Here is a 67,273-nt window from a genome sequence, read left to right as displayed (position 1 = left end):
ATGAATCGGCTCAAGAAATTCTATAAAACGCAGTAAGAATTTAAACTCGCAAGGATTCTTAAAAAGACGACACAAACCCCTAGTGAAATTGTACCATAGAGCTTCTACACTTGATTTGAACACAATTGAGTGGTAAAAAATAAAGGCTTATTGAAATAAGATTAATGCAACTTTTTGGGCTAAAAAGAGCAATGCTATTGAAACAAACAAAATTAATGACATTGCTGACACATTCTAGATCTAATGCAAGTAGGTCTAGAATGTGATGATATATATATACATCGAAATCTAAAGTTAAGGAAAAATATTATACCAAAAGGCGCCAGAAGTGGACGTCAGCACCTATTGTATAAGCCTCTCTCTCTCCCTCTCTCTCTCTTAACTCTTGTGTCTGAAACAAGTGAAGGGAAGAGTGAAAGGTTACTGATGAGGATGAGTTTATCTATGCCCTTAGTAGATTTGTTCTTCCCGGCCGTCACCCTCGGCCCTTCGCAATCCAAAGTGAGACTAAAATCTAGAACCCTTTCTTTTGATGTTTTCTACCCAATTTAAAACCCTAATCTGTCTATCTTTATCTAGCCCCACCAATCCTCCATTAAGTTAATCCCTCTAGTTAACACAGAAACATCGGACATAGACAAAGGATCAGCACATACAGATCATCGGAATTAGATACGATGACATATAAATATAAGTTGAAATATACAAAAAAAATAAAATAAAAAACTAGAGTTAAGGAAAGATGCTATACCAAATGGCGCCAGAGGTCCGCTATTGTATAACTTGTTTCTCTCTCTCTCTCTCTCTCTCTCTCTCTCCCTCTCTCTCTCTCTCTCTCTCTCTCTCTCTCTCTCTCGTATGTCTGAACAAGTGAAGGGAAGAGGGGTTTTTATACACAGAGTGAAAGCTCGCAGATGAGGATGATTTGAAACTTTTAAGGGAATTTGGACACATTTGGTAAATAGCAAAGTGCATGCACGGTGGTTTCTGACCAGACGAGACACGACCAGTTGGAAATCTTTGGTTGTACGGTTACAGCCAGAATTAGAGCCTCACTCTGAGACACACTGTCACGCTATGCGCCTCTCAGTGACTACTACCTTTTGTAACCCTAATTTTTATTACCATTTCGTGATAAAAAGAAAGGGGTATGTTATCCACACATCTCATTTTACTTCTTACACAACCTTTGTTAATTTTTATCCGTTAATTTTTTTCAATTCATATAATCCAGCGGCCGAAAATTAAAAGGATGTGTGAAAAGTAAAAATGATTGTGTGAATCGTAAAAATGATTGTGTGAATCTCACACCCCTAAAAGCCGGATAGTATTCCACTTTAATTCTGTGGCTTACTAGAGTGCACATGGAACAATAAGGGTCGCGTCCATTGACCTAGCTAGGTCATTTTCATGAAATCTTCAAGACCTAACCACTATGATGTTCAAAAAAAAAATATTCACGAAGTAAACAAGAGGAACTTCCTCATTAGATTATGCATGAGTATAGTCGGATCGAATTAAGTATTTTTTTTTTCTTAATTAATTGAATGTATTGGTCTAACTAGAGATGAATTACTTCGTTAATCAAGAATAATTGTTAGTTCATTATTTTAGTTGATTGTTATTAGTTATTCCGCTATTTTAGTTGATCGTTATTAGTTATTTCGTTATTTTAGTTGATCGTTATTAGTTATTTCGTTATTTTAGTTGATCGTTATTAGTTATTTCGTTATTTTAGTTGATCGTTATTAGTATCCAACAAAAAATGTCAAGAGAAAAAGTTGTTTGTTATTTCAGTTAATTGACCATTCGATAGTATTTTCGCAATAAATTGTATAATCTTTCTTGGGCGTTAGTGAAAACTTTAACTTGATATAAAGTCATTTATTTGAATTTCTCGTTACTCGGTTATTTTAGTTGATCGTTATAACTCAGTTGAGATAATTCTAAATCATTATCCCCATATATAAATTTATTTTATCTCTTTGTTATCACCTTCTAATTCACTATCACCTTCTGATACACACTTTTTTTTTTCTGTATTCAGTAACAAACTAATGATTAGGCAAGAGAGATAAATGGGATTTCTTTCATTTTTATTTATTTAGAAAAAATAGCTATGGCAAAATAATTTCTATAAAAATTGTGTTTGAATATTAATGTACCATATGCAACGTACCTAGACATGTAAATAAATCCGTTTGTCCTTATGGAAAATGTAAAAGCACAAAGGATTTTAAATTTTGATTAGGAAAAATGGAAAATATACCTAGCCGGGCCAACTTGGGTACATGAATTTGTGGAGTAGATACAACTTATACACTTTTACATACAAGGAAAAATGATTGGTAGAAGATGACTATTTGGTAAAGAATAAAATGATTGGTAAAAGATGACCAATTGGTAAAGAATTGTCTAGAATTTTCATATTAATGTTCATTCCTAAACAGAGTTTTACTAAATAAAGATTTTACAAAGATGACCATTTTGTAGGTATCCCTTAGTATTACAATTGAAGTTTGAAAAAAAAATTCATGACACTATATTTGGATGAGGAATTTCTTTTAAGGTAATAAGTATTTCATTAATTAAACAAAACGAAGAACATTATACATGAACACAATTCTATGATTATAAACGTAACAAAAAGACAATACAAAATCTATCCCACATACATCTCACTAGATAGAAAGATAACGCTCATGAGGACAATACCTTTCATCACTTTCTGATGAATTTGCACAAGACGATACTTCTTCGACAAAGAAACCCCTACTATGAGACATCATGAACATGTCCTCGTAGTTCTTTGTGAGGCGAATTAACAAAACCATACCAGCAAAAAGGAAAGAAAAAAAAAACCAATACAAAACAAGACAAACTCTTCAGACAGTCACACCAATGGAAGGTTCCCCTTATCAAGTCTTTATTTACGGATGTCGAGTCCCAAGCTATCATCTCTATGCCCTAAAGTTTGAAATGCCTCGACGATAAGCTTATCTGGCATTACGATAAGGGGGGACGTTTCACCGTTAAAAGTGTATCACGTTGCTTGCGGCGTTCTGATGGGTAATTCGAGTCAGGCATGTTTCTCCGCGGGGCTCACCGCTTATGGTGGGCCTTGGAAAAAGATTTGGTCTGCTCGGGTTCCCCCAAAGGTAAAAGTTGGGGTCTGGAGGATTTGCAGTTATATCATCCCCACCCGTGGAACTTTTGCGTCGAGATATGTTGGCAATGACCTGCAGTTTGTGTTGTGTAACGGCAATGATGAGTCCACATTGCATTTGGTGATGGATTGTTGCTTTTCTTCATGTGCTTGGTTGCCTACGATTATTAGGAAACCTCTAACTGACCCTAACCGAAATTCTATGCATGATTGGGCTCTATTTTTAGTTTACCATCTTAACCACACCCAATTTCATCTGTGACTCATGGTCTGGTGGGCTATTTGGAAGACTCGCAATGAGAATTTTAGAATGGAAAATAAAAAAACACCGGATATGATCGTTGCCCGCATCATTAGCTGGTGGCAAAGTTTACAGTCGGCTTGCACCGTGGCCCCTCGTGCCCATCAAAGCCTGGCAGCTCTCAAGTGGTCCGAACCGCCGCCTGGTACGTTGATGGTGCATGTAGAGAGTCACAAAAACTTGGGGATGTTGGAGTTGTTATCTAGAACAAAGAGGTAGGGCCGGTCCTGAGAATTTGGGGACCCTAGGCGACTCTTCTAATTGGAGCCCTAGAGTTCTCTAATATCCGACTCTTTGTACATTGATATGTACAACAATAACAAAAAAAAATCTTTCGCTAAATACATGGAAATCTATATTTCTACATCAAATATTATTAAAAATTAATATGAAAAGAAGAAATATATACAAACATTATATGTGTCGCGTTGTTACACACAAATGTACTAATTAAGTTTACATAACCTAATTTTTCAACCAATTTTTTTTCAATTAGAAAAATAGCTAATCCATCCAATTTTTCTTGTGACATAGTTGATCGAAGATAAGATTTGATCTTTAATTTTGAAACACTTTGTTGATGCACAAAATCAGCGAGGACTTTGGTACAACAGAAAGTGTCAGGTTTGTGACCTTCGCTTGGTTGCTTCGATCACTAGTGAAGATAAGTACGTAAATGAATAGGGACAGGGAAGCAAACACAAGATGTACGTGGTTCACCCAGATCGGCTACGTCCACGGAGTAGAGGAGTTCTCATTAATTGTGAAGGGTTTACACAAATACATAGGTTCAAGCTCTCATTTTGTGAGTTCTAGTGAATAGTTTAGTACAAAATGACATTAGAGATTATTGTGGGAGAATGATCCCTATTTATAGAAGAGAGTTTATAGTTTTGTTCTAACATTGACACGTGTCGTGTTGTGATTGGCTTCTGATGTTGACACGTGTCGAGCTGTGATTGGCTTCTGATGTCGACACGTGTCGCATTGTGATTGGCCTCCTGGTTGAAGGGAAGCTCTTCTGGGTCCTTGACAGTATAACGTTGACCGGTGCTCAGTAGTTTCGGGATTGGTCAAGTATGGTATAAACAGTGCTCCCCTAAGTTCCCGAGTGAGGGAAGCTCCTCGGTTGGGGACTTGCAAGATCCAAGCCATTGAGTAATCACAAAACTTCTAAGTACTGAAGTGTGGTATCATTTTCACGTGCCTTATCTGTCTCATATGTAGATGTGGCATCTTCTCTGGAAGTACTTTTCCTCCATCCATGGGTGATATCTTTAACCGATGAAGATGCACAAAGTAATGTATCAATTTCACTTGAAGCTTACTTGTAGTTTCGGGCTTGGTCAAGTGCGATACAAACCCTATAGTAGGAGTCCCCCAAGTCGCCGAGCTAGGAGATCTGCCGAAAGAGGTGACAGACAAGGTAAGCAGTCAAACTTCCAAGCAAGCAACCCAGGATCGGAGGTTCGACTTTGGCTTCCGGTTGATTGTTCTCCTTCTCCTTGTCTCTCATTCAGCTGCCAAGATAAGGAGAAGCAAATGGAGAAGAGATGATATGAGATACTTTTGCTTTTGAAGAAGTAACTTTCCACAGGCTTATTCTTGAACTGTGCTGGAGGGTTTTCTGGTTCCCTTCAAAGTATAAGGCCGACTCAAGAATTTGAGGGTCAAAACAAGTCCATCAAATCTAGAGTACGTTCGACCTTGATGATATGGGATACTTTTGCCGTTGACGGAATAATGAATGTGGTATGGAAAGGTGTCGTGCTGTAGTGATCTGTTTCAGCTCACCGTTGAAATTTCTGCTTCAATCTTTTGCATGGCAGAAGTGGTATGCAACCTTTGCATTTAAATGGTCCTTCAGAACATTCCTTCATAGTGACTCATCCACGCTTGGCAGCTTCAGTGTAAAGAGCCAATATCTGATCAACTGTCATGAGGTATGTGCCGGTGGAATTCATGACCTTGACAGCAGTTGAGGATGAGTTCTCGATAGCAATGCTAAGTAAGCAACCAGGCAAAGGTCTCAGGCAGTCAATTCCAGATTGGAGGTTTGATTTCAGGTTCCGACTGACTGCTCTCTTTCTCTTTGTCCTGGAGGTGTGGACAAGGACGAAGACAAGGACAGGGAGAAAGCATGATATGGGATACTCTTGCTTTCGACCCTGATGATATGAGATACTCTTGTTCTTGGTGTGGCTTATTTGCTGAGGTATTATCGGGGGGAAATAAAGCTGAGTATTTCGAGAGGTTATGTTGAGGGTGCATTCTCGAATGCGAGAAAGGGTTGAGCATTTTTGCAGGTTTTCCTGTCCGTTGAGGAGGGAGGTCGATGTATATAGGGATTTCCCAATAACAAGTAGTAATGCTATTCCTTTACCCTTCTTGGTCACAGCAATGTAATGGGAGCTGTCAGCTTCACGTGTTTTAACTTTGTCAGAGCACTTTGAAAAAGTGGTATGTGGTATCTGGAAAGCTAATGTTGCGTGTGAAGATTACAGACAAGCTTTATCTAAGGAAATCTGGCTCTCGAAGTTCTGAGAGATGTGCCTCTACGGTTTTCGAACAAGCAATCCCGTCGGGGATCTGGCTCTCGAGATTCGGAAAGCGGTGCCGCTTCGGTTTTTGAGAAAGTAATTATGTTGGGAGTCTTTTCTCGAATGTGAGTAAAGGTTGGACGTTCTTGCCAGCCTGTCTTGCCACAGAACACGGAAGTCGACACACATAGGGACTTTCCAATTGTCAAGCAGTGGTGATGTTCCTTTACCCTTGTGGGTAATAGTAGGGTAGCTAGAACTTCGAAATTCTCGCGCCTAAACTTTGTCAGAGATCTTTTGCAAAGTTATATGTGGTACCCGAGGAGTTGATGGTGCGTGTGGAGAGTGGTGATTGAACAGCAAGATTCGCGTGCTTTCTACTTCACCAGAAATCTTCGACAGATTGCCCGTAATTTCCGCAAAGCTGAGTGTGCATGTGACAGGTGCTGACGAGGCTGAAAAAGCAGGTGCTTCTTCGATTTCTGAGATCGGCCCTCGTGGTCTTTGAGTAGCCCAGCTTTTGAGAAAGGAAACGCCTCTTTGATTTTTGAGATCGGCCCTCGTGGTCTCTGAGCAGCCCAGCTTTTGAGAAAGCAAACGCCTCTTCGATTTCTGAAGCTCCGTCGAGTGCAGATTTTTATAGAGGCTGGCATTAAGTTCCACATCACACTTGAATCTCCACCAGTAGAAGCTTCCTTCTTGCACTTCTAAGATCTTGATTTGTCTGACCTCTTCCCTCTTCAACACCTTTGAAAATGTCTGGCCCATCCGACTGTCGTTTTAACTTGAACCTTTGAGAAGAGACAGCCACGCCTTCTCCAGACAACATATGGCGGCCATCCTTCATATCCCCTACTGGTCCTCTTACCGTTGGGGATTCTGTGATGAAGAATGATATGACCGCTGCGGTGGTGGCCAGGAACCTTCTCACTCCCAAAGATAACAGACTACTTTCCAAACGGTCTGATGAGTTGGCTGTTAAGGATTCTCTGGCTCTTAGTGTTCAGTGTGCAGCTTCGGTGTCTAATATGGCCCAACGCCTATTTGCTAGAACCCGCCAAGTTGAATCATTGGCTGCTGAAGTGATGAGTCTCAAACAGGAGATTAGAGGGCTCAAGCATGAGAATAAACAGTTGCACCGGCTCGCACATGACTATGCTACAAACATGAAGAGAAAACTTGACCAGATGAAGGAATCTGATGGTCAGGTTTTACTTGATCATCAGCGGTTTGTGGGTTTGTTCCAAAGGCATTTATTGCCGTCGTCTTCTAGGGCTGTACCGCGTAATGAAGCTCCAAATGATCAACCTCCGATGCCTCCTCCTTCTGGGGTTCTGTCCAGTACTGAGGCTCCGGATAACCACCCTCCGGTGCTTTCTCTTTCTGAGGCTCTACCGACTGCTGAGACTTCCCCTGAGCAACCTTTGTGAAGGCTCCCTCTTGTTTGTTTATTTTGATTCATGTATATGTACATATTTGTAACTTATCGGAAATATCAATAAACAAGATTTGCTTCATTTTAACGTATTGTGTTAAATACACCAAGGCCTTCTTCACTAAGTTCTTTGAATTTTTCCTTTTGTTGAAGCTTGTATGTTGAAACTTTGTGAGTGACGCATGTAGGTTGAGGTAGTGCTCCCTTCATTTCCCGAGTGAGGAAAACTTCTCGTTCGGAGACTTGAAAAATCCAAGTCACTAAGTGGTCGTGAGACTTCCGAGTATCAAGGTACAGTAGCATATGGTAGGAGTCCCCCAAGTCTCTGGTCGAGGGAGTTGACGAATGAGGCATTTCCTTTCTAAGTGGTAGCCCAAAACTCCTTCTTCATATATATTTGTTATGAAAGTTGTTAGGCCTAAAGAAGATGAGGCCTAGGCAATTTTTTTTTTTTTTTTTTTTTTGGATTTTTTTTTTTTTTTGAATTTTTTTTTTTTTTTTTATTTTTTGAATTTTCAAATTTCAGGATTTTTGAATTTTCGAATTTTCGAAAAAATAAAAAATAAAAATAATATATATATATATTTAAAAGCTTTGGTGTTGAAGCTTTGTAGGTGAAGCTTTGAGGTTGAAGCTTTGTTGGGCATCATGAATTGATTTTGCTTCACACTATCTTGATGAAGAGTGTGTGAAGTTTTTATATGTTTTGGTGTTGAAATTTTGTATTGTAGGTGAAGCTTTGGGGTTGAAGCTTGATAGGTGAAGCTTTATAGGTGAAGCTTTGGTGTTGAAGCTTTATAGGTGAAGCTTTAGTGTTGAAGGGTTGAAGCTTTATAGGTGAAGCTTTGGGGTTGAAGCTTTATAGGTGAAGCTTTTGTTGGCACCATAAATTAATTTTGCTTCACACTATCTTGATGAAGATAGTGCAAAGCTTTTGAGATTGATATTTGTCCTCCATTGATGAAGCTTTTGTTGGCACCATAAATTGATTTTGCTTCACACTATCTTGATGAAGATAGTGCAAAGCTTTTGAGGATTGTAGTTGTGTTCCATTGATGAAGCTTTGTTGAATTTCCCAATTTCCAATTTCCTCTTTTTTTTCTTTTTTTTTTTTTTTTTTTTTTTTTTGTTTTGTTTGTTTGTTTTTTTTTTGTTTTTTTTTTGTTTTTTTTTTTTTTGGGAAAACTAGAAATTTGAAAATGTGGGAGAGACAACGTATACAAATTTTGCTTCCATACTGTTAAGCGAGAGATTGTGGTGCAAGCCACATCTTGTAGTAGTAGAAGGTTTGGATGAACCATATAAATTGAATTTGCTTCGAACAGTCTTGATCAAGAGCGTTTGAAGCTTTCTATGAGTTGTAGTGTTTGCATTATTACAGAGGAGAAATGTCTGAAGCAGATGCAAGAGGGCTGAAGAGCTTGATCTTCGTATACCATGCATTGAAGCCATTGTTGGCTTACAATAAGACTTTGTTGGTGACTATAGCTCTTGTTAGGCATAAGTGCTCCCCTAGTTGAGTTGTAAAGCTTGATGGTTTTTGATTATTTGTGAATGCTAGGAGTTCACATGTACAAGTTGTACCACTCGTCTTCTGGTTAATGGAATGAATGGTAGGTTGCTTTCATCACTTGGTTGGTGGTACGAATGTGAATTCCTTAATCACCTTTCATCACATTTCATCACCTGGTTGGTGACATGAAGGAGAGTACGCGTTGTACATTTCATCACCTGGTTGGTGGCATGAAGGAAAGTACGCGTTGTACATTTCATCACCTGGTTGGTGGCATGAAGATGAGTTCCTTCTTCACCTGATTGGTGATAAAGGTGGCAAGTTTCCAAATAATATTAGAGTACGGGTTGTACATTTCATCACCTAGTTGGTGGTACGAATGTGAGTTCCTTCATCACCTAGTTGGTGAGAATAAGAGCAAGGTGTCGAGGCACATTGTGGCAAATGTCAAATGACACAAAGTGTGTTGAACCCTTTCGAAGCACAGTTGGCTTATGTATGGATGTGTTGGAATGTATGATGTTTATGTATGAATGTATTGGAATGTATGAATGTGTTGGAATGTATGATGTTTATGTATGAATGTGTTGGAATGTATGATGTAGATCCTTTGTATAGTCTTGTTGACACATACTTAGATTTTGTTTTGTATTGGAAACATTTGCGTTGAAGCTTCAACACTTGAGTGTTTCATTGCTCAGAATGGAAAAGAGTTTATGGCCGAGTTGGCTAAATCACCTCTTTATTGAATTCATACCAAATGGTCTTTGTTACATAGGATGCCGAACGGCTGTAGCTTAACACTTGTACAATGTGAGTCTATTTGTAATAGTACTTCAAGTGGTCAGCATTCCATGGATGGCAAAGGGTCTTGCCGTCGGAGTTTCTGAGCTTGTAGGAGCCAGGGCGGCTGATGCCGACGACCTCGAACGGTCCGTCCCAGTTAGGACTGAGTGTTCCTTCACTCGGGACCCTATCACAGAGTAATCTTTTCTTCAGTACCCAGTCTCCCACTTTGAAAGAGCGAGGTTTGACCCTTGAGTCGTAATAGTTGGAAATGCGCTGCTTGTAGGTGACATTCCTCAGGTGAGCCTGATTTCTGTGTTCCTCGACTAGATCCAGGTTAAGGGTGAGTTGTTTGTCGTTCTCACTCTGCATGTAATTCTGGATTCGGTATGTTGCTTGCTCAAGCTCAACCGGGACAACTGCTTTTGTACCAAAAGCAAGTGAGAATGGAGTTTCTCCTGTGGAAGTCCGATATGAAGTGCGGTATGACCAAAGAACTTGGGGTACGAATTCTGGCCAACAACCTTTAGCTTTGTCCAAGCTAGTTTTCAGAGTGCGCTTGATTATTTTGTTAAAGGCATCGACTTGTCCATTAGACTGGGGATGGGCTGGAGAGGCAAAACATAAGTTGATGTTGAACTTAAAGCAGAACATCTTGAACTTCTTGTTGTCGAACTGCCGCCCATTATCCGTGACTATCGCATTGGGAATGCCGAATCTACAGAGGATGTTCTTCCATACGAAGTCTTCTATTTTTCCCTCAGTAATGGTTGCCAAGGGTTCTACCTCAGCCCACTTTGTGAAGTAGTCAACTGCAACGATTGCATAGCGGATCTTGCCCTTCCCTGCAAGCATTGGGCCGATCAAATCAAGTCCCCATTGGGCGAAGGGCCAAGGGCTGATCATAGAAGTGAGCGGCTCGAGAGGGGAGTGAGGGATAGTTGCGTAGCGTTGACACTTATCACATGAGCGAGATATTCTGATGGCATCTTGGTGGAGTGTTGGCCAATAGTATCCTTGGCGAAAAGTCTTGTGTGCTAGGGATCGAGACCCAACATGATCTCCGCAGACTCCTTCATGTATTTCCCGAAGGACAATTTTCGCCTCCGCAGGTGTAAGGCATCTTAGGTAGGGCAGGGTAAAACCGCGCTTGTAGAGTTGGTCATTAATGATCAGGTAGCGAGCAGACTTGTATCGAATCTGCTTAGCTTGGACTTTGTCATTTGGGAGGGTGCCATGGGCAAGGAATTTATAAATTGGGGTGATCCAACTATCTCCTTGTTGTAAATTGCACACTTCCGCGACCATGGTGCTTAGTGCTGCCAACAATTCGACATGAATTTTTCTCCCAATCTTGTCTTCCACTGCCGAGGCGAGGCGGGCCAAAGCGTCTGCATGACTGTTTGCCGCTCGAGGAACTTGGGTGATCTGGTAGTGGAAGTGCTTGAGCAAAAGTCGTGTTTGCGCAAGATATGCTGCCATAGAGCTATCCTTAGCATCAAAGTTGTTCGTGACTTGGTTGACCACTAATTGGGAGTCACTGAAGATATCAATTCGTTTAACTCCAAGATGCTTGGCCGAACGTAAGCCTGCTAGAAGGGCTTCGTATTCGGCCTCGTTGTTCGATGCCTTGAATTTGAAACGAATAGCGTATTCTATTGCCACTTTGTCAGGGCTAGTGATGACTAATCCTGCTCTGCAGCCCTATTGGTTGGATGAGCCATCAACATACAGACTCCATGCTAGGGTTATTGATTCTATCTTCTGAGCTTCCGATGGTAATGAAGCTATTGCTTTAGGTGTAGAAGCAATGTCAACAAGATATGTGAAGTCGGCGATGAAATCTGCTACTGCTTGACCCTTTTTTGCTGGTTTTGGTTGGTAGGAGATGTCAAACTCACCCAATGCTATCGCCCATTTGATCATTCGCCCAGATGTGTCAGGACTCTGGAGTATATAAGAGGGTGATTGGTAAGCACAATGATGGCATGTGCTTGGAAATAAGGGCGAAGTTTTCGAGCAGACATGACCAATGCTAGAGCTAATTTCTCAATGTTGGAGTATCGTGTCTCCGCATCTTGTAGGGCCTTGCTAGCGTAGTAGACGGGTCGTTCGACACCACTGTCCTTTCGGATAAGAACAGAACTGACTGCTGAAGCCGAGACCGATAGATAGATAATGAGAGTGTCACCAACTTCTGGTTTGGAGAGCAGAGGGGCTTTACTCATGTACTCTTTGAGGTTCCTGAATGCCTTGGCACACTCCTCCGTCCATGTAATGTACTTCTTATTTCCCTTGAGTGCTTTGAAGAAAGGAGCACATCTGTCTGTGGCCTTAGAAATGAATTTGGTTAAGGCTGTCACCTTGCCAGTAAGGCTTTGGATGTCTTTTGAAGTTACTGGCTCTTTCATGTCGAGGATTGCTTTGATCTTTTTGGGGTTAGCTTCAATGCCTCGTTGGCTAATCATGAAGCCTAAGAATTTTCCAGAGCCCACGCCGAAGGCACATTTGTTGGGGTTCAACCTCATTCGATACCTCTTTAGAATGGTGAAAGTTTCAGATAGGTTGGTGATGTGTTGGTCAGCATGTTTGCTCTTGACTAACATATCATCAACGTAAACTTCCATGTTCTTCCCAATCTGTTCGGCGAACATTGAATTGACTAGTCTCTGATAAGTTGCTCCTGCATTCTTTACACCGAAGGGCATGACTTTGTAGCAATATAGTCCCCTGTCAGTAGTGAAGGCTGTGTGTTCTTGGTCTGAGGGGTTCATGAGGATTTGGTTGTATCCTGAATAAGCGTCCATGAAGCTCAAGAGCTCACACCCTGCCGTAGAGTCTATAAGTCTATCAATGAGAGGAAGAGGGAAACTATCCTTTTAGCATCCTTTGTTTAGGTCGGTGTAGTCGACACATATTCTCCACAAGACCTTTTGAAGCAGGAGACTTTCCTTGGTCGGATTTTTCTTAACAGGGACAACATTTGCTACCCATGTTGGGTAATTGACTTCACGGACGAAGCCTATGTCCTTGAGTTTTTCAACTTCTGCTTTCATCGCCTCGTATCGTTCAACATCATAAGATCTTCGCTTCTGTTTTACTGGTTTAGTCTTGGGATCAATACTCAAGTGGTGACAGATGATATCGGGAGAGATGCCCGGCATATCTTTATATGACCAAGCGAAGACCTCGGCGTTCTCTTGCAAAAATGAGATCAGCGACAACCGAATGGGTGGTGACAAAGTGGTGCCAATCTTCACCATGCGATCTGGATGGTCCTTGGAGATAGAGACATTCTCTAACTCTTCAGCGGGTTGTGCTTGCTGGGTGAAGGAGTTATCTCGAGGGTCATCGGGTTGACTGTTGCCATTATGAAGATCCGAGTTGGCTTCATCTGGACTGGTCTTTACTACTTGGTTATGTATAGAGAGGGTCTCCTTGGGGACAGGCAGGTGTTGTTGCTTAACTGAAGTGTTGTAACATGATCGAGCACTAAGTTGATCTCCCCTGATGTATCCATTGCCGAAAGGGGTTGGAAACTTCATCAACAACATATGTGTGGATACCATAGCCTTGAGATCATTGATGCATGTGCGCCCAAAGATGACATTGTATGCCGTCGGGCAATTGACCACTAGGAAGTTAGTGGTAATAGTAGCTGTGTAGGGGCATGTACCAATGGTGAGGGGTAAGTGTATACTCCCTAAAGGTTGCACGATATTGCCAGAGAAGCTTATCAGAGGAGAAATCAAGCGATCGAGCAAGTGTTCAGCTACATTAAGTGCCTTGAAAGCTTCAGCAAACATGATATTGACTGAAGCACCTGTGTCTATCAGGATTCGTTTCACATCAAAATTTGCTATGTGAGCCTCCACGATCAGCGGGTCGTTGTGAGGGTAGATGATACCTCTTTCTTCCTCAGGGTAGAAACATATTGGATCCCAGTTAGGCTTTTGATACTTGCCTCCCCTGATGTCTTCCACGTGAAACACTTGATGGCCAGGTCTCAAAGTTCGTTCACTATTTTTCATGGCCCTATTGGAAGATTCAGACATAGGTGTGCCGCCGTTTATAGAATATATCACATTCACCTGGCGTTGGTTACGGTTATCCCTTGGAGGGTGAAGGAGGAACTGATCAATTTTTCCTTCACGTGCCAAAGCTTCAATATGATCACGGAGGATGACGCACTTCTCGCCATCATGGCCATTATACTCGTGATAGCAGCAAAACATGCCCGTGTTTTTCGTGGACTTGTAATCTGGCTGTCTTGGCTTTGGCTTTGGTATCAGATGAGCTATACTGGGGTAGATGGCCGCGCATGTAGCGTTCAAAGGTGTGTATGTCTCATACCTCGGGGTAGGGCCTGTCTTGACATGTGATTGGCCCACTGCATTGACTGCCTGGGGACGGGCGTTATTGTGACGATATCCTGAGTTATCCCGATAGTGCCCCTTATTCTTTTTATTAAAATGAGATTGGTGAGGATGGAAATTTTTCCTTTTGCCCTGGGATTGATATGTCTGCTGACTTGGCGAAGCATTAAATGAGGCCGGAGGGTGTGCTGCTACCGTTTGGAAGGTTGAGGTCTTTTCATTCGGTTGGATCTGGCCTCCACTCCCTACTTGCTGATAAGGGGTGACTGTAGGGGGTTTCCCTTGATATGTCCTTGCCTCTTCGCCTTTGAAATTCATATGACTTCGCGCTTCCACCTCTCTCTCTCCTCTTTTTAGAGCACTTCCAGTGTAGTAAGACTTTCTTAGGGAATAGACAACTCAATCCCTTTAAGAGCAACTCCACCGTTGCTAATTGCCTTGGGGATAGGCAACCCAATCCCCTCCTCCCATCCCAAAAACACTTCAGTCCACTCGGGCAATTAGGCTCAAGGCAAGCCCGATGGAAAAGTAAGGCAATAATTGTCTGGCTCAGCGCCTGGCCTATGTGACGCAAGGGTGACGTCACCATGACGTTAGCCATAATTTAAATTATTAAAAATATAAAAAATTATAATTTTTTCTACAAACACATAACCATGTTCTTGCACTTTACACTACATTTCAATATTTTCAAATACTTTCAACCAATCTTTTATTATTATCCGAAATTAAAAATAAAGTTATCTTTTATTATTTTATTAAAATAAAAAATATTTGTTGTAATTCTAGTCACTCAATGTGGATGCCCACTCATCCCACTAAGCTTTGTCTATCACTAGCTTTACCTATTAAACAAAGAAACAAATGAAGAAAGAAAGAGATATAGACATATGGAGGAAAGGAACTAAGGAAGAAAGAGAGAAAGAAAAGAAGAGAGAGGAGAGGAAGAAGAGAAAGAAGAGAGATACAGAAGAAAATACCAGTGAACTGGGCTAGAGAGAAGAGAGAAAACAGTGACAGTTATCTTTGTATTCCTATTATTTCACATAATGAGAGAAAAAACTGTTGATGCCTCAAGGATGTAGGCACGCTTGCCGAACCTCGTAAATATTGTGTCTCATTTACTTTATATTCCACAACGCACATACCACAGATTTTACAACACATTGTTAGCATAAAAAGCTCTTGTGTCAGTGGAAAGCACAATGTCATAAATCCGGTGAAGCACTACATACCTCTCACCTCTATTGGTTGAAACTTCACATATAAGAAAATTCTTATATTTTATTCTCATATCTTTATACTACGAATTTCTTAAATCAAGTATATATCTTGTTTCATGACTGTATATCATTATTTGCAGAAGCAAAAAGGGTACATGCTTCAAATTCACAGAAAATCCGACAGTCATATTACGAACTCTAAAACTCTAATTTCCTGTGCTAAAAAATAAACACTTCCTTCATGAAAGTTATTCCTTATCAACTCTCCTATAACATATCAAAATTCCAGAAAGATCCAATGGTGAAATCATTCCAAATCTTTGAAATACTACCACAAACTTAAATCCCGCAGAAAACTGGACAGCTATCTTATAAGTGCCAAAACTCCATTTTTAGTATCTTAGATCGAAATTGTTTCTTCACGAAAGTTGTTTGGTATACTCTTATCCATATCATACTAAAACTTGAGTTAGATTTAACAGTTTGATCTTCTCATAAGTTGCAGATATTGCATTTGACTCCAAAACTTACGGGAACCATTTCGACTCTTTCAAAATTTATTGGAGGAAGACTTATTGTTACTATTACCTCCTGAGAAACTAATAGGACTTGGAGATGTAAAATGAAAATAAAATAAAAAGGATGAAACAAAAGAAAGTGGCAGACAAAGAAAAGGAAAAAAAACAAAAGATTGAGACTTAATCATTGCCTTTTCTGATTTGGCATATTTATGTGAATGGTGCTAGTTTAAAGTCATATCACAAGTTCTATTTATTTAAAGCTTGTGACAAGGGTCTTGATTCAGCATCATTCACATAAATGTCAAAGCTTAAAGCAAAGGGTAATAATTCCACCCAATATAAATGAATTGCTTTAAATAAATAAAACTTATGATAGGACTTTAAACCAGCACTATTCACATAAATATACCAAAATATAAAAAGCAATGATTAAAAATCTTCATCTTTTGTTTTTTCATTTTCTTTGTCTACCACTTTCTTTTGTTTCATCCTTTTTTATTTTATTTTCATTTCACATCTCCAAGTCCTATTAGTTACTCATGAGGTAATAGTAACAATAAGTCCAGTTGATGTCCTTCCTCCAATAAGTTTTGAAAGAGCCGAAATGGTTCCCGTAAGTTTTAGAGTCAAATGTAATGCCTGCAACTTATGAGAAGGTCAAACCGTTAAATCTAACTTAAATTTTAGTATGATATGGATAAGAGTATAGCGAACAACTTTCGTGAAGAAATAATTTCGATCTGAGCTACTAAAAATGGAGTTTTGGCACTCATAAGATGGCTTTCCAGTTTTGTTTTAGCACAGAAAGTTGGAGTTTTAGAGTTCGTAACATGACTGTTAGATTTTCTGCGAATTTGAAGTTTGTACCCTTTTTACTTTTGCAAATAATAATATGCAATCATGAAACAAGATATATACTTGATTCAAGAAAATTAGCACTACAGAGATATGAGAATAAAATATATGGATTTTCTTATCTATGAAATTCCAGCCGACAGAGGTGAGAGGTAGGTAGTGCTTCACCGGATTTATGGCGTTGTGCTTTCCACTAACACAAGAGCTTCTCGGGCTGATAACGTGTTGTAAAATCGGTGGTATGTGTGTTGTGAAATATAAAGTAAATGAGACATAATATTTATGAGGTTCGGCAAGTGTGCCTACGTCCTCGAGGTAGCAGCAATATTTTCTCTCATTATGTGAAATAATAGGAGTACAAAAATAACTTTCACTATTTTCTCTCTTCTCTCTAGCCCAGCTCACTGGTATTTTCTTCTGTATCTCTCTTCTTTCTCTTCTTCCTCTCCTCTCTTTTCTTTTCTTTCTCTCTTTCTTCCTTACTTCATTTCCTCCGTATGTCTATATCTCTTTCTTTCTTCATTTGCTTCTTTGTTTTATAGGTAAACTAGTGATAGACAAAGCTTAGTGGGTTGAGTAGCTAGGAACCTTCTCACTCCCTGAGATGAAAGAATACTTTCAAAAGTGTTTGATGAGTTGGTTATTCAAGACTCTTTGGCTATCAATGTTTAATGTGCAGGTTCTGTATCCAACATGGACCAACGTCTACTTGCTTGAACTCGCCAAGTCGAATCATTAATGACTGAGGTGGCAAGTCTTAGAAAGAAGCAAATGAAGAAAAAAGAGATAGACATAAGAAGGAAAGGAAGTAAGAAAGAAAAGAAGAGAGATGAGAGGAAGAAGAGAAAGAAAAGAGATACATAAGAAAATACTAGTCAGCTGAGCTAGAGAGAAAAAAGAAAATAGTAAATTATCTTTATACTTCTATTATTTCATATAATAAGATAAAGTACTATTGCTGCCCCTAAGATGTAGGCACACTTGCCGAACCTCTTAAATATTATCTCATTTACTTTATATTCCACAACACATATACCACCGATTTTACAACAATATTAATATTTTAATAGAATTGCCTAAGTTGTTCAATTTAGGAGTGCAAATGCACTTGGGTAGTTACTGTTCACTGCAAGTTGTTACTGTTCATGATACGTAGATAACTTTCTTAATTTCTAACTTGCTACTAAAAGAGAAAGGGTGCAGGATTACATGACCAGAGTTTATATTTATTTTTGAGCTTTTGCTTGAATGGACATGAAATATATATTGTTTTTCCTTGCAGGCATGGAGCAATTGCAGAGTGCCGTCTTGATTTCACCAAGTGAGCATGAAACAGAACAAAACCAGATTACCCATGGGACTCTTCTCATTCCTTAATGGAACTGTCAAGTACCCGAAGAGCTAGTCGACGACAAACACCCCTTCATTTTGTTAAAACACCAGAGGCAATGCAATCCGAGTGTGCTCGTGTTCTCAAATTAGTCCTCCATAGAAACCTTCCCAGTTTCATACATATGATACATCCAAATTGGTTCAAGCAATTCCTTTGCATTTCGCAGATTTTCCCTTCTGTCTTCTTCAATGTCTTCTTCTATTTCTCTCTCAATCTGAGGGTAAAGCTCTTGAAGAGAAGCCAACATCATATTGCCCCACTCTCTCTCGTCTTCCCTGAATACCTTCCGGCATGCAAAGCGTACGAGTCCCAAAACCAATCCGAAATTCTTCTTTTGCATCCCAACAATCGCGCTAATCAAGAAAATCACCCCAAACACATTCCTTATGCTGATATTTCCTTTCAACAATGTAACAATCATGTTAAGAAGTTTCTTAAAAGAAGGAAACTCATCTGGTTCGGAATCTCCATCTTCTGGCCTAGCTTCACTTATTTCAGAGAGCTCAGTTTTAGCTAAAATCAGAAGCCATGATGGAAAGTGGAGTCTGATGCGGTCAGCTGTAGTTATTTCCATCACTTCTCCCTTAATCTGTTCTACAATGTGCCCAGATCCTAAAGCTAGAATCAAGTCAGGAAGCCAAGACTTTACTCCAGTCACCAAATGAGCAACATAGTTAGAACCCAAGTACAACTCAATCGAGATGATTAAATCAAGCAGATCGTTGGCAAGATCAGACGCTTCAGTGAGTGCTGGTGAAGCTTCAGTAACATCTTTAAGAGCTAGATTCAGTAACTTGGCTGCATATGTGAAGGAGCTCTTCAAACAGAGAACCATATCCTTCAAATCCTCCTCCTCAAATTGAAAAGGCTCACGAGATTGTTGCTCCAACTTAGATACGACATATCTTATGTAACCTGATGTGAACTTTAAGCACCTTTCCTGAATTTGATGAACAGAACCTATTGTAGCGGCATCAACCACGAACCTTAAGACTGCAGTTAGCATCTTCACCTTGTTTGATAACTTCTTTGGTTCTGTATAGTCGCATCCTGCATGCATATATCATAAATGTTAATATTCTGTCATAATGTAGGCCCTGTTACCCGGTTTGACCCCGATGAAAGGGGCAGAAGTACATCCAATTAACAGTACATATGTGATGCAGTGAATTATAGTTATAATGGGTACGGCTGAAGATTATAATTTACATCTTTTTCATCCCCATTATTATTGTTTTCATATTGTCACTGCAATCCCAAAGGGTAAAAGGAAACAAAATCTTTTTTAATGAACTAGTTATGTTTCCTACTCAATCTTTACTGTTAGTTATCTCTTCAATTTATGTGATATGTGCCTTTGTGTGCGGTCCATAAACCATAAGTACTTACCACTATCACTTGGACTTGAGGCATCAGTATGCGATTCTCTCTGTCTTTTCTCACGACGGTTGGAAGACTTCTTGCTAGAATGCTTAGGTTGTGGAGAAATTTTTCCGGACCCTCCAGCATCATCTGCCCGAAATAGCTTCTCTGCACAGTTAACTAGGTGATCCAATGCATGTTCCAACTTAGTCTGCTGAAAAAGAAAAGAAAAGCAAGACTTTAAACAGTGATATTGTGGCAGATGAATTACATCAGCATCAAGTCCTTGCAAAGTTTAACAATTTTGAGGACACATGTTGTGTGAAGAGTACAGTACAGAAGAATCTGTCCAAATCAAAACAAGGCATCTGATTAACAATGAACATATTATATCACAGAGTTGGTTAACGGTCAATGAAAACACAAATAATTACTGATTAATAAATGAACTCTTTTCATGAAACATAACTAAAAGGAAAGGAATATCAGAATTCCATGCGTCAAATAGTATCTTGCATGCAATGTAACTGGTACAGAACCAATGTGAACTCCACGTAATTTCCTGAATGTTGAACCAGATTTTACGAGTCATGTCAACATGTGCATTCTGCCAATTTCTTTTTGTTCCAAAGCTTACCATGTTTTGAGAGTTTTTGAAGGTGAAAACAACTTGAATTACACAGAAAACAAAGGGACATAAAAATAATTATTTTCCATTACTTAATTTCATTTCGTGATTTAGAAATTGATCTACTAAAAAGTTAAATCATGGTTATGGAGCTAAACAATATCTACTAAAAAAGTTAAAGCGTGGTTATGGAGCTAAAGAATATGTAAGATAAAAACCTATTAAGACAATAAAGCAGCTTAAAAACTTCAAATAAGAATGAATGCGAAAAATAGTAATATGACTTGCCTCAGAACTAGATCTTGTGGAATCAGTCCTATCTTTACTTTTTGTACCGCAATCTGTTGTAGTCGAACTGGCATTTTGAAGAGACATATGCAGAGCAAGAGCTGTATATGCCAAGACAGGAGATGTGTCCATATATTCACAATGCATGCACTGCACAATGCTGACCTCCGAAATGACATTTAAGGATTGAAATAACGACTCTAGAACTTGAGACCCCAATATAGAATTCCGAGTGTTGTCAGATGCAAGTAAATCTCTAATTTGCCAGGCCATTCCTACTGCCACTGAATAATCGTTCTCAAAATTGGTTGGTTTTTTCCCGCCAACATTTCTCCATCGAGCTGAAATTTTGCTAGAGGACTTTGATTTCTTTCTTTTTGCAGAGAAAACACTCAGATTTGGTATTTCATTGCCAAATTTGACATGGCAACGATAGGCAGCTTTCTGCAGGAATGCTGTTAGAGCTTCAAGCATACCATCAACCCCATCACATGACAGCAACAATTTGTGAGCAGACCTCACTTCAGCTTGCCTCTTGGCATCTTTGGATAAACCACTACAATTAGTGACCAGGTTCATGCATTCGTCAAGAAGTCCAGCTAGATCATCTGGAGAGACAGTTGAGACAATGTTGAATACAGAAGACTGAGCAGACCGAGTAGATGCAGCAGCAAACAAGCACTTCAACTTTTCACCATCGAAGAACTCCTTAAGAGCATTCTTGAAAACTGACTCGCTTGCTAGGGTATTGCAAAGGTTGGCAGCAGCAAGAAGTAAACCTTCAATTTGATCTTCATCTAGATTACTAGGCAGCAAGACCAAAGTAATCAATACTCGAACAAGTTCCATCAGAGACTTGAGAGATGACCCTTGGGACACAGCAAATTCACAAAACCTGGCTCCAGCCATTGGAGACCTTTTAACGAGCGTAGCACAACGATTACATGCTGCTTCAACGGACACTTTTGAAGGAAAGTATGATGGCATAAGCAGTTGTGTAATTTTCTGAGCAACTTGAGGTTGATCATTTGCAAGGTCCGACAATAATACATCTAATTTCACCACCTAGTGAAAGATGAAATGAAGCATACAAACCAACTAACATCAAAAAAGGCATCAGAAATAACAAGAGCTTATCATAATTATAAAAGCAATCTTTACCTTATGGAACTGGAAATTTGGAATATCCCTTATAACAAGGAGGAGATCTGCCATTGCAGCTCTTACTGATAGGACATTGTCCAGCATCAAATGACCCAGTCTGGGCAGAAGAACGTTGAGAATTTGATGGCATTGTGGATTTCCAAACAAGTAGATAATTCCATTCAGTGTGGAAAGTCTAACCTCATGACATACATCGTGCGACATATCATCAACAATTTTGGTAATTAGCTTTGTGATTGTACTCAAAGGGATGATTTCCCAAAATAGATGAAGCACTCGACAAGACCCTTCCACCGCAACCACTCTCACGTCTGGACAATCATCGGTGAGTAATCTCTCCAATAAAAAGAACTGCTTATCAAGCAAGGAATCTTTCACTTCTTTTGTGGAATCGGGATCTTCAAGAGGAAACAAGTCCAGCAGCAAATGCAGCGCATTTTGACGAACATTAGAATTCGCAACCTGTGATCACATACCAGTCATTCAGATACAACATAAACACAGCATTTGACAACTGTATTCACAAACTTATTAACAAAAATTTACCTGCAGCGAGCGAAATATCACAGGTTCAGACAGCTGGAAAAGAAGCTTCTCAACACCAGCAGTGGTCCTCTGGTTTATAAACCCTCCCAAAACCCTTCTAATCGAAGCAGCAAAAGCTCCAGAACTGGCATGTATTGCACCCTCAATCAAACCCTGCAAAAACCCATTCTCGATCTCACTTCTCGATTCGCCATCCGCCACTTTCCAAGCCCGAAACAGGACGTCCCCGTAGGCCTCCAGCATTGACTTTCGACCAAACGGAACCTGAGATCGAATCATTGCCAAAACTTCCTTCAACAGCTGCAAACTCAACCCGAACATAAATGCAAGGAACTTCTTCCCCTCCTCTGCTTTCAGATACAGCGGCGAAATCACACACCGAATTAACAAGAGCTTCAAGTCCTCAATGCTCTCGTCTTCGAAATCAAAGCAAGTAAAGGCCTCCCGGAGCGCATAGACTCTGTGAACATCTGCCTTCTTTTGCAGAGTCAAAGATCTCGAGAGCAAGAAAGGGAGCGACTGAGAAATCAGTGATTCTCGACTCGGCAACTCCTCCTTCCACCATTGCTCGCACAAACCCGCGATCTCCGAAACCAGCACCGAGTCCGACTCCAAAATAATCAGATTGTCGTGCAGCGCCTGAACTCCGGTCAACAAATCCAACGGCGAGAATGCGTTCTGGGGATGCGAAATGCACAATTGCGCGATAAATGCTAAAACTTGAAGTTCCGAAAGAAGGCATTTCCTCTCTCGCTCCGGGTTAGGGTCTGGGTCGTCTGAATCAGGTTCTGGTCGGGTCTTGGACCGCCTAGAAGACCTCCGGGGCCGTTTGGTGGGAGGAGAGCGCGGGGAGTTAGGTTTAGGTTTAGGGTTTTGGTTGGGCTCCAGAAGGTTCTTGAAGGATTGTATAGCTTGGGAAATGGAGTGGGACAGAGAGAGAGGGAGAGAGGAGGAGAGGTCGGAGGAAGGCTTGACGCCGTGGATTAGGGTTTTGAGAGAGGGCTTTGAGGATTTTAGGGTTTGCTTTGCGGCGGAGCTCAGGAATTCGTCGGCGGAGGTCTGAAGGGATGAGCGGAGCCGCTTATCCATGGCGATTAGTTTTCCGGGTGATGAACTTCGAAGTGGATTCTTGTTGTTGCAGAAGTTATAATTGCCTATGCGTTTCGATTTCTGGAGGAACTGAGGGAGAGCGGTTGCCGTCTGTGATAGTAAACAATTTGACGGACAAATAAGACAGAATGTATAGTATGATCAAAAAGCAATGATTAGTCTGTTATTTTATGCGAAGCAACGGTGTGTGCCACTTTAAATGTTTTCAATTTTCAAATAAGTTTTTGGCGCTGATTGGGAAGAAGACGAACCGGGCTCAACACTTTCGAATGCAAATAGCCGGGTTCACCATTTAAAGAAAATGTCTTTGTTTGATCGGAAATTCTTTCCCACACATTTGTTTTCCTAACTATTGAGATTTATTTTCTAAGTGAATGGTTGAGATTTAATTAAATGAGAACTATTTAAATATCAACCGTTACTTTTGTTCCTTGATGTGCAGGAGCAAGCTCCTTGTTTGATATAGATCTTATTTAGAGTATCTTTAGTGAAGTCCCTCAATAGGGACAATCATTGTATAAAATAAATATAAGGATAAAATGAATATCCAATAAATCGGAAAGTAAGTCTTTAAAGTATATGGACTCACTGAATACTTAGTGTATGTACCCACATATAGGGACTGAAAAGGTAGCCCACCAAAATGAGTGTTGCTATGCAGCACGATTCCCACTTGCTGCTGACGCGCAAGTGGAGTTGTACTCGTTGACAGAGCTGACGCCAGCTGCAAGCGTGGGTCCCAATCACATGGGCTTTGTCTTTTGTTTTTTTTTTCAACCGTTTGAGAGATGGAGGGTCCAAATTAATTATTAAAAAAAAAAGTTAACACAAAAAATATATTACACCTAATCAAATTATCACATAAAATTATATAAATCTCAAATTTATATTCTACTATAAGGATTCTTCCATTGGAGACAACATTCCTTTAGAGACACATAGATTCCCTTTAAGTCCTTAAATAAGTACTCAAAAGTGGTGGTGGGAGTTCCTAAATAGGGACTCCCATTAGAGATGCTCTCGTGGCATGAAAAATACATGAGATTGATGACCTTTTGAAGCTTTTGAAGAAGTCATTTCTTTTCTTGATCCCAATTCAGACTTGAATCTTCGTATTTGGTTCAGTGTGTTGGACTGTGTATACTTTTTTAATTAAAAAATGATAAACACACCATTTCTTTTCGTGCACATCATTATTATGGATAAATTATATAAAACTACCTCAATTATGTGTTGAACCATAATCTCATATCTTATGTTTTTAAAATTACAATGACATACATTATCTTACGAATTTGTTACAATGTCAAACCTCCGTTAGTTTTTCTGTTAATTTCACCGTTAAATGCTGATGTGGCTTGAAGTGGGCCCATTTCTTAGTCTAACTGGATTAAAAAAGTAATTAAATATTAAAAAAAATTAAAACTAAAATCATGTAAATAGTTTTATAAAAAAATGTTGGACCCACCCATACAAACCCATCACCCCAACCCTTCTTCCCCAGTCCACCCAACAACCTCACCCATCTCCGGGCACCCTAACCTCACCACCTGCCTCTACCACACTGACCTCGCCCTTTACTCTTTCACCTGGTCCCGCTTCTTACTCGACCGCTCCCTCGACTCCAACCTCCTCCGCCACTCCTTCGACCCCCCTCCCTTACCTATTCTCCTCCCCTTCCTTCCACCTCCATGTCAAGCCATTTCTCTTCTGGAATAAGCACAGCTCCAAGAAGCTCTACCCCAACATTCAATTTGAATTCAACAAAGCTAAAAATCCAGCCTACCTGATTATTGGTGTGGAAATTTGTAGATTGAGTAAAGTTAGAAAGAGAGAAGAGAGAGTGAAGAGATAGAGAGCTCATGCATTTGGTATGCCAATTAATTGTGGTGCGGTGAAAGGCTTTGATTCTTGATAGAAATTTCCAACATTTGTGCATTTGGAAATTTCTTTTATTTTGCAAAAAGTTGGTTCCTTTGGAATTTTGGAGATCTGGGTTTTTAGGGTTTGACCCTTTTTCATTTTTCCGAGAATAATTCTCTTTGTTGACGTTTTGTGAAAATTGGGTTTCTTTTCTTCTTTTTTTTTTTTTGAGATTTTAACCTGGAAAATTGTGACAACTTGTCCCGAATGTTTATATTATTTTGTCCACGAGGGCGTGGAAATTACTATTTTACCCTTGAGCGTTTGGTGGTGGTGTGTAAATGGGCTAAGGATGTGGACCACTTGATTTCTTTCCTAAGTGTTTGGATCCAATTAGAATTATAAAAAAAAAATTATTTGTTTTGTTTGGTAGCCCAAATTTGGACCACACACACACTCTTACCCTCCTGTTGACTCTCTTTATCTCTTTTCCCTCTTGGATTTCTTCCATTTTTCATACAATTGTACGAACAATTCCTTAACCAACCCTTTCATGCACGGATCGAGACTGTGAAGGTGGTTTTCGTGTTCCTTGCAAGCTCAAGAGTTGATTTATACCCTTGGTTGGACGTGAGGACTTATAGAACTCAAGTTACCTGAGCTCCGGTGAGGGGTGAATTTTCTTCGACGTGATCGCCAAGGTTTTAGGTTGTTTTGAGACCTCAAAAGGTATTATTCTTACTTTTCTAGCACGTTGGATCAATTTTGGAGTGGTTTTGACATAAGAACACTTTGGTTTATATAGTTGTAGGGTTTTGCCGATTTCCTCAAGTTTTTTCGGTGAATTTCCTATGGATTTAAGACCTAAAAGTGGTAAGGATTTGTTCCTTTCGTCCTAAGCTTCATTTTGGTATAAAATTTGTGAAATTTGGTGTAGAAATGCGTGAGATATTGAAGTTTGAAAATTATCCAAAAATCCGGCAGAAATCGAATTGCAGACGGCGAGGCTCGCCGGAGAAGGTGACGGAATATTCTGTCAAAGTTAATGGAATGTTCTTGACGGCGTAAGGTAACGCTGTAAGCTTCTGTTAGTATTTAACGGAATATTCCTGATGGTGTCAGGCTAGCTGACGGCATTGGCCTGCACGTGGGGGCGCATCTGGCCGTGCCATTGCCGGCGCATAAGGGCGCCTGCAAACCCAAAATTTTTTATAAAAATATGGGGATGTTCGTGGATTGAGTAGGCCACGTTGGTATATTCAAATACGCCATTTGAGCAATGTATGAGAAGTTATTACCGAGTTTTGGTTATGTGCTTAAAATAACATTTAAATAGTTGTTTCGCACATAGATGAGACCTATCCAGAGGAAGAGCGCAGTCAAGCAAGACTTGGGGGCTACGACCTTTCCACATATCGGTGAGTGGGCTTTTGGTTTTCAGTATATATATATATATATATATATAGGAATTGCTTAAGGGGAGGGATCCCCATTTTTTCAAAAAAATGGGGACACGCTCCCCACCGTTGGATTTGAATTAAATGAAATCATGTGGTTGAGATTCTATGGCCTGTGTTTTAATCTCAACCACACAATTTCATTAAAGTCAATCTAACGGTGGGGAGCGTGTCCCCATTTTTTTTTAAAAAATGGGGATCCCTCCCCTTAAGCTCCCTGTATATATATATATATATATATATATATATATATACACACACTTGGTATTTTTCCCAGAAAACTTAATTAAATGATTTGATATTTTGAAATGCCATGTCAAATGCTCTATGTTTGATTATGCATTAGTATGGTTATATATATATATATATATATATATATATATATATATATTGTTGCTTGACGCTGCGGACGCTCAGGTAAGCTTCAGGTGAGTATATTGATGGTAGTGAGTATGATTGTGTTGAGATGTATTTATAGCTCATTGTCTTGCACCCTGGTGTTAGTGCTCCGCCCAAGGCAGGGCCTAGCTTTCACGTGATCGTTCACCTCCCGCACCACACGCTCACCTTGGATCCAAGGCAGGTGTCATCATGTCGTACAGACCACATTAGGTGGTTCCGACTCGTAGGTGACTTGCAATACTTCGCACAGCCTTCATGTGATCGTAGCACTTAAGCGTATTTATTTACACCCAGCCTATCGTACAGACCACATTAGGTGGTTCCGACTCGTGTGCAGAGAACTAGTTGAGGAGCTATAGACTCAGCCGTACATGTCACGTTATGTAACTTCGGCTTGCATACTATTTCATATTGATTTATTTCACCTGGCTTACTTATTTCTTTCTGAGATTTGACATGGTATATTCGGTGGATTTGCTATTTTGAATATGATTTAAAGATATAATCGTACATGCTATTTTCTGGGAATTATACAGGTTTTACGACGATGGGTTATTTACTTTTGATAATGAACGGTTTTGAAAAGCTTTGTTTTTGCCCATTCACACTTTATGTTTTGCGCCCCTCCAAGTTCTAGTTATGAGTGTTTGTTGGTGGCTTGCGAGAATTTCATGGCTGTTCTAACAGATTATCACTAATGTAGCACCACCTTTGGTATTGTATAATTAGTATTTGTCATGTTGGACTGCACTTAGGATACATACGCTATGGTTATATGTAGTCACACTTATTCTCGTCTTTCACCTTATCCTATCTAGTGTTTTAGTCAGTTTGGTTTTTATTTATTCGCATTTCTTTATATTGTTATTCTTCCGCACTGTGCACATGGCTACGTCACCCTCACGTGACTGCCAGCATGCCTCGATCTAGGTCGGGGTCTGTCAAAAATTGTTTGAATGCTTCATTGAGCCATAACTTTTTTCAACAGCGGCTTTTGGCTTTCAAGTAACTTTGCTTCCTTTCTTCGTTTAATTCTACTTTAGGTACCAAAACCTGCTTCCTTTTGAAAATTCAATTGGAATCCTAAGGTGAGTTTTCTTCGAGGAAGGAGCGGGACCAGGTGAGGGAGAAGAGGACGAGGTCGAGGTGGGTGTGGTAGAGGCAGATGGTGAGGTCGATGTCGTTAGGCGAACTGGGGAAGAATGGTAAGGGTGATGGGGTTGTATGGGGTGGGTCCCACACTTAAAAAATATTTAAATGATTTTATTTTTTTTAATATTTAATAAAGAATTTAATCCAGTTAAGCTAGGGAGTGGGTTCCGCCTTGAACCATGTCAGCATTTAACAGAGAATTTAACAGAAAAATTAACGAATGTCTGACATTGCAACAAATTCGTAAGATGAGGTATGACATTGTAATTTTTAAAACATGAGGTATGAGATTGTGGTTCGACGAATGGTTGAAGTAGTTTTGTGTAATTTACCCACACACAAAAAATGTGGTTCTTGTTTGTTGTCACTATCAACTAGGTTCAGTTGGTTTTTAAAAGTGCCAAAACTTAAGATAGTTCGGAATTTTGTTAATAACACTAGTTCACGCGTGCATAATATAAGTGATTGTAAATCATTTATGCGTGTTATGGAATCACCATAATTTTGTGATAATGGAATGCCATGCTAGTCCTAAGGCTCCTAGCTAGGTGAAAGTAGATTTTTTTTTTTTTTTTGTCAAACGATAGATTTCGTTAAATTAGATGTTAGATTAGTTACCAACAAGATTTAAACCCATTCTGTCATATAAGAATTCAACATCTTTCTACTACTGTAATAAATGATCACTTGCAGGTGAAAGTTGATTTAGTTTCTCTCTAACTACCATGCTCCCAAGATGGTAACGTCCAACATTTTTCTGTTTTTCAATTTTCTTTCATTCCCCTTTAGGTTGTCTTCTTCTTAAAAGAAGTGAAATGTTATTTCATACCAAAAACCAACAACATCTATCTGTATGATGTAGATGAAAATCGTGGTCCATATTCACCTCTGAGCATCCTAGATTGCCATTCTGGGCAAACATGGGTTGCAAATTACATACTTTTTCAAAGGAAGACTCTTTGTAGGCTCCATATTACCAAATAGCTTAACGTCAATTTTCGTGCCAACATTATAAAATATTGTGCCAAAAAACATAAGGTAGCAGAAAGTTCGTGTAGAGTTCTACTTTTCTAATTAAATTATTAAAAATCACAAAATATTACTCTCGTTTACCGGTTATATATTCTAGTATTAATATTTTTCTGATCACATGGCGTTTCTCCTTTTTTGGGCTAATAAAAATCCAAGAAAAAAAGTGTTTAGATTTTAGGTGGACTTTGTGACCAAATGCATTTGACCCCCAATTCTGCACAAGATTAAATACAAGGCTTTTTTAGAGTGAATCTGCTGAACTGTCTTCAACCTAGAGGATTAAAAAAATTGCTAAAATTGAAAATAAAAACTTACAACCCAAAACCACAGCAGCTATTTCTGCAGCATGCATTTTAAAAGCTACCAAAATTTATATGTACTTCCATTGATGAGGTTGATTTTCTCCCCACTCAGACCTCTTGACAAGAAGATCAGTTTGCCCCAAATTTTGCATCACAAACTCTCACCCCTAAATCATACACATCTTTTCTCCTTCTGCATACTCTCGTTTATTTCCGTCCACTTATCCTCTTTTGATTCTCTCAATTCAGTGGCCAGAGATAGTCAGGACAGAGCAAGGGAAAAAAATGAGTGCGAAAATCGTTTTCATTTTTAAGATTTATCTTTTGAATTTAATTTTACACAAATATAACATGAAAACAGATTTCTGAAGCAGGAAGTGTAATCTTCTGTTTGAGGCTAAAATACAATGGTGTACTATGCCAGACTGGCCTATGAACCCCAAGAAGGCATGTGGATGGGTGGGAGCCTTCCGACACCACCTTTGCTATGAATGTCATGCCCCCCAAATTCCACCGCCCATCCCCAAAATTTTGGGTCTCGATGTTCACGAAGATGGTTCATTTGGGTCCTACAACTTTTCTCAAGTGCTTGCAAATGCCCCATTGCTTGCAAGTAAATCAGACCCCTACCCTTACCCCTTATCCATTTTCTTTTGCTGTATAGGGCGCGGTACCTTTTTTTAACCAAAGCGATAGCGATAATTCATTAATAATATAAACATGAATGCATCACGATTACAAGGAGTGTGCCAACTAAGTACTAGAAGCAAACATAATAAATCCCCTATATAGAAAGCTCAATAATCAAACACAGAAGACTACACGGTGCAAATCTGCCACAATAGATCATGCGCTCTACCTAACGATGGTAAAGCACGCACTTATTCTCAAATTAACAGCAAGAGTTTGACTATCGATCTTTTACAGGCGAGAGTGCAACCCTAATAGTGAAAGGGGAGTGTTTTTTTTACTGTTCCCACTCACATAACCTTTATACACACACACACATATACTTTTTGGCAATGGCCCAAATACAACACAGATATCGAATCAAACAAAAACGATTCTTCATTCCTCATGGCTTCCAGCCTTTTGAAAGACAGGTGGGAAGCATCCCAAGCACCCCAAGTCCCCCCTTTCCCTTCTTAATGTTCTCGATCATGAAACACAAATAAATATATAACATATTAACGAACGAAAATACAACAATTTACCCCCAAGATGTCGTAGCCACGGACCACGGATACCCCCCCCCCCCCCCAAATCTCCTAAAGTATCATGAAATTCTTTTTCTCTCTATAATTCAATCAAAAAACCAACAAATATTCAAAAAAAAAACCTCAACAGTAACTATGGCTGGTGAATTTTCTTGGTTGGGTAACTTTGATCAGAAGAGTCACCGAATGTAAGCCGTCTCTTAGTGCCAATTGGTGAAGTTTCAAGCACTTCCATTGAGTATGAATGAATTGATAGAGGGGAATTTGAAAACTTGGGAGCTGGTGTCTTATCTTTTCTTTCCACTATTTCCTGCATAAAATCATAGCAGGAATATATGTATTCCTGTTCCAATGGAAATTTGATTAAGATTAACTTAAGTAAATAAAAGAACAAAGTGTAATTAGTAGTGCATTAGTTGGCTCACATAATCTTGGGACTGCAAGAATGAGATCACATTCATCTTAAGCTCTAGAATCTTTCTGCTTAATTGACCATCTGATGCTGCTAAAACTGCAGCAGCTGCAATAATCGACGGCCGAGTATCCATCAAATCAATTTCTGCGTTATAGAAATCAGATTGATTAGGAAATGTAACAAATTATGCAAATTTAATTAGATTGGGAGTACGGGATCACATTACCTTTTGCCATTGCCACAACTAGTCTGATAGCATTAGAAGCTAGTTCTTTTGGTCTTAATTGATCAGCACAAAACTTATTGATGAAGTAGTGCAGATAATCAAAAGGAGTGATTGTACCCAACTTCCATTCCAATGTATTCAGCACCAAAAGCTCCATTCTTTGAATCACTTTGCTTTCAAAATCGTAATCGTAATCCGAAACCGAATAATCTGATAAAGCTGGTATTTTGCATTCTTCCATCTTAGCAGCCAAGGATAAACATGCCACTGATAACAATCTAATAGCCCACAATTTCTCATCCTATATATTAAAAAAAAACCAATAAAAAATCCAAATATTTTGGCAAAACAACAAAAATACAGAAACCCAATTTGCAAAACATTGAAAGTATTGGTTTACTTACATCAATGGATCGTTTTGAAAGAAACCCATCAAAGTAAGTCACTGATAAGTAAGCTGTTTGCAACTGGAACCCAAAAACTGCCCCTGTCTGCAAAATCCACAAACTTTCAGGGACTGAACAAGAAATATAGAAACAACAATCTGGGAAATTTTAGAGCTTTAGGGAGAGTGACATGCATTGAAAATCCAATCAATGGCATCCAATCGAGTTGTTTTCAACCAGCTCATGCCAGAGACCGGGCAATCCTTGAACCCTTTGGATTCAAAGCAATGAGCTTCTTTCTGAATCAAGTTTTCGACATATTCATCGTCGTTATCAAAAAGAAAACATGGGTTTGATTCTACAGAAGTTTTAGATTCGTCTTCCAATTGGTTAAGACAAGTTTCATCTTCTTGGCAGAGGACGGTGGAGAGAGAGAATGAAGTTTCTGCAGAGTCCCTCATACCTCCTCAGTCTCTTCGAACATCTACGATGAACAATCAACGGATTTATTTAAAAGAAATGCTAAATCCAGAGTGTTTATATTGTGCAAAAAAATTTGAGAGAGAGAGAGAGGAATGCGAGGAGTGAAGGAAATGTGGCGGGTATGGTGCCGCCAAAATAACCGGATGAGATATAGGGAGAGGGAGGGGAAGTTAAATTAGTGGTAAGAGAGTATAGTGTGCGTAGAGTACTACTAGACTATACTGTTTTATATACCGATACTAATCCTAAGATTTCGCTCATCCTCTCCAAATGTTTGGAGATTCTGGTAAAAAGTCAAAATCAGTTGTTAATATAATTTTTAATTAGGAATGTGATTATGCAAACTTAAATAGAATCGTATTTGGAGATCAAATCTTCTTAGGTTGTTATCACTTGCAAGGTAAGAAAACTCATCGTGATTAGTATAAAGGCTTAAATGTCAAAATGGTCCCTGTGATATAGTCACATGGCAAATTTAGTCCCCTTGTTTTTGATTTGGCTAATTTAGTCATTGTGGTTGTCTCTGTTAGCCAATTAAGGATTTTATTCAATCTCTTTTAAAAAATTCATAAGAACAATTATATTATATATTATTACATTTTCTCTTTACAGAAAAATGCAAATCAATTAGAAATAACACATATAAGAGATCAAACTTCCAATCTGAAAAATGATTAAGGTTTTGACATAGAAAAGAGAGAGGGTAATGTTAGGGAGGAGGTCGGAAAATTGGAAGAAGAATAAATTTTCTTTTAAGTTTTAGTTTTATTTCATTTTTAAATATTTTAAATCAAATAAATAATGTTATAAATAAGTTTATCATAATTTATAAAAAAATTTACCGAAATTATATGGAAATGTCCTTAATTGGCTAACAAAGATAAACACAAAGACCAACTTGGCCAAATTGAAAACACAAGGACTAGATTAACCAAATGACTAAAACACAGAAACCATTTTAACATTTAAATGTATAAGGCCAAACCCTTCTCTCTATATCGTCCCATCTCTCTCCCTCACTTTTATCGTTAGTTTTGCAACACGCACGACATGCGAGAATGAAAGGATCCCGAAGGAAACTCTGCGAAACCTTTTTCAACATCTTTACCAACATTCAAGTAAATTTTTAATAACTTTTTCTTTCTAATGTTTGAAAAAATTTTAAGTTGTACGTGATCATCTGCTCTAGCGATGCCTAGTCACCACTGAGGATAATCTACCTGCAATTTTGAAACCCTAATTACGAATAGCCCGAATCTATTAGGGAAAGGATCTACATTCATCAAGTTTGAAACCCTGATTTTGAATTCTCAATTGATATTAAAAAAAAAAAAAAAAGTAGAAGTAGTTTCCAAATGGATTATGCACCCTATATTAAGAGAATCATCTCTGTCATCAAAGAGAGTTCAATGCCCATAGTGCTTATCGTCAGACGACTTTTTTATTTTATTTTAAAAGTATTATAGTAATTCAATTTCAAACTTCACACTCATGCTCTCACTCCCTAATTTCTTTCACTATATTTACACTAAGAAGTGGAGGATTTCAACTAAGTCACACAATGGGTCGATCATAAAAATTTGATATCAAACTCGATATTTACGAAAATGAAACCCAAAATCTTGCACTTATAAGACCATCTCCAACCCTTTTAGGTTAAATTTTTAGCCCTAAATTAATTATGTAGACTATCCTAATTTAATTTTATGAATATTTTAACCTAAAAATATTTAGATTCTGATAAATATTGAAAAATTATTAAACCGACACCATGAAATTTGTGTAACACTATGAAAAAAAATGAAACACGTAAAAGAATTTTTTTTTAATTACTTTAGCCGTTGGATTTAAATTTGTACCGTTGGATCTTTTTTTTTTACCGTTGGATTTGATCATATTATATCTTAGCCGTTGGATTCAATAAATTTATAAATATAAAACTAAAAAAAAATACATATTGGGCCGCCCTCACTAACTTAAGGGAAAATCATGGCCTAAATTTGCCCCAGAAATCAATTTTGTGTCAAGGGTTGGAGCGTTGGGATAAGTTTAGAACTTAAATTTTGATTTTTACTCCAATAGTTGGAGTAGGTATAAGTGAATATAAATAACACTAAACTAGTTATTTTATAAAGAAACTCAAAATATAAAAAGAGGTACTCTTCTTACGAGTCTTGTTTTATTGATCACTAGAATTCATGGTCACTCACATCCGCTTATTCTTTGTTTTGATATTAAATTGAAGGGTGAATAACTATGCATACACCGACATTAAACCTAAGAGTGAGTGATCATGATTTGTTTGGTCACCTTTGAACATTTATGCTATTCTTACATCGTATACTTCTTCTTGGGTACCCTTAAATTCTGGAGAGCTGTAGGATGGGAAGTTTTGTCCTACATGATTAAAAGAGTCACATTTGGCACTTCGGTCCTAGGGTTCATGATGTTCATCGTCCTCGACAGTTCTCTCTATGTACCTTCTTTTTCTATATTTCTTTAAGGGACGAGGGAGAGGGTCTGAGGGAGTGTGGAGGATGACAGAGTGTGTGTCGTTGGTGTTTGCGTAAGAAATTGAGCATGTAGAACCCAAAATATATAAAAATCAAGTTAAGAATAAGATTCCAAATGCAGTATTGCTTCTTTTAATTTAACTTGTTAAGTTTTTTTTTTAATTTTATTTAAAATTAAAAAAAAAAGAGGGAAAAACAACTTGTACCTTGCTTGTTTTGTACAAGCTGGAATTATTGTCTGCCTTTTTTTTTTTTGTAATGTCATATTGTCGTGCAAAATTATTGTCATGGTACAAAACATATTTCCTATTCATGAACTAACAAACGATATGAAAATTAAAAAAAAATAAATAAATCATCAAACCTTAAAAATGCTGTTTCACCTAATTCTCAAAGGATAGATTGTCTAATTGTTCTCTCAAAACGATATATTGTCAAATCTGAAAGTTTGAAGTTTAATGTTTCTAGACTCCTCAATTCTCTTAGTCATGTATTCTCAACTCCATCATTTAGAGTGATAGTAAATGCATAAATGTATGTGTTTAAATCAAATTAGGTCAAACATCTGGTTCTGCTACCAAAAACTTCTTCTCAAAACTCGAAGCAATAAGCTTCCACAAACTTTTTTAACCTTGAGACAAGGAAAATTTGCATACCCAATTTGGTATACGTATATAATTGTATTCGAATAAGCAGACGAGTTTTGAAAGAATGATGGTCCAAACATAATTTTTATTAACTTTGTCATCTTTTCCCTACCTTTTGCTCTTTTCGGTTAAGGATACGTTTAAATCCCTCTTGATTCTCTATGGACGTCTAGGATTTGAGGATTGATTGCATCCTTTTTTTTGCAAACCTCTTACTACTTAAACCAATTTTGTTATCGTAGCATACGTACGTCTAACAATAAAGGCACTTTTTATATATCCATTATTTGGCTTCCAATTGTATCACCACCAAATGAGAAAAAAAAAATAGACAAAACCATAATATAACATATTTTTTGGAACTGATTTATCGTGTTGTTTTCATCTCCCACTACCTTTTTCTCAAGCGCATAGTTCTTGGCCTTAACCAAATGTTTAATTATAGGTATAAATTTGTTAAGACAAAAAGCGGTAGATATTTGCTACCACTGTCTTCACTTTATTGATGAAGGTCTCAATATCACCACATATATAGATTTGGGAACAAAGTATCTTTGTAGTGTTGCATAATAGTGCTGCAAGTGTGTTGGCTCTTTGTAAAGGTATCCTTAAAAACTTCTCCTTAAGTTTCCAGAAAAAAAATAACTAAAATATAAATACTACGTATTAAGACCAAGTTTTCACCCTCTAATGATATACAAAACTCTTGTGACTTTGAAAGTTCAAGACACAGTCGTATAGTCCCACCACCCTTGTAAAGCAGTAAGTTGTATTGGAAGGGACCCAAAAAACCAAAGCTTTGGAATTTTTCGGGCCACAATTAAAATAGGAGCTAGCTAGGGAATTATGAAGAAAACAAGACAATAAAAAAACTGATGAAGATATGATCATAACACGCGTGAATAAAAATTATAATTGCAGATGGGGGGGGAGGGGGGAGGAGCGTCTTCACGTGTAAAAAAGGTTGGACCAGCGGTGAAGGAAGAAGAAGACGCTCCTCTCAGGAGGATCCAATTGCTTCCTACTCATATCAATGATATTATTGAATATTATTAATTAATTAGTTAAATATATAATATGTTGTTTAATTAGTTGATATTAATATATAATCAATATTATTATTTACGATAATAATATTGAAAGTTTGGAAGATGTGTGGGAGCAAAACTTGGGTCCTGGTGCTAAGACAAAAGTAGGGAAGGAATTCCCTTGACTGTGCGGGCAATGGCTGCGAAGCCCAAGATGGTCAGCAACTAGCTTTGACCGTTAATATGATGTTGTATTGCTTACATGCAGAGAGAGAGAGACAGAGAGACAGGGAGAGACAGAGACAGAGGTGGGGAAAATCACAGCTCCAAGATTAAGGTTTTTATACAATCAAATTGCGAGTTGTTTTGTTTCTTTATTACTTGTTCTTTCACTATCCTTTGAACGAACCCTAATTTGTTTTTGCAACTGACTGTGGCATTCTCTGTCACTCTTCTATCGATTTCATCTTATACTCATTTCTTTAATTTTGGGTGTAAAGTTATATTTTACTGTTTTTACATGCTCAAATTTGGGTGAAGTTGCAATCGCATACATCATTTTTAAAATATTGTAATGTCATACACATACTTATAATTTAGTTACAATTTCATAAATCTGTTAGTTAAGCCAGTCAACTTGACCATTAAATGATGGAGTGGCACCAGTGGATCCCCCTATTTTGCTCAAGTGGCAAGAGTCTATGTAAAAAATACCTTCTTATGTTTAGTAATCCAATAATTATGAGAGGAGAACTCAAAATCCTTGAGCCGGAATGGTTATTCAATTCTCATGCTTCTTATTATCATATGACTTTAATTTGGTATTCATTTTTACCAAGGTAACACATGAAAATGAAGACGGAATTTGACCTTGTACGCAATTCTCATGCATTGGGATTGCGTTTACGAGTCTGGATTTCATATTTTCATTTAGTGACTAATGATTCATAGTTATTTATTTTTAAATTAAATATTAAAAATTAAAATATTTTGGTCCATTTTAAAGGTTGAGATTAGAACTTTAAAAATAAATTCTTCTATTCTTCATCCTTGATATCAAATTTAATGGTGAATAACTATAATTTTATGGCCACTTGATGACCCGAAAAAACATTGTTAATAGTGACCCTCATTTGATATTTCCTTCTATCCATGTGTTATTGTGCTCATATATATTTGCGGGGATTGGTGCATGAGATTTCTATTCGATGACGATCTCTTGGTTCTGCGTTTTTTGTGACGAAATTTAGATGTGGTGTGTTTTTGGTTGCAAGTCTGTTACTTTTGTGCTGCAATGTCTTGGTCGAATTGACCACTTGGTCGTTTTCTTTAGTGTTGTTGCCTCGGTGGTTGTTGGCAAGACTTCCATTGTGGCGACAGAGGCGAGCATTGCTTTCTTTGGTTGTAGATTAGGGATTAGAGTTTTTGTTGTTGTTTATTTGATTGGGCTAGGCTTTTGTGTATCTATTTCCCCAATGTGTTTTGGATTATTTTGTCTTCCTTTGAGTTGGCCTGTAACCTCATTTCTGTTTAATGAATGTGACTTTTCGACCAATTTTTTTTTTATATTTCCTTTTGTGGACGTCGTAATTAAGATCTACTCCAACCGTTAGAGTAAAACTCAAATTTTAGCTTCTAAACACACCCCAACTTACTCCAACCCTTGACCTCAATTTTGGGTTAAAACTGATTTTTGGGGAAAATTTAACACAAGAAAACGGTCAAGGTAAATGGTTTGGCCTACTCTTGCACGTGGACTAGCTAGAAAAAAAAAGAAAGCCGCATCCCATTTATGCGCCCTCCTACCTTCAGCGCACGACAGCATGGGGCCTTGTTAGGGCATCTGTTGGCCACGTGCGCCCTCCCAACGGCTCTTTTTGAGATTGAATGGCCAAGATTAATGCACCGTTGGTTGATCCAACATTCTAGATTCAATTTTTTTTTACATCTAATTTAAAATACATTAAATCCAATAGCTGAGATCCAATATGATCAAATCTAACGGTAAAAAAAAACCCTAATGGTCCAAAATTAAATCACACGGCTAAAACAATTTAAAAAAATCATTTAAATCAAAATTCACCCAAAAAATGATCTAAATATTTTTAAGTTAAAATGTTCATAAAATTAAATTATGATAGTCTACACATTTTTTATTTTTAAGATAATTACTTTTTAAAAAAATTAACCTAAATTCATTATTTAATAATCTCGGGCTAAAAATTTAACCCAAGAGGGTTGGAGTAGAAAAACTATTTTCTAGGTTAGAACCTAAATTTTTTGTGTTAAAAATTTTAGGTTTTAACCAAGTGTTGGAGATGGTCTAATAGGATAATGAACAAATGTTGACTCTTACAACTGTGCAAACCAAACATGAGAATGAAAAACAGTGTACTACTTAGTTACCATTTTGTAGCATTTCCAATTTTAAGCAGTATAATAAAAAATTTAGGAGCCGTTCAATAACAATTTCGTTTTTTATTTTCAGTTTTCATTTTTTAAAACTGGTAACTACTTTTTTTGAAAACTGAAGAAATTAGTTTTCATTTTTACTTTTAACTTAAAGCTGAAAGTAGTTACCGAACGAGTTTTAATTTTCTAAGCCAAAGTAAATAAATCTCGAAGTTTATAATAGTAAGTGAGATTTAAAAGCCCAAATGCATTCCTACCCCCAATTAACTCGTCCCATAACCAAGCACAGCTTAAATGGGTAAAATTGAAAAGGGAAATTTTATTTAAACCCATATAACCTCTTTCTATACTCAACTTACTCTCTACATCCATATTACTTTCAATTAAACTATCAATATCTCTTTACACCCAAATTTACTATCCAAACTACCCTCACAAACTCAATTCAATATGTGAATTTATCTTTACACCCTTATAGAAAATAAACCCAAAAGCAGTTGGAGACAACTCTTTTTTTGAAACTATTTACATATTTGATTCTTATATGTGTGAACTTGCTACTCCAATATTTCTATGAAGAAAGTGCCCATGCAGGATGGTGATGCTCTTCTCTTTTTTCTCACTAGAGTCGAAAATATAGTCATAATGATATACATTGTTCTCATCTGTACATGACAGATGATATTCATTATCGTCAATGTCCCAATCTTCTTATGTTTTAGTGCCACTGAAAAACCATATTTTCTTAATGCATCAATGATATGCTATCTATTGAGTTCATGTTCATTGGTTTAAATTGGAAACCATTGACAATTATTATTCTTGAATATATATCAAAGCCGAACTCGAGGACTTTATCAAAGCCATATTTGCTGTATTTCAAGTTGTTAGAAGTAAGAACAATTTTGCTAATTATCATTATGTTCTGGATTTGGACTTCACTTTTCTGGAGATGAATCCATTCACATTGGTTGATGGATGACACTACTGCTTCAAGAACTTCAAAAAGTACATTTCTTCACTTCAGTTGTTGTTACCTTCTATGTTTTTGTTATGTATATACCAAGCTATTTACTAGTGTTTTAGCTTCATTATTTTTATGTATCAATTGGTGGCAGTATTGAATTCCCAATGCCTTTTGGAAGAGTTATGGGTCCTATAGAGAAATTTACTCACGGGCTAATAAAGACCTTCTTTGCAAGCATTATACTTTTAAACTCTAAAAAAATTAAAATCAAAAGAAAAAAACCTTGCATAATCGGTTAATATCTAAGTTGGAGGATTTGGAACTTCAAAATCATCATTCGTCGAAAAGATTGAGTGATGATAGAGTTTGATTATTGAGTGTGTGTTTACTGATAAATTTAGTTTTATTATTAATTTCATCTTGTACTTGATGGTAATTATTCAATAGGATAAAAAAATAATTTACATTTAAAATTTAAGTTGGATGTAGAGTGAGGTTATATGGGTTCAAATATAAAATTTCCCAATTCAACATTTTGATACTGATTCTTGCTTGAGATTTGTGTTTCCTAAGAGGGACCAATAGCTTTTCATGAAACAAATTTTAGGAATCCACATTGTACAACGGCCTACCACAAACTGAGACAAATTCACCCCACACCTCCATGACTTAATTTTCTCTATGAAACCTCATTCTATTGGAATTTAATTACTAAATAATCCCAAAAATTCTAGAGGCGACACATGGATTTTTTCCCTAAAAAGACAAGATTGCCCTCAATAAATGGGCAGGTTCCTCAGATACTCCCACGCGCAGCTCACGCCCCTGAAGGTCCCATTGAATACGATCCACGGCTCACGTGCCCTTGGCCAAGAAAAGTCAAAGCATTAAAGATAATGATTAATTACCCAAATCATATATTTAATATATTCCCAATTGAAGATTGACTCCATTCAAGTAAGTAATTCAAATTTAAATCAATTAGGGGTAATTACTCCATATTTCCTATTTAATATCTTGAGAATATTTCTCCATAAATCTTGGCCAATAGGATGCCGCCATGTGTAGGGTAAAACCCTAACACCATGGCCGACCACTCCCCTATATATACGCATTATTCTACCAAATTTCGGTAAGCTTTTACAACCCTAAACAGCCCTAAACACTTACTCTTCTCAAAGAAACTAACTTAGGCATCGGAGATCTATTGGCCTAACCCCCCCTCCCTAAACCTCGTGGGCGCGTGAGGCTTAGGTCCTTGATCAAAGGTGTTGATTGTTTTGGTAAGTGCTTTTGCGTCAAAGCTAGAGACGGCGGAAATTTACATCGACAATTACATCCTCCAATTTCTATATATTTTTTTTCTACTTTGAATTTCTTGATTTCTAGGTTTGTAAACCCAAACAAAAAAAAAAATAGCACTTGTTAATTAAATTTTCCAACTTTGATCCAAATTTAAATGATTTCTTCCATCCAGTATACTAAAAGATGCACGGAAAATTACTTAGAAATGAATGAGCTACGAAACTTTATACTGAAGGATTTAAAATGCACTCTACATGATCATTATAAAGACATAAACAAGGAATTTACAAATGACAAGTACTAATTTGCAAATTCCCGTTAATGCATCGATCAAATCCCTTCATTTAATCTCTTTTAGTGCATTTCTAAGTTATTTAGCCTAAATCTCTTGGTACTTGCAAATTCCTCGTCTAAACATAACCTAGTTTTTTTTTTTTTTTTTTTTTTTTTGTGAGAATTTATACCGGTAACTATCTAATATACCATAAAGTATCGAACTAAACCAATATCAGATTAAAGATAACTCAAGTAGTAAGTGAAACAAATCTTCAATTCATCCTGGTTTATTTCGGATTTACTTGAATCCCACAGATTATGTGAAATTTAATTTAATTACGTTTTGATTAAATACAGTCGCAAAATGGATTGGTTAGAATGCTATTGTAAGTTGACAGTTAATTATGAAAATTTGTGGTAATTGGTTAGGGACCTTTGTTAGTCAAAGACATGGCACGTGTCTTATCACTTAAGCTAAATTTTATTAACATGAGATGTAACATTGACTTGATTCTCTCAAGCAAATTGCGTTTTACTAAAGTGGCGGAAAACAATCATATCTATGCACACCTCCTCCTAACAATAAGTGTCTTGATACCCTAAGAACACCAAAATTCTCAATCAAATCATAAAACAAAAGAAAATTTCTATATATTCACCAGTTACACTAAGAAGAACCAATAGCAAGTGTCCTGTTATTTTGCCGGGAAAATAAGAAATATGAAAAAGAGAGTTCAGTTTGAATTTGGAGTCTTTTATTTCTTGGACATCAATCTACTGGGGTGGACAGTGTAATATCAAACTTGGGCCTAGTATTTGGAGACTTAGGTCTAATGGAACATAGGTGCTCGGCCCATATGGGTTTGCTGCAGTCAACTTGAATACGTCCAAATCCGACTCGATTTCCACCATCGGGCGGGTTAGAATTAGGTAAGAACTAGTATGAACCCAGGTTGATCAATTTTCGAGTTGGCTTGGGCTTAAGACCTTGCCCTCTCGCACTAACCTAATCCTAGTTCGACTCCTTGCTCGAATTCTAATAAATAAATGGATAATGAACCCTGGTGGATTTCTATTTTTATTTAAACATCAATATTATTGGGAAAGACGGTTTTCGAACACCAAATCTTGATTGCATTAATAAATATAATCACTTGTGCGACAAGCCTGTTGTAACAAGCTTATAAGTTTTTGTGTTTTTGTTTAGTTTGAATCTTGAAACTTTAGCACTAATGTTGTTTTTTTTTTTTTGGTCAAAGGTAAATATTATTACCTAGCACACATACATAGATGGTGGCCCACTTACAATAAACGAATCAACTTCCCTTGCAGACGCCGAAGATCCAACAATGTAAAGCCCCATAAACGAAAAGAAGAAGACTCCACCTACCTGCAACAAGAACCACATATATCCAAATCGCAACCACCAAGGAAAGGAAGTCGGTGGAAAATCCCACAAGCAATAGCGTCGAGAACGGCAGACAAGTGGATGGTGGTGGTGTAAACATCCAAGCCGGAGCTCTGCGCACCATCCGATTAACTCGCAAAAAGCGGAAAGGTGAAGCAATTACAGACCTGGAAATTTGTGGGAGTGAAGGAAGACGGAGCCAAATGGGATAGATAGAAGATGGATTGATTAGAACCATGTAGGTGAAAAAAGAAGCAGGAAGAAGATAAAAGGGGAAGGTCGGAATTTGGGGCTTACCGATCGAAGGCGTAAGGGGATGGTAGTGAAAAATGCAACTCTACAACAAGCTTTGGTTGCAACTTTTCAAGGTATTAAGCGAATTCAGTAAATTGTTTAATTTTGGCATGAATCAAAGGAATACTTGTAAAATAGTTTGGCAGAAATTATAAAAAGGAAAACTAATGAAAAATGGTTTGAAAACTTTGAGTTTTAACGATAAGGACAAAATAAAGGATAAAGTGAATAGTACTAGGATTTACTTTTTAGTGTAAAAATATGATTTTTCGTTAAAGTGAACAGTACTGGGAGCTTTTCGTTAAAGTTCACATTATAAAATTGATTGGTATTCGGTTGAGCCTATGGGTTAATTCTGCGGGTTGAGCCCCGAACCGACAGAGTTGGACAACCTAACACCGAATTATAGGATGAGTTTAAGGACATTTTACTTTAAAAAGCGCATTTGAAAGGAATATGTATCATTTTTATTCATGTTTTTTATTTATTTTTTTATTTTTATTTTTATTTTTAATATAACATATTCATGTTTTAGTAATAACCAAATTAATGAATAAAACAATAAGCGTGTCCTATTGACATACCTAAAAAAATAAAAGTATGAGATAACCAAAGAAAGTCGTTTAATTATCTCAATACTCATTCCTTTTGATTTACGTTTTTTTTCATACCAAATCTTTCTCGTCACACACAACTAAGTATGTGAGATCCCATATTTTTATATTTTATATGAAGATATTAGAACGAATTATAGAATCTTTGTACATTTTAACCATGCATGCTAGACGTTATGTATATGTAGCATGCAATTGATTCATGCTTAGTATTACGTGACTAAGCTTTATGGCTTAGCATGAGCTGACATCACTAAAGTTGGAGGTGGGAAGTCTATGAAGCTAGTTGTCGATTGATGGTTACACCTTCATGCATTTGGATAGCTTACTTGATGACTATGCTTGATTTAGCATGAGGTGGTAAAATATGAATCCGGATTCTCGCCAGGTCCTCTTTGTGAGGATTCTGGGGATTTACGAATCGTATCCGTTCATGGTACATCGTGCGGTCAAAAATTATTTTAAATATTTTTATTTAAAATTAAACACAAACAATACCTGACAAAAATTGATCGCACGATGTACGATAAATATACACGATTCACAGATTCTCATGATCATCCCCAAAAGAGTTTGATATGTTGAGATTGTTTGTGAGAATCCGTAAGAATCATGTATATTTGTTGGATATAAGTCAACAATCTGTGATAATTTATATATGCTAATAAATAATAAATGCAATAGAAACTAACAAAATATAAACTAGAATATGAATTATAAAACAGACAACTTGAAGATCGAGGCTTGCGTACCGCAATGTCCTTGAAACAGAAATTTCGTCCCTACTCTGTGCTTGTAGTTCTACGGACGTCTGCTTCACCAGGATTCAACGATCAAGTTAAAATTCCAGCATCGGAAAATTTAACTTCTGGCGAATTTAGTGTGGTTCTCTCAGTAAGAAGGTTTATGAATGTAGAAGATGAAGTTTATTATTTCTGTGTTCTAAATGCTATGCAGATGTATGTATATATAGCAGATAGATGCCTGTTTGCAACAGGTATGAGAGTGGGGTGTGACTGTTGGGAGACATCTCTTCAGAAGGGTGCTTTGCTCTGTGTTCAGAAAGAACTCTCAGACTTCATCTGAAATGATGAGTCTTTTCATAAAAAAATAATTAATTAATTAAATTCGAATTTAATTAAAAAATAATTAAGTAAATCCGAAAAATAATTAATTAAATAATTTAATTATTAGAGCCCCAAGGCCCAAGGCCCATCTTTTGACAATTAAATATATATTAATTATAATTAATTATATATTAATTACCAATTAATTATTACACCCCAAAGCCCAACCCCAAAGGTGAGCCCAATTTTAGTCTCCGGGCCTATTACTCCAATCACTTTCTTTAAAGGACAAAACCTTATAAAGTGATAAAATCTTTTGGGAATGGCCAATGTGGGACAAGAAAATTTCTACTCAAACTACTCAAATTTCCAACAATATTTATTGTACATCGTGCTAAATAGTACCTTATGTTGACACCTCTTGCGCATGCAAATAGGTAGTCATCAGATATTGCTAAGCTTATCAAAAGAAAGAGAGTATAGGGTAGGAGAGTTTGATATGTTGAGATTGTTTGTGGGCTTGTCTTGTCGAGGTTTTAGTTATCAATCGACGGGAATTGTTTATGTAATGTGTTCAAAATATTTTTATTTTCGAATATTGAAAATGATGACTTATTATGGATTTTTTACTCTATTTCCAAATAGAATATGTATATATATATATACACTATAAATACACACACACACACACACACATTTTATGTGAAACTACTTGGGATTGTTCATGGAGCATGAGAATTTTAGTCTTGAGTTATCTGAGGGATAAATGTATGGCACACGGGGGCATTAGGGTAGAATTGCCAATTTAGGGGTCAAGTGGTGAGCTACATATTATGAAGGATAACCAACATGTGAAGGGATGATGATATGAAATTATGTGGCTAAAGCTTTGATATTAATTATTACATTTTGTAGTGTGGATAAAACAGCACCTTGACTGTATTTTACATATTCTACTCACTGGGCAACTGTGATTGTTGCTCGTCCCTCACCCTTTTATATTATAGATGAGTTTACTTGGCAAGACAGAGAATAAACAAGTTGAGGTTGTGTTAATTAGACGAGGAATTTAAGGATTTGTTCTATTTTTGTACACCTTGTAAAGATTTTAGAGTTATTTTACAAGAAAAGTTTGTTTTTCGCTTTTATTTTAATTTTTACTCGTGCACCAAACGAGAGTAAAATTGTTCACCAACTCTGAATTTGGTGTGTGACAAAGTATGTATGTATTAAATCCATAACTTATTTGAAATATTTAAACGAGTATAATTGTTGACATTCATTTTTTTAACCATCTGCAATTTAAACTAAATATTTTATAAACTTTTTAAGTAATTCACGAGGCTAAAAAAAGCGTAAATTTTATTATTCTGTTGTTTGAATTTCAAAATAATTCATATGAAATTGAAAATTTTCGATAGAGCTACAATATTAGGGATTAGGATTCTATTTGGATCCTCTTTGTGGAGATCTAAAGGACTAATCTATTATGTTCGTTTATCGTACATCGTACGGGTCAAAAATTATTTTGAATTTTTATTTATTTAAAATAATAAAAAAATAATATTTAATGAAAACTAATTACATAATGTATAATAAACGAACACGATTAATTGATTTTTCAAATCCTCACAAAGAGAATCTGAACAGGATTCTCATCCCTATATTAGGACATCATGAGACTCTTGTGTCATTTTATATTGTTGCCAATGTGACATGTCCTTGTCATGTGGTTGATAATAAGGCACGTCACATGTTTCCCTCGTCGACTATTATTATATTTGCCAATTTGTCATGCCATGCAATTCATGCATGCATGCACATGTGTCAGATCTTACACCAATCAGCCATTTGTTCATGGAAAATGATCATCGCTAGATCCTTTTTACTAGGAATCTCTAGATTCTGTGATCGTGATAGCTGATCGTATATTGTATGGTTAGTTTTCATTAGGTACTATTTATATTTAAATTTTAAATTTCAAATGATTTCTGATCGTATACGATGAACAATCACGATTACGGAATTCTTAAGAAGAGGACCCAACGAGGATCCTTTTCCTTTGTTTATTAGACTAACTACGAGCTTGCTTGGGAGTACCTTTAAATGCAGAAAGCATTTTTAGTGAAAACATTTTTTAAACCAATATTCCTTAAAAATGCAAGTAAATTATGGAAAAATACTTAAAATGTTTCTTAGAAGAATCATATAACTGATGTTTCTGAGAAGAAGCACATAACTTATGTTTTTTGTATGAAAAAAGCACATAATGGGTATTTTTTGTATTAAGCACTCTTTTAAAATCCAAAAATATCTTTAAAGCACTTCGATTATTTTAAAAACATTTCTAAACTAATCATAAATTGTTGTATTCGATTCTTACCACCCAAAAATAATGAGCTGATTTTCGTTCGACCCAAAAATCCCATGCAAAACTGCTTCCTCGTTTGATAACGACAGTTGAAGTGGTTAGGAACGTTGAAGTGCAAAACGCGGGAAGCGCGTACAGCAGGACCGAAATGCCCCCATCGAAACGGTCACGTTTTGCCTCTCTCTCACCGCCTCCCCTCAGCCGTCCATTTCTGCATAAAGGGAGTTGAATGCTGCAGAAATCTCACGCGTCGTTCCCGAAGCCCCTACCCTCCCTCTCAACACAGAGGGAGAGAAACGCAGACATCGTCTTTGGGGAACTGATTCTTCCACTGCTCTGCTCCGCTCCCAAAATTCCACCTTTTCAAAAGGGTATGTGAAATTTTTCTTTTTTATTACATTCTGAATATTCAATTGAATTTATTGGAAAAAATGGGTTATTGGGTTAGGCTCAAAAGATTAGAACTTGATAATTATAGGTGGGTTTTTTGAAATTTTCGAATCCGAATTGAAAATGGAGAAATTATCAATTTTTGATATGGTAATTTATACTTCAAGTAATGCAAATTGCCTGAAAGCGACATAGAGGGTGTGTTTAAAATCTAGATTTGTATAATTTAGTTTTTGTTGGAACTATCAGATCCATGAATTGACAAGCATTATGGGAGTTGAAATGTCTGTTTGTTAGGTATTTGAATTGTGTTGAATGTTTGTTTGTGCTTTGGGGCCGGCATGTCGTTTCTATAGAGACATAAAAAGTCTGCATTGTATCTGGGAGAGATCTTGTTCTGGTGTTGGATATATTTTCATTTGTGTTGCTTGATTCCTATATATTTAGTTTCATCGGTTTCCGAATAGTCTTATAGCCTCAAACCCTTTGATCCACCGGTAAGGCTTGCTTTCATTCCATCATTTTCGCTATATTGATTCTAATTAGCTATATTTGTGCAATAGCTATTGTAAACATTACCGTTCAATTATCGGTTTCTACAGAATATAATATATGAGGCAACTGTGAATTCTGAGAAGTAGGATCGATGTTTTCTGATGACCCTTATCCGTTAGCAACAATGCCTTAATCTGCAGCCAAATCTCAGAAACAGACCATTTTCTGATGACCGTTGAGTTGATTCTCCAATTTAAAAAAATAAAAATTTGACAAACCCTCACCTGTCTTAATATTTTAGAAATGCAATTAACGTGTACTGTGAATCAGTGAATTCTTTTGATCTGATATAACTCTTAAGCTAGTTATCATAATTCTGCAGAACTGGAACTTAGGCGCCAATGTGTAAGGTGAAAAACATCCGCGAGAGACCAGCCCCAGTTAACAAGGATGTTTCCCCAACGGTTCCTCCATGGCCTGGTCCAGTGACAAAGAGTCTTCATAAGGGGTCATCAAATGATGGATCACCACAAAAGGGGTACAGCTGTGTTTCTACAGCAACAAGAGATTTGTGGGATCGTCTATTTGATGAAGGTTATAAAGCAGATGTTTCCGTTAATACTGATGACGGTGGAATTATTTATGCCCATGCTAACATTCTTGTAAGTTTATTTATTCAACTTCCTTTGCGATATGTTAAGCCTCTCTATTTTCTGTTTCATCTCTCCTTGAGATTTAAGGAGTAGGGGTTTTATCTCCCTTATTATATCCAACTGGACATCACTTATCTGAATGTGGGAAAATTGTATTTGATATGCTTACCTATTTGTACATTGTTTTACCACAAAATGATATAGTACTCCAAAACATGTATAGTCTTGCCAGTTGTAAAAGGAAACATTGATTTTCAGTTTGAAATTGTATCCTGTCAGTAAAATGTGACAATGGAGTTATTGTTTATACTAACACTGTAACTTGATGCTATTGTGACAGGGAATGGCTTCTCCTGTAATCAAAGGCCAGTTGAAGCAATCAAACCGGTTTCGTCGTCAACGATCAATCTCAATTCGTGGAGTTCCAGTGGATGCAGTTCGGGTTTTTATTCGATTCTTGTATTCTTCCTGGTAACAATTCTTCCCCTATCGTTTCTTCTCTTTTACTGAATTTCTTGGAGTGCATTTGATGCCTTAAAAGTGGCCTTTGGGTGAGATTTCATAACTAAACCTAGGAGGTTTACTTGGAGACCCATTTTGAATTATGAAACGGTGAAAGCTTTTACCGTACCTAGCTGGCATTTGTAATGAATGTTGAATGATCAACTTTGTGGTTGTTTTCTGCTTGAATTCTTCATTAACCTGCACAAACATAGTGCAATAATAAAACATTTATCCATATGCCAATTTTATTACAACGAGTTTTTTTATTGTAATAGTAAGATGGCACAATGTGATAGTATACTGATTGTAACTGGTTTTTTGTGTTTAGTTACGAGATGAAGGAAATGGAGGCTTTTGTTGTGCACTTGTTGGTGCTTGCTCATGTATATGTGGTTCCCCAGTTGAAGCAAGAGTGTGAGAAGAAGCTGGAGCATGGTTTGCTTACTATAGATAATGTGGTTGACATCTTTCAACTGGCACTACTGTGTGATGCCCCTCGGCTTAGCCTCATTTGTCACCGTATGATCCTGAAGAACTTTAAAACTGTTTGTACAACTCGAGGATGGAAAACAATGAAGAAGAGCCACCCGACACTAGAAAAAGAACTCGTGGAGTCGATGATTGAAGAAGATACTGTAAGGGATCTGTATGCGTTTGGTTTCTTCTTCTTTCATTTCCTTGTATCTGTGTGCAGGGCCATGGAAAGTCATGCTAAAACTCATTCATGCTTGAATTCATTTTCAGAGGCAAAAGGAGAGGATCAAAAAGATAAATGAGAGAAAAATTTATATGCTCTTATACGAGGCAATGGAGGCTCTTGTGCATATATATGAAGATGGCTGTCGAACAATTGGACCATCTGATAAGGACTTTAAAGAGAACCAGGCACCTTGTAAGTATGTAGCCTGTAAGGGACTGGAATTGCTTGTTCGCCATTTTGCTGGCTGCAAGTTGAGAGTCCCAGGCGGTTGCATCCATTGCAAGAGAATGTGGCAGCTGCTGGAGTTACATTCCCGCCTTTGTTCTGATTCCCATAACTGCAGGGTTCCTTTGTGCAGGTGTGCCTACTAATCTTTCTTTGTTTTTTCCCCTTTTTCCTTTGATTCTAGGGTGGGGGATGCGAGGGTCAAACTCTTGGTGTTGGCGTGGCGGTAGTAAGTGCTCCAACCACTAGACCTATATGCCCCGATCCTTCCCCCACATAGTTTCATATAAGCATTGCAGATTTGAGTTTTAGACCATCTTACATAAACCGACAATGGGTGCAAAGGCGTAGAATCTTGTAATGACACAAGTTCTAGAATTCCTGAAGTGAGAGTCTATGCTCTCAACATGCCTTCTCACGTGTAGGACTTGAGCCAAACACGTAGACAACTTCATTAGGTCATGAGCCCAATATCGGGTCTACATGGTCTGTCTATTTTGATACCATGTAGAAATAGGAGCATCCAACCAAAACCAATTGTCAATGGGATAGAGAGGCCCGAGACCATGTATATTTTGAGACTTGTGACAAGGTTCGAGGAGTTCCTGATGTGAGATTCTATACTCAACAAGTTTAGGTAAGTGATGGCAATGCTCAGTAGATGGATAAAATCAAATTCATCCAACGGTAATCAATGGGTTGGTGAGGAAAAATATTTGCTTTGTTTTGAGCACGAAAGCTTCATAATGGACGTTATGGAATGTTTTGTTTTGTTTACGCATCCTGTGTCTAAGGGCTGGTTTGGTATTGCTGTGCTTTGAAAAAAAGCTGCTGTGAGAATAAGCGGCTGTGCTGTGAGAATAAGCGGCTGTGAAATAAATCAGCAGAGTGTTTGGTAAACTTTTTTGTAAAAGTGCTTTTGGAAAAAAAAGCAGTCTAATAGTAGGTCTTTTCATTAAAGAAGCTCTGTAGCTCCGTGTGCTTTGAAAAAAAGCCATTTTTCAAAAGCTGCAAATAGCAGCTTCAGCTTTTTCCTTTGATTTCAGCTTATTCTCACAGCAGCTTCCAAAATAAGCCTTTTTTTTTTCAGTTTACCAAACACCTAAAATCCTCACCGCTTTTTTTCATGGGTGCTTTTTTTTTAAGCACCTCACTTCCAAACTAGGTCTAATTCTGGAAACTGTTTTAAATTCAGGAATTTTAAGGAGAGAATAAAGAAGCAGAGCAAGAAAGACGAGATTAGGTGGAAAATGTTAGTGAAGAAGATTTTGACAACAAAGAGAATCGCAGGAGCGCCATTCGTTTCATCTGCATTTGTCAGCACTTTGTGGCAGTGAAGTCGTCGTCTTTGTTCCCACGCAACGGAACACCTGATTTAAATTTTCGAAATTTGTTGTGATATGAATGAAACCAGTGTTCCGTTTCCAAATTGGTTCTACAAAATATGTAAGATAATGTTTAGCTCAAGTATACATGTGAAGGCATTGAACTCCTCATTCATGTATTTGAGGCCCCTCACGTACAAATAAAAAGGGATGTCAACTGATCGGGAAACTTTTGACAAAAAAATTAGTGGGGTCATTCCTTAATAATACATTTACACGGCACTCGTATTTGATTGGAAACGTGTGGTTTAAAATTGTAACTTTTTCTTGGGTCATGTTTACTTGCAAGGAATAAGATCATTTTCATTCATGCGTTTAATAAAACCTAAGGAGTGAATAGATAGGTGAGTCCCATGTTGATCTTGGTGGCATACCGAAAAATCATACCCCTTACCATGTAAACATGTCATTACATCGTTGAATGTGAGTGAAGTAATGAGTTGGAAATTAAGATACGTCTCTAACTCAAGATACGTACAAAGCTCGATTCCCTCCAATGCAACAACAAAACAATATTGTTAGATTGAACCCATTACTTGTGGAATTATTTTGCCTTTTCATAAAGGTGATTAGATCTTTAGAACGATGTAGTCTTTGTTTGCTTTCCTTAAAGTTTGAACATAAATATGAAGACATTGACAATATGTCTCCTCCTCCGCCTCAATTATTTCACCAAATAATAAATTAACTCCAACATTATTCAAGTGGGGTAAAGAGGGAGGGGGGGGGGGGGGAATTAAACAAGACAATGATTAAGAAATATATATAGCTGCTAATTATTATTGATTTTATATTTAATTTGTGAAATTAATGCAGACCACAACACCAAAACATTCTTCTTTTTCCTTCAAAATGTGTGGGACTCTCTGGATCTGGATGACGAATCCTATCCTAATTATAAATGTTTATACTTTCAATTTTCCCCCCTTTTCTTCTCTTTTAGCATGAGTGTACAGCTCTTCTAAGTGTCGTTCGATGCTTAGCTTTTTCGACAATGCACCCAAAATTCTCATACAAAATCTGTTGCTTCGCTTCTCCGAGAGCCTTACCTGATGAACTGACTGGGGAATCTCTGATCTGAATCAGGATGTTCTTTATATTGGAAGACTTTCAAAACTGCCTTCCCTCCTGCGTTTCTTCTACTCCTTTTACATGCTTGTAACAGAACAAAACAAATATACTTGTGCTGCCGCTTCTTCAGTTTGGACATATCGATGACCCTGATACTATCCTCTAACTTATGTGTCTTCGCGTGCTTCATGTACATATTTTTACGGTGACAAGCTTTCATCATCTGAACTGTTGTCTTGTCTCACGTTATACCTGTTGAGAACTGGTAGAGGAGCAGTTGATGCTATGCGGAATGATCTAGCAGAGCCCACCAGTGTTCTATCCTGCATACTCCCCACTTCCTTGCAAACTTGGTCCAATATGTTTAGAAAATCTCTCACGATCATGAAGATTCTGAAAGGGTGGGCTTCCTCCTTTGCTGTATCCCCGTGAAAATATTCAGTGACCTCTTTCACCAGAAATAAAGCCTTTCTTTCATCAGCCTTGACCCTAAGAATTTCATCCTTGGCCTCTTTTAGAAATACCTTCATCGAGTTGAAGAATTTCCCTTCCATATCGGGTTTCTCATACTGCAAAACCAGTTTGACCTTCTCAAGCCCCATTTCAAGCTTTGATAGGTAGCTACTTAGAACATCTGAGTCCATTCCTGCTACTTTCTTGAGGTTGCTGAGGTCTCTGCCCAGCCCTGCAACCATTTGCAATCCTTGCTTTCTAAAACCATCTTCCTTGGTCTTGGCGGGCATGTTTTTAGCATCATCATTTGTAGAATCAACAACTTCACCTTCGGATTTTATGATCTCTTGGACCACAAAATGGAGCAGTGTGGTCTTTCCATCAGTTGCCTTTACGTCTACTAGTTTTAATAGTGTATCAAGTTTGAAAGATTTAGCGTCGCCACGATTGGTCCCAACATTCATTCGGTTCCCTGTCTTGAGAACAGCTTCAAGGAGTTTGAGGAATAATCGACTGCTCTTTAGTTCTTCACTTGCGTCCTGAAGAATAACAAGATATTATGTATCAATTTTTATGTCAATATTTATGGAATTAAGAGATCATAAAACAAAATATTTAATTTCAGCCGAAATACCTCCAGCGTTTGAAAGGACTTCCTCAGGTACTTCACTTCTGTATCAAAATTAGCTCTGTATAGCATTGCCTCAACTCTCTTAAAGGCAAATGGGATATCGAGCACAGCCTTCAGAAAGCGTTCAGCAGTCCCTAATTTTGAGACGTCACCCTTGTAGTCTCGAAGCTTAATTTCTTCTTCCTTTGTTGGAGCCATCTTCACCAGAGTTTCCAACAGCTCAACGCCCAAGCCTTCGGGGTTACCTGTTATGTACAAACAAATAATGCACATGATGTAGCAAATATAAATACCACCAAAACACGGAGGGAACGAGAGAAGGTTAACTAGTGGCTGTCATACATTGACACCAAGTGATCGAACTTTCAAGGGGTGAATATGCAACACTGATAAATTAGAGAATTTGTTTTTATTTGATGTAAGCTTTTCTCTGTGCTTGAATTTTGAGTTCTGAGGAATAAGAATGTTTCGAAAAGTGTTCCTGTTTATCTGAATGTGATTACATAATGGGTTAAACTGTTTGTGCAAATCAGATTTCTACATGGCGAAAATTAAAAGCAAACCAAGACTGACCTTTCAAGAATGCCATTGATAGGAGCACAAGCTAGTATAAACATTAGTTGCAGCAATCATTCAGTTTGCAGTTAAAAGAGCGGATAAAGCTTCAAAGTATTCCTCATACTGTAAACTTCATATTTATTAAAAGTTTTAATCAACAGGGCAGTGCATTTCTGTTGACAAAGATTTCACCTGAACCTATTGCTTCTTTTAACGGAAAACTTTAAAGACGGTATGTCATTTCACAGGGGAGGTTGTAGGGAATCAAAAAAATTCTGTTGGAAAAATTGCAGGATTACTAGAAAGTAAAGTTTGAATATATATAAAAATAAAATTAAAAAAAATAAAAAATAAAAAATAAAAAGTATTAGCAGCTTGAGTCCTCGCGTGTTAGTAATTTGCTCTTATATAGCGCTACAGTGCTTTCGTTCTCTCTTCTTCCTCATATTCATAACGGATATGATCATGTCTGTGGGTGGAACATAGTGTTAAACTGCTTTTACTCTTATTTACCAAGTAACAATAATGACTTCCAGCTTAAGCTTTTTAACTGTCACTTTTGTATTGACGTCCTCCATTATCTCCTTGTCTTCTTTCCTTTCCCAAACAGTGGCTCGATATAGAATTCATGCCTCCGAACAATTTGTGTTACTAGAAACTCATTTAATTTTATTAGAATTCATGATATCCATGATCCCTAACCTTGCTATGCTTTCAGTAAATTGGGCAAACAAATTGATGACAAAGTTTCTATATCACTAAGCAGAATTAAGGAGTTAAGTAATCATCAGAAATGAGAAAGAAGTAATCACTTACCGTCTAAAAGCGCTTCGGTGACCTCATCTCGTGCAACATTCAGTGCTCTCAACAGTATAGCTATGTTTTGTGACTTCTTTGGATCCAAAACCCTGTTTTCCTGCTCAACAGGAGGAAGAACTGACCGTCTAGTAGTCTCTTTCGGGACTGAATTCCCCGGATTACACCCGAAAAGAGTCTCCATCATGTCCTCATTTAACCTGCAAACAAATTAGACATTACCAAAAATCAGAATGTGCACACATTATTCAATTAGCTTGATTTCAGCTCAACTTTACTTACTGGAATGAGCTCGATTTCAGCTGATCCCACACGGTAGCGCGGTCAGAGGTTGCCCGGACCTTGTCCCAGTGCAGAGGCTTCAGCTTGGGCTTTGCCCCTCCGGAATCTTCATTCTCAAAACTCTCCGAAGACGCCAAGCTTTCAACAACTTGCTCAGTAGGTTTTCTTGTCCCATTTTCCAAAGGCCCTTTCGGGATTGCTGCAAAGGAGGATTGTGGCTGTGGCTTCACCGGAACTTGAGCTGGCCTTGCAGAAACCACTCTTTCTGAATCCCCAACTTGCCTTAATATCGTCGGTCGCGACGGCGGCGGTGGCGGAGGAGGCGGAACAGGGGCTTTAGATACACGAGTCAAATTTGGTGGAGGTGGGGAGGAGAATTTCGGCCTCTTATGAGAAAACGATGGAGCTCTCTGTTGGGCGTCGTGGGTTTGAGTCTGAATTGGCATTGGCGGCGGGGGAGGTGGCGGAGGAGGCGGCGGCGCGGCCTGGTTCCTTGTGGTGGAAGAAACCGAAAGCCGGGATTTTGGAGAAGTTCGTTTCGAGTGGTGAATTGAACTGGCGACGTGAATCGGAGCACAATTGGCGACTCCATTGTTGCTGCTCTGCTTCGGTGTGTAGTAGCTGTCGTCGTAGCTGATGGAGGAGCAGTTCGGCGAATGAAACGCCGTTTCGTTGCTCTCTTCATCGGAGGATGACATGGCTGACGGCGAGTTGAGGTTCTGAGGAGGGTTGGTCAAAGGAGGAAGCGGCTGCAACTCGGGACTCGGCCGGTACCGATCCAATCTTTTGACCGAGTTGAGTCTGTGATAAGGAGACCGGTTCAATTCGGTCGTTGTCGGCCCGCTCACGGCTTCGCTGCTCGTCGTCGACGTGCGGCTGGGCTCGACTGTGCCAATGTAGAGGAAGCTCGAGGGTGGGATTCTCGGGTCGTCAGCGTATCTCTGGGTATCGGGTCCTCCGCCATTGACGAGTTTCTGAGACTCGGACGGGTGTTTGACTCTGTGGCGGTAAAGGAAGAAGGCGAGGCCGGAGAGCATCCCGAGAGTCACAATTCCGACCGAGGCGGCAATGGCGACTTTCTTCGTCCCCTTGGTCGGTTGCGGTGCTTGTGGGTTCTGCACAGGGGTGGCATTAGACGGCGCCGGAGGGGGTTGAGTCTGATCTGGGGTCGACCCAGATGGCAACTCATGGAAAAAGGGCTGGTCGCTTGAAGTGTCGGGCGGAGGGGGCGGTGGAATCGGCGGCGACGGGGCGTCCGGCGGAGGAGAGGAGCTGTCTGGAAACAGGGGCTGGTGGAGAATTCTTCTGTGGATTGCAGTTAGTGATTGGAATTGAAGAGCGTGGAGGGAAGTGAGTGAGAGGGAGAGAACAATGGAGAAGATGAGCTGGTGAGAAGGAGCTCGCAATTTCATGGTGGAGTTTCAATGGCGGAGTGTTGGGTTCTGGCTTTGTTTTTGTTTCGCAAAATAAACCCAATTCATCGTCGTCGTCGTCGTCTTCTTCCTTCGTTCTTTCAGTGATTTTGTTGTTGGGATTTTGATTTTTTCTGTTTGTTTTGGTTGCCAGAAATTGGCACAGAGAGAGGAGAGAGAGAGAGTGAGTTGGAGGGGAAGGGAAGCTTTTTTGGCTGCAAGATCTGGGATGCGGATGCCCAAGAGTAGCTTCTGACCTCAGCAGTAAGCCGCATTCCCTCTTTTTTTTTATTTTTTTTTCCTTTTAAAAAAAAAATATTCTTTACACCTGTTGCCCTATTAGTCATGAATGTTCGTTAGTGTTTAAAAAAGTTAACATATGAGATTAATCAAATTATACCCAAGTATTTTATTAGTGGGGTTTCTTCTAAATAACCCCCTAATAGAAAACTAATTTCTACCCAGAACACTAGAAAAATTAATCTCTTGTGAACTATGTTAAGGTCATGTCATATGATTCAAATAAAATTGAGTTTGTAGGGTAATGATCATGGTTGATATTGAAGATATGGAGATTTTAAGTCACATCTTGATTTATATAATAATTTTAGATAATTTGATTTTTTCTTTTTGTTTTAGTGAAGGGGATGCAAAATCCTTATTACGTGAATGTGACCTATCTCTGACTTAGTCTTTCACTCGCATTCGTCATTTGAGCTAACTCAAAGACATTATGTTTGTATAAAGACAAATTCGTCTTTTAAATCGAGAAAAAATGGTTCGTTTATACCTTCTACTAGAGGCATTTTAGGTAACGAAGTTTTATTTTTGTTATTAATTTGTAGTTATTATATGATGTGGTATACCACATGGGATTTTCTTATTAAAATTTGTAGAGCTTAACTTCATAGGATTCCTAAACAACTATACAATGCAGTCACCAAAAGATTTAGCATTTTAAATCTAATTGAGGAATGATACTTAAATTTTTTTTAAATAAATTTAACTGTGACTTTCTCACACCTGTAATATACATTTTTTTATTGCATTATAAATTATAGAGACTGTCTTACTTGAATAACTTTTAATACAAGCGACAGAAATAAAAATTTAAGCTTAAAAATATAGAGGAGAATACAAGAATATGAACAGCATTACTAACAATAATACTTTCATTTTAATTATCATTATATTAGACAAATGGTGGTGTTATGCACATTTTTTTTATCTTCTGACACTTTAATTTTTTACTATCGGATCGAATAAATTAAAGAACATAAATTAACATAAAATATGTGAAAAGTAAAATAATGTATATAACCTAAACAAATGGAACGATTTTTTGTGCTACTTTGTTGGTGTTTATTTTATAGTGGTGAAAGGGAAAGAATGAGAGTTGTCGTAGTGAGAAGAATATAGTTTGGTGGTTGTTGTATCAAATAAATGAATGGACGATGATGACGATGTAGTGGTGATATTAAATTTTTGGAAATCTTAGAAATTCTGTGATCATGATTATTTATCGTATATCGTATGGTTAGAAATTATTTTAAAATTTAAAATTAAATATAAACAGTATCTAACAAAAACTGACCGCACGATATACGATGAATGATCATAATCACAGAATCCCTAGGTTTTTTAGAAAAATAATCCAACAAGGATCATTTTCCATATTAAAAAAAGCACCACCTTCATGTCTTTAATTGTTCCTTTCTATTTTTAACTCTTATTTTACCTTTCATCGAGGCCGAGGCCCAACAACGCAAGGCAAGGCAAGGCACATATTCTTTTCATGTTTCCCACTTGCTGCCGTTGGATCCCGACTATCCCCCCCTACTTTTACAGTCTTTTTAGATCTGAATTAGGATTTAATTATATTTTATAAAGTAATTTAAAAGTTAAAAACTTTATTGTTTAGCAATATACCAATTGTATTGTTTTTTTTTCACTTAATCAATGAAATATTTATGTTAATTAGACATAGGCTAATGTACCAATACGTCTATTGTGATTTTCACTACAAGAGTCAAAATAGGAATAAGAACTCATAGAATTTCATAAACCTCTTTTAAAAATTATAATCTAGAAAAAGACAACCAATTCTATGCTTCAATATAATTACCAAGAGTAAGCGCTATTGCTTGTTTCCAATACTCGGTGGCTTGATTGAACCAAGCCTCCGCAATTTCGGAATCTCCTTGTTAAACGATTTGGGTCAGAATAGGGGGTAAATAAATTCATCGAAATTTACTGAAGTATTATATTACAAAGAATAATTAGAGGAATTGTATCAATATCCTGACCTTATTTTATATAAATAATTGTATTATATAAATAAAAAGAATTTTAAATAATAATAATAATAATAAATTCAGGGTTCTTTTCTTGTAATTCCTTACATAAGGATTCAGAAGCTATCAGATCTCTGCTTACACAAGCAAATTGTTGATAAAACTCCAAAATGGCATTTTCTTTTGACCCAATTTTTTTTTTTTGATACAACGAATAACACATGAATTTTAAATCATTATAAATAATTAAAACTTGGCTCTTCTATCAGTCCCTCTTTCTCTTTGTATGAATGTCACATGAGCTTCTTTTGGCTGCAAGATCTGGGATGGGGATGCCCAAGTGTAGCTTCTGACCTCAGCAGTAAGCCGCATTCCCTCTTTTTTTTTTTTTTCCTTTTTTTTTTTAAATTTTCTTTACACCTATTGGTCATGTGGATTTGTTCATTAGTCTTTAAAAAAAGTTAACATATGAAATTAATCATATTATACCCAAGTATTTTATTAGTGTGGTTTCTTTTAAATAACCCCCTAAAAGAAAACTAATTTCTACCAAGAACACTAGAAAAATTAATCTTTTGTGAACTATGTTAAGGTCATGTCATATGATTCAAATAAAATTGAGTTTGTAGGGTAATGATCGTGGTTGATATTGAAGATATGAAGATTTTGAGTCACATCTCGATTTATATAATAATTTTAGATTTTTCTTTTTGTTTTAGTGAAAGGGATGCAAAACTCTTATTACGTGAACGTGACCTATCTCTGACTTAATCTTTCACTCGCATTCGTCATTTGAGCTAACTCAAAGACTTTCTGTCTCTATAAAGACAAATTCGTCTTTTAAATCGAGAAAAAATGGTTCATTCATACCTTCTGCTAGAGGCATTTTAGGTTACGAAGTTTTATTTTTGTTATTAATTTGTAGTTATTATATGATGTGGTATACCACATAGGATTTTCTTATTAAAATTTGTAGAGCTTAACTTCATAGTAGTCCTAAACAACTATACAATAGTCACCAAAAGATTTAGCATTTTAAATCTAATTGAGGAATGATATTTAAATTCTTTAAAAATAAATTTAACAGTGACTTTTTCACACCTATAATATACATTTTTTAATTGCATTATAAATTATATAGACGGTCTTACTTGAATTACTTTTAATACAGTGACAGAAATAAAAATTTAAGCTTAAAGATACAGAGGAGAACAAAAGAATAAGAACAGCATTACTAACAATAATACTTTCATTTTAATTATCATTATATTAGACAAATGGTGGTGTTATGCACACATGTTTTACCTTTTGACACTTTAATTTTTCACTATCGAATCGAATAAATTAAAAAACATAAATTAACAAAAAATGTGTAAAAAATAAAATAATATATATAAACTAAACAAATGGAACCATTTTTTGTGTTACTTTATTAGTGTTTATTTTATAGTGGTGAAAAGGAAAGAAGGAGAGTGTCGTTGTAGTGAAGAGAATCTAGTTTGGTGGTTGTTGTTATCAAATAAATGAATGGACGATGATGACGACGTGGTGGTGATATTTAAAAAGCGCCACCTTCATGTCTTCTAGTTGTTCCTTTTTATTTTTAACTCTTGTTTTACCTTTCATCGAGGCCGAGTCCCAACAACACAAGAGATTTTTTAGTGTAACTGAATATGGAAGAGAACATTACATGTTATTATATAAATAATGAGACATATGTGTTAAAAAATTAATAACTTAAAAAATATAATTTTTCACTATTTGTATAAAAATACGTAATATACTACCCGTACTCCGATCACAAAGAAAAATTTGTCCAACAACGCAAAGCAAGGCAGGGCACATATTCTTTTCATGTTTCCCAGTTGCTGCCGTTGGATCCCGACTATCCCTCCTACTTTTACTGTCCTTTTATATCTGAATTAGGATTTAATGATATTTTTATAAAGTAATTTAAAAGTTAATAAAAACTTTATTGTTTAGCAATATACCAATTGTATTTTTTTTTTCACTTAATCAATGAAATATTTATGTTAATTAGGCATAGGGTAATGTGCCAGTATGCCTATTGTAATTTTCACTACAAGAGTCAAAATAGGAACAAAAACCCATAGAATTCCATAAACATCTTTTAAAAATTCTAATCTAGAAAAAGACAATCAGTTATGTGCTTCAATAGAATTACTAGGAGTAAGAGCAATTGCTTGTTTCCAGTACTTGGCGGCTTGATCGAACAAGCCTCCGCAATTTCAGAATCTCCTTGTTGAACAACCTGTTCTCTCTGGACTGAATAGGGGTAAATAAATTAATCGAAATTTATTGAAGTATTGCATTACGAAGAATAATTAGAGGAATTGTATCAATATCCGGACCTTATTGTATATAAATAATTGTATTATATAAAAAAAGGTAACTTTGGATGCAGTCCCTATTTATCAACGTTCTTTAATTAAAACTTTATTGGTTTTCGGTTTTTGATTGAAGTCATTGAAATTAATGCAATAATGCATTTCTATGTAGGTTATTATAATTTTTAAATTAAAATTTGATATTTGTAGTTATTTATATTAATGAGATTTTAAATAAAATCCATAATTTGTTGAAAATATTAAAAAAAATATATACTTAAATAAAACCCATGATTTGTCATTACTTGTATTAATGACATTTTACATATGAAAATTTGGTAATTTTTATACAATACATTTTACATACAAAAAGTTGGTACATTTATACAAAATAAAGGTGATACGTTTTATATAACGGGTACATTTCATATAAAAAAAACAATGGGTACATTTTACACAAAAAAAGAGATGGTACTTACAAAAAAATGTCACATCCCCGCCCAGGCCCCCACCACATTCGGGCTTGACTCCACCGTAGCACGATATTGTCCGTTTTGGGCCCCAACCACGCATCACGGTTTTGCTTCTAAGAACTCATATGAGAACTTCTCAATGGGTCACCCATCAAGGATTGCTCTCGCGCGAACTCACTTAACTTCGGAGTTCCTACGGAACCCGAAGCCAGTGAGCTCCCAAAAAGGCTTGTGTTAGGTAGAGATGAGAATATACATATAAGGCTTACAGGATTTACTCCCATGGACGATGTGGGATCTTACAATCCACTCCCCTTAGGGGCCCGACATCCTTGTCGGTACACTTCTGGCCATGAATTTGCTCTGATACCAAATTGTCACATCTCGGGCTTGACTCTGCCGTAGCACAATATTGTCCGCTTTGGACCCTGACCATGCCCTCACGGTTTTGTCTCTAGGAACTCACACGAGAACTTCCCAATGGGTCACCCATCATGGGATTGCTCTCGCACGAACTCACTTAACTTCGGAGTTCCTACGGAACACGAAGCCAGTGAGCTCCCAAAAGGTCTCGTGCTAGATAGAGATGAGAATATACATATAACGCTTACATGATCCACTCCCCTGGGCGATATAGGATCTTACAAAAAAAAGGTACATTTTACATATAACAAAGTGGTACATTTTTAAAGACAAATGGGTACATTATTAATAAATTATGGGTAAAAATAAAAGGTCAAAAGATATAAGTACAAATAAAAGTTTGAAAAATATGGACACAAAAAGAAATTAATATATGGGTATAAACTAAAACTGAATAGAAAATTGGCACAATTTAAAAAAAGGGTTGCAAATTAAAATGGGTACCAAATAAAAATAAAAATATATGATACAAAATTTAGCCATAAATATAAATATATCAAATGTAACGGTTCTCACACTAAATTACTAATTTATACATAAATTTTAATTATCTTGATATGTAAAATATTTTATTATTGAAATAATTAATGATGTTTATTAAAACCAAGGACATTGATTAAAAATTAAAAAGGAATAAGGTTTCAATCAATGGAGTTGAAAAAAAAAGGAATGAAAACCTAATTTCTCCTATAAATAAAAAGAATTTTAAATAATAATAATAATAAATTTAGGGTTATTTTCTTGTAATTCCTTTACATAAGGATTCATAAATTACCAGATCTCTGCCTACACAAGCAAATTGTTGATAAAACTCCAAAACGACATTTTCTTTTGACCCAATTTTTTTTCACGAGTTTTTTATTTTTTATTTTTTTATTTTTTTTATACAACGAATAACATGAGTTCTTCTATCATTCTTTCTTTCTGTTTCTATAAATGTCACATGGGCTTCACGAGACTACATTAGACCTTGTTTGGCATACTGTATAAAACACTGGATAGGATTAGTTATACGAAGCCAGTTGTATGGGGCCCTAACCAGATAAATAGTCACCCGACTAATAATTTGGTCCCACCTAAATAATACGCTTCACACCTGCTAAATAGTCCACTCCAAAGTTTCTGTATAATTAGTCGACTCCATTGAACGCCTGCTATTTTCAATCTTCTTCTTCTCCGGCCGAAGCTTTTCTTCGTCGTCTTCTTCTCCAACCAAGTTTTTCTTTGTCGTCTTCTTCTTCTTCTTGGTGGATTAATTCTAATTTGTCTGCTGTTTGAGTTTTCTGGGTTTTCTCCATCACCAAGAACTTGGGTATTTTTATTGCAGACACCAATTTCAATACAAAGATTTTGTTTTTTTGTTTTTATGTGCATCTGAGCTTTTTACTCTTCTGGGTTGAGGGTTTTAACTAAAGTATAAATCTTTAATTACATTTTCGAATGCTAGATTTTGGAGTGGATTTCATTGAATTGGGATTCATGTTTCCTGGAAATTGAGAAAATTTGGGATTTGGAGCTTGTATTGTAGTGTTCTTCAGTAATCAATGGATGGTTGCAAATCTATAAATGCAGAGTAGATGCTCGCTGCTTTTTTCTGGATTTCGCGGAGGAAAGGGTTCAATTTAAAAGTGAACCATCTTGAAATTTTTTTTTGGGATGCTTTGGATGGATGCGGTTCCTAATCCTTAACATTCTTTGATTAAAACTTTAATGGTATTCAAAGTTTGATCAAAGTTCTTTGACTTTGTACACCTCATTATATTACAATTAATATTTATATTTTTATAATTCTGACATTAATTGTTTGATATTTTATGAGATTTACTCCTATAAATTTAAAATACCTCATTATAATAATATTATAAACGGGTACAATAAAAACATTCAAACATTTTTATTGAATAAATGGATAAAAACTATGTAAAAATAAGAAATAATAAATGGCAAAAGAATATATCCATAATGTTAAAAAAATTGGTACATTTTACAAAAAAATTGGTACATTTCACATATAACAAAGTGGTATATTAATAATGAAGAATGAGTACATTATAAATAAATTAGGGTATAAATAAAAGATTAAAAAATTATGAGTACAAATGAATTTTTAAAAAATATAGGCGCTAAAAGAAATTAATACATGAGTACAAAATAAAACTAAAAAGAAAATATTACAAATTTAAAAAAAATGTTGCAAATTAAAAGTGGGTACAAACTAAAAATATAAATATATGATACAAAGTTTAGGCATAAAACATAAATATACAATTTGTAATTTTTCTATCATTGATTAAATATATAATATCACGTGACGATATACACATGGGTACAAACACAAATAAAACTTTAAAAAATATGGGCACAAAAAGAAACTAATATATGGGTACAAATTAAAAAAAAAAAATTGGTACAAATTAAAAATAGGTACAAACTAAAAATAAAAATATATGATAAAAATTTAGCCATAAATATAAATATACTAATTGTAACATTTTTAACACTAAAGGAATATATTTAAAAATAAAAATATTTTATTATTCAAATAATTAATGATGTTATTAATACCAAAGACCTTGATCAAAAATTAAAAATGAATATAATTTTAATCAATGGAGTAGCAAAAAGAAGAATGTGAACTTAATTTCTTTTTTTTTTTCTTTTTTTCCATTCTAGAGCTTTTAATCCATTTCTTGTAGAGTGGTATGAGAAAATAGGTGGTGGGGTTCATTGGAGTGGAAGGTCCATCAATGGGCTTTACCGGTGGAAAAGATATGAATAAAGGAAGAGGACAACCAGGGTTTTCCATTTTCATTCCTTTATTATTATTTTTTTATTATTGTCGGTGCAATGGACAACCAAAAAAAATAACAATATGGAAAACTTTTTACAAGCACAGTATTAAATAAGGTCAATCTTTAGTTTGATACTGCACCAAACTCTCGATTAATTTAGTCAGTACTATCCTACGTTATATTATTCTATCTGATTGAAATAGTCAATATAGTCCTAAGTTGTCAAACGAGGCCTGAAATATTTTCCCCCTTTGATAATTATTGGTCAATTAACTCACTATAAGAATTGGTTTTAGGGGTGTATTATCCACATTCTCCTTTTTACTTCAATACATTTCTCTTAATTTGTGATTGTCGGATCGACTGAATAAAGAAGGTTAAATGACATAAATTAACAAGAGGTGTATGAGAAGTAAAAAAATGTGTGTGGATAACACATCCCTTGGTTTTACTGCAATTAGCCCTAGCACATAACTAATGTTTATCTCAAAATGCACTTCAAGTGCTTTATTAAAAAACACTTTCATAAAAACAAACGTTTTCAATCATTATAAAAACACTTTCAAAGGTACACATAAATTGTTGGCATTATTTACAAATTTTTCCGCAACTTGTAAAATGCTCACGATTTATTTTGCATCGACATGCAAAATATAGACAGTCAGATTTCACGTCTGATCTAAGAAAAATCAACATAATGAATGATTCAATAATATATGTATTTACAATACGAGACTGTAAGCCTATGCGTATAATTGTAACTGTAAAATCTAAAATCTTTTTGTGATTTTAGAACAAAGCCAAATGGGCTAAGTTAACGTTTTGTTTGTTTGTGCTTTTCTTAGTTTCTTTTGCTAAGTAAACGTTTTGTTTGTATGTGCTTTTCTTATTTTCTTTTGCTGATTAGATATATCCACCGACTCTCTATAGGAGGAAGATTCTCTCACCTTTTAATCTTTCTTCTTTTTCTTGTCTTCATACTTGAACGGTTACAGTTAAGTTACGTCGACATCTTATATTAATTTTTTTATATAAAGAAAATAAGATAAAAAACAATATATAAGAGGAAGAAAGAAAAAGAAATGAGAATAGGAGAAGATAATCATACTCTCTCTATATACCTCTCCTCTTTTCTTTGGTATAGATGGGGGACATGCACACGCCCAATGGCATATGCTTTATCACTTTTATTTGTCACTTTTTCTTTTGTAATGGTATTTTTGTAGGACAATCAATACAATGCTATATGTCCTTCGGATACATAGTTTCTAGTTCTATTATACGAGTAAACAAATTTGTAAAATGATCTTCAAGATAGGTATAAATCCCCATTTTTGATACTTTAAGATTTGAAATTAATAGCAGTGGTTCCTAATTTTGTTTACTATCAACTATTTTGGCATTTCCTTGAAAAATCTATGTTAAATAAAGATCAAAATAACAATATATTATCAGCAATTTATTAAACATTGGGTCAAAAAGATTTGACGAAAATTGAGGGTATTTTGTTTTTTTTTCTTATTTAACAAAGATTTTTTTATAGAATAACCAAAATGATTGACAGTGAACAAACTCAAGGACTAGTTTTATCAATTTTAATTATCAGTGATCAAAATGAAAAATTATGTCAATCTCCAAATACCCTAAGGCTGTCCAAATTGTGCTTTTCAATTCATACTCTCTTCATTTATTCTTTTATACTATTATTCAACCTTGCACACAAGTTATTCAATGCGCCAAAGGAATCATACAATTAGTATTTGAATTTTTTTGAAAAATTCTTTTATATAACAATATATTTATACTGAGAATGTCAATACATAAATTGATATCAAAATCTTAATATTCAAACCAAAAGACTTTTCATTTACTGGGCTGTCAAAAAACGAATTGAAATTTAATACTTAGAGATTAATGTAAGCATCTCAAACCGTCCATTTGCATGTTATTGTTTGAGATTTAAGATTTTAGGGTTATATTTACTAGATTTGAAAAGCTGAAAGACTTCCCATGGTGGAGTAATCTCAAACCATCCATTCTCCGCATGAATTTAACAGTTCACATCAATGTAATCTCCACAAAACAATGTAGACGACATGTTCAAGATGCTTCAAAATTCCTTCTTTTTCTCACACCACTTTTTCCAACTCTCACATTTGATGTAGTTCAATAACTTGCACCATACAATTTAGGTTCTAATAAGGGAAAAAAAATATTCGACTCCTTACATATAATGAAAAAAATTCTAAAATACATCGGTGTATGAGTTGCAGGTATGTGAATGACTGAATTGTAACAGTCACAATCTGGTGTTTCAAACACTG

At 36.6% G+C, this 67,273-nt stretch overlaps 4 protein-coding genes across 6 annotated transcripts; 1 reads left to right on the top strand and 3 right to left on the bottom strand.

Annotated features, from left to right (window-relative positions):
* Positions 1-17,697: 17,697 nt before the first annotated feature.
* Positions 17,698-23,340, bottom strand: LOC103403989 (uncharacterized). 2 transcript variants are annotated; one of them, XM_008342856.4, is made up of 5 exons: positions 22,098-23,340; positions 21,549-22,013; positions 20,388-21,452; positions 19,499-19,682; positions 17,698-19,159 (listed from the first exon to the last, which is right to left on the bottom strand). In XM_008342856.4, the coding sequence occupies exons 1-5, from the start codon at positions 23,184-23,186 to the stop codon at positions 18,195-18,197; spliced, it is 3,768 nt and encodes a 1,255-aa protein (XP_008341078.2). In that variant the 5' UTR covers positions 23,187-23,340; the 3' UTR covers positions 17,698-18,194. The 2 variants fall into 2 exon arrangements, with proteins under 2 accessions (XP_008341078.2, XP_008341069.2); XM_008342847.4 differs by having other exon boundaries at positions 19,499-19,685; positions 22,098-23,336.
* A 7,120-nt stretch (positions 23,341-30,460) lies between these two features.
* LOC103404288 (cyclin-D5-1) lies at positions 30,461-32,329 on the bottom strand. Its single transcript, XM_070816262.1, has 5 exons — positions 31,854-32,329; positions 31,678-31,764; positions 31,274-31,574; positions 31,058-31,191; positions 30,461-30,975 (listed from the first exon to the last, which is right to left on the bottom strand). The coding sequence occupies exons 1-5, from the start codon at positions 32,118-32,120 to the stop codon at positions 30,766-30,768; spliced, it is 999 nt and encodes a 332-aa protein (XP_070672363.1). The 5' UTR covers positions 32,121-32,329; the 3' UTR covers positions 30,461-30,765.
* Positions 32,330-42,674: 10,345 nt separating this feature from the next.
* On the top strand, positions 42,675-51,636 carry LOC103403981 (BTB/POZ and TAZ domain-containing protein 4). Of its 2 annotated transcripts, none has more exons than XR_011577672.1 (7): positions 42,675-43,066; positions 47,147-47,415; positions 48,312-48,591; positions 48,923-49,053; positions 49,415-49,721; positions 49,831-50,798; positions 51,177-51,636. XR_011577672.1 is itself a non-coding variant. In XM_008342836.4 (7 exons), the coding sequence occupies exons 3-7, from the start codon at positions 48,331-48,333 to the stop codon at positions 51,346-51,348; spliced, it is 1,155 nt and encodes a 384-aa protein (XP_008341058.1). In that variant the 5' UTR covers positions 42,675-43,066; positions 47,147-47,415; positions 48,312-48,330; the 3' UTR covers positions 51,349-51,636. The 2 variants fall into 2 exon arrangements, 1 of the variants encoding a protein (XP_008341058.1); XM_008342836.4 differs by having other exon boundaries at positions 49,831-50,144; positions 51,207-51,636.
* A 512-nt stretch (positions 51,637-52,148) lies between these two features.
* Positions 52,149-56,900, bottom strand: LOC103426851 (formin-like protein 6). Its single transcript, XM_008364929.4, has 4 exons — positions 55,208-56,900; positions 54,926-55,125; positions 53,555-53,796; positions 52,149-53,459 (listed from the first exon to the last, which is right to left on the bottom strand). The coding sequence occupies exons 1-4, from the start codon at positions 56,617-56,619 to the stop codon at positions 52,668-52,670; spliced, it is 2,646 nt and encodes an 881-aa protein (XP_008363151.2). The 5' UTR covers positions 56,620-56,900; the 3' UTR covers positions 52,149-52,667.
* Between the last annotated feature and the right edge of the window lie 10,373 nt (positions 56,901-67,273).

This window comes from Malus domestica, chromosome 02, assembly GCF_042453785.1.
Source record: "Malus domestica chromosome 02, GDT2T_hap1".
NCBI classification, from domain to species: Eukaryota; Viridiplantae; Streptophyta; class Magnoliopsida; order Rosales; family Rosaceae; genus Malus; species Malus domestica.
Note: the sequence above shows the minus strand (reverse complement) of the source record. Positions and strands in the feature narration are given on the sequence as shown.

Coding starts and splice junctions, on each gene's coding strand:
- LOC103426851 (XM_008364929.4), bottom strand. CDS start 56,619: ATGAAATTGCGAGCTCCTTCTCACCAGCTCATCTTCTCCATTGTTCTC. Junction 55,126..55,207: donor CTGAAATCGAGCTCATTCCA/GTAAGTAAAGTT, acceptor ATTTGTTTGCAG/GTTAAATGAGGACATGATGG. Junction 53,460..53,554: donor AGTCCTTTCAAACGCTGGAG/GTATTTCGGCTG, acceptor GTTATTCTTCAG/GACGCAAGTGAAGAACTAAA.
- LOC103403989 (XM_008342847.4), bottom strand. CDS start 23,186: ATGGATAAGCGGCTCCGCTCATCCCTTCAGACCTCCGCCGACGAATTC. Junction 19,686..20,387: donor CCACAAGATCTAGTTCTGAG/GCAAGTCATATT, acceptor TTTCTTTTTCAG/CAGACTAAGTTGGAACATGC. Junction 19,160..19,498: donor CTCAAGTCCAAGTGATAGTG/GTAAGTACTTAT, acceptor ATATGCATGCAG/GATGCGACTATACAGAACCA.
- LOC103403981 (XM_008342836.4), top strand. CDS start 48,331: ATGTGTAAGGTGAAAAACATCCGCGAGAGACCAGCCCCAGTTAACAAG. Junction 49,054..49,414: donor CGATTCTTGTATTCTTCCTG/GTAACAATTCTT, acceptor TTTTGTGTTTAG/TTACGAGATGAAGGAAATGG. Junction 49,722..49,830: donor CGATGATTGAAGAAGATACT/GTAAGGGATCTG, acceptor ATTCATTTTCAG/AGGCAAAAGGAGAGGATCAA.
- LOC103404288 (XM_070816262.1), bottom strand. CDS start 32,120: ATGAGGGACTCTGCAGAAACTTCATTCTCTCTCTCCACCGTCCTCTGC. Junction 31,765..31,853: donor CCATTGATTGGATTTTCAAT/GCATGTCACTCT, acceptor TGGATTTTGCAG/ACAGGGGCAGTTTTTGGGTT. Junction 31,575..31,677: donor TTTCAAAACGATCCATTGAT/GTAAGTAAACCA, acceptor TTTAATATATAG/GATGAGAAATTGTGGGCTAT.